The 59,668-nt window shown below is 34.4% G+C and overlaps 1 protein-coding gene across 1 annotated transcript; it reads left to right on the top strand.

Moving 5' to 3' along the window:
• The first annotated feature begins 16,639 nt into the window (after positions 1 to 16,639).
• LOC128988410 (uncharacterized) lies at positions 16,640 to 51,312 on the top strand. The gene is made up of 14 exons (XM_054409674.1): positions 16,640 to 16,738; positions 33,926 to 33,994; positions 41,778 to 41,986; positions 43,328 to 43,466; positions 46,800 to 46,933; positions 48,770 to 48,959; positions 49,127 to 49,187; positions 49,355 to 49,415; positions 49,583 to 49,643; positions 49,925 to 49,985; positions 50,153 to 50,327; positions 50,609 to 50,669; positions 50,837 to 50,897; positions 51,204 to 51,312. Exons 2-14 carry the CDS (start codon positions 33,937 to 33,939, stop codon positions 51,310 to 51,312), a joined length of 1,380 nt encoding a protein of 459 aa, XP_054265649.1. The 5' UTR covers positions 16,640 to 16,738; positions 33,926 to 33,936.
• The last annotated feature ends 8,356 nt before the right edge of the window (positions 51,313 to 59,668 follow it).

The following is a 59,668-nucleotide window of genomic DNA, read 5'->3' as shown; positions in this document are numbered from 1 at the left end:
AACTTGATAATAGTACGTTTTTGTCAACTCAGACTGAAAACACTTAATTGGACTACCTAAGATACAAAAATCAATGATATACGTATTTTAAGGTATAATCAAATCAGATGTTGAATGCTTTGTACTATAAACGGAAAGCTATCACAATAGTTCCAAACCTGTCAATAGTGTAAATACAAATATTTCAAAAAAACAAGTTATACAAATTTCTAACTTATTTTTTTGAAATTATAATCAGGCAAATAGAAAACTCTCGAACACCATTACCGCAACGATTCGGTGATAAGCCAATGACCTCAGTGGTATAATGGATAGCGAAACGGGCTAATGAACTGAAGGATGCCGGATCGAATCTTACCAGAGGCATTAACTTTTTGTCTAAGATTTAGATTAGAGTACGATTACATTTTTTGTTAGAATTTGAGGCATTTATAATTTTATTTTATGAACAGAACTATTTTTCAATTAGTAAACACTCATTCAATTTTGTTGGTATTGGTTATGGTCATTAGATTCGTCGCTGTATTCTTTTTATTAAAATTTTGTTAACCATATTTATTTGTTAATTAATATGATAAATCAACTAGAAATTGGTTAACAATCTTTGTGTCAATTAATGATTTGACCTATTATATTCATGCTGAACTATTAACCCAAATTTTGTTCCATACATTTCAAATTCACAAATAAACTGAACACCAGTAAAGGTTTTTAAAATTCATTTTTCAAATACTGTATTTTCTTAAGAGGGTGAGTTTCACTAAGGTGGAAATCAATAAAGATGAATTAAAGTCATTCAAAGCTCCTAAAGCTGTGGGGAATTCCGTGGAAAGTAATTGAAAGCCTTTGCAGCCTCTTTTCGTTAGTGGATATTTTATATTTATTTAACATTTCTCAGTTCATCATCCATTTAAGTATTTGAATTTATTTACAGAAATGTTGTTTACAATATTTTCAACAGTAATATTATCTTTACTTCTTCAATTGCAGTTTTTTAATGGCTAGTTTACATAATCTAACTGATTATTTGAGACATTTTCCACCAATATTAGTAAAACAATCACAATGTTTTCATGGGTCCTGGAATCTGACTCCGTCCTCTGGAGAGAGAGAGTATTAAAAAATTAAGTTTCTTTCCAGTCGACCTATGGAATCATTGGAGCTAATGGCATTTCTAGAATCGAACAGTCTTCTGCAATGGTGCTATGAAAACCAGCTGATTTTGAACGCGGAAAAAACTCAAATGTTAAACTTCCACATGTCTAATAGGTCTTCGTCAGCAAACAGCTGTGGCCTTAATGTTCTTCTAGAAGACAAAGTAGTGACCTCGTCCCAAAGTGTAAAGTTTCTTGGTGTGATACTGGACGAAAATCTGAAATTTCACCATCATATTGAAAGTGTAGCCAGTAAAGTTTCCACTGGGATTTTTGTTCTACGAACTCTGAAACAAAAGGCTGGTAATGAGGTGCTTCTGTCCGCATACTATGGCATAGTTTTCCCATATCTATCATATGCTGTATCTGTCTGGGGAAGTGAAAACCAAAGAACTTTGCTATTGTTTCGTCTAAAAAAAAAGCCCTAAGAGCAATCTTCTCCCTTTCAAAAAAACAATAGTGTAGAGAAATCTTTAGGCAGTACAACATTCTAACATTTCCTTCTTTGTACATATTGGAGACACTGTCGTTAGTTAAAAAGAATCTTGACATGTTTGATGTTGCTTCCTGTCACAGTTACTCACTCCGAAATACTCGTGGCTTACAATGCTTTTTGTCAGTCCCATCTTTCGTATGGAATTACTCTTTGCTGCTATTCGGGTTTTGTATGTCATACTTAAAATACAGAAAACATCATTAGAACAATTTTGAGGACAAGTGACACCAAACATTGCAAACCACTTTTTATAAAACTCAAAGTAATGACATTTATTAATCTTTACATTTACCACATTCTCATTTATACCAAACTACATATTACAGATTTCAATAATAGAAAAACATTCTATAGCCACAATACAAGAGGAAAAGACAAATTTGACCTTCCCCAGCACCGCATAGCAAAAACAGGAAACTGCTTTAAAATTAACCACAACAGATTTTATCAATAAACTGCCTGACACTGCCCGATTTGTGACTATGAAAGAATTTAAATTTAAAATATCTGAGTGGCTTATTGCCAACCCTTTTTATAAAACAGAAGATTTTTTATCATGTCCTGTTACTATTGACTTTAAGATTTAATTCATGTTATTGACTGTTATTGTTATTATTGTTCACCACCTCTATGTGCCGTTACTGTTAATTTAGCATTTGTAAGTATTTGTAATTATTGTTAGCATGTATATTTATTTATTTAATTTATTGACAATGCCAATGTCTGCATGTATGGATCAAAGGCAATAAAGATTCTTGATTCTTGATATTTATTTCGTGATTGTTAGGCCCATTCATAAGAATGGAAGCAAATATGATTGTAGCAACTATCGGCCAATTTCCTTAACTTAAAATTTCTACAAAGTTTTTGAACGTCTTTCCACCAGTTTGGGTTTATAAAGGGAAAATCGACCCTCGACGCAGTCAATCATGTTGTATCATTCTTGTCAGGAACCCTAGAATCTGGAGACGCTGCACTGGGAATAAATTTTCCCATTTCATTAAGCATTTCGATATGGTTAATCTCCCTTCTCTTCTAGGAAAGCTTTACCATCTTGGAGTTCGGAGCTTAGCTCACGAATGGGTGTCATGCTTTCTTCAAGGAAGAACTCAACCCGGAGGGTATCAGTCCGGATACCCTTTGTTGACTCCCAAGGAATTCGTAATCATGCTACCTCTGCTTCCTCTGTTGTAATTCGGGGAGTTCCCCAGGGTTCTATTATCGGTCCAATCCTGTTGTTGCTCTTCATTAATGAATGTTATTAATACCTGCCTTCTTTTGTATCAAATAATCCAAGTTCAAATTTAGATGTTTGTTTATATGCCGACGACACCTCACTTTGTGTTTCGGCTAGGGACGTGGCTCATCTAGAGACAATAGCATTTGAGAGTTCTAATAGAGCTTTGCAATGGTTCCAAAACAACAAGCTTCTTATAAACTGCAATAAAACAAAAATGCTCTGATGCTCCATATTAACAGTTAAAAAAAAGCAAGTTCCACTGACTGTTTTGGTAGGTGACGAAGAAATCTTTTCATGCAGCAATGCTAAGTTTTTTGGTTTGGTCTTAGACAGGCAGCTCAACTTTCATGACCATATAGAGCTCATATGCAGAGGAATTAGCACAGGAATTTTTGTGATAGAGGTCTTTCGAAATTTACCGATTCTCGTGTAACCTTGATTGCCTATTATGGACTGATTTACCCATTGTTGTCGTATTTGGTGGCAGTTTGGGGCCATGAGAGCGTACAAACAAAGTTTATCTCCTGTCTTCAGAAAAAAAGCTCTAAGACGTCTTCTTGCCTTTAGAATATCCCGTCTACTTCTCGCAAGCCTCTCTTCAAGGAATACAATATTCTTACATTTCCATCCATTTACATACTGAGTTGTCTATCGTTTAAAAAAGAAATTATCATCTGTATCAACCATAGTTCCATTCAATGCAGCACACTCTCAGGCACAAAAACAATATTAAGCTACCTAAGCACAGGACAAGGTTCTTTGAGAGACACCTCTTTTATAATAGCATTAGGTTTTTCAATGTGTTGCCAGAACCCCTGAAAGTGGAGCAAGACAAAGATAAATTTGGGAGAGCGGTCAAACGTATACTCTTAGAACAAGCTCCCTTCACTGTGAAAGATTTGTTTCAGTTGCCGATCGAATTAAGATACTGTTCAGTTACATTTGAGTTCTAACAGCATTTAGGATTTAGTTTTATTATTTATTCTTGTGACGCTATTATACAGTTGCGAAATAAAGATGATTTAATATCATTTGATTCAATAACGGTAGTTATTGATGTAACTAGTGTGTGAAGTGGCACTCTGCTGCTTATGAGAGAAACTTTTACGCAAGAGCCGCAGGGGAGTGTGGAAAGTGTCTCGAGTGCAAAACCAATATAACAAAAACAATATATACAACAATATATAACTGGAAATTTGTGTAACTAGTGTGCAAAGTGGCACTTTGCTGCTCATGAGATAAATGTTTGCAATGTTTATCCGCAGGCGAGTGTGGCAAGTTTCTCTAGTACAGTAAATATTTAATAAATATTTATAAAGTAAGTACACTTTACTTTTAATACACTTTACTTTTTGTATTAGTTTTAACACAGTCTGAAGTTAAAAACATAGTTTTCAAAAGCTCTTGTGGAATTAAAAATGTATTAACTATAAATTGGATTTTTTTACTTTAAAATTTAGTATTATTTACATTTAACTTTATACTTAAACATTGGAAAGGTTAGCCAGTGACAAATACCAGTGTAGCCCACACAGGAGGCGACCATTTGTAAAGTCCTATAGGGTCGCCTTAGGGACTGGGCAATTGATCACATTTCTTTTTCTCAACCCTAAATTCTTCAACTTTGTACTTCATTATTTAGAAATGTTAGCCAGTGACAAACCATTGTAGCCCACAGAGGAGGCAACCATTTGTACAGTCTCGTAGGTTCACCCCAGGGGCTAGGCAATTGATTACATTTCTTTGTCACACCTATAACATTCACAACTTTGTACTCAAACACTTAGTCAGTGACAAACTCCAGTGTGGCTCACAGGGGAGTTGACCATTTGTAAAGTCTCGTAGGGTCACCCTAAGGGCTGTGAAATTGATTGCATTTCTTTGTCCCAGCGCAACAATTTTGCAAGTTATTTGTAATTTGAAAACTCTAGAGACAAACAATTTTTACTCCAATAAAAGCTCATTTATTAGATTTGGACAAATTAAAACGGTGTCCTTTATCTTTCATATTTTTGTAATATTGTTTATCTGATATATTATTTATCTCTAGCATATATCTATATCTAATATATAAAATTCTCGTGTCACAGTGTTTGTCTGCAAACTCCTCCGGAACGACTTCACCGATCGTAATGAAATTTGGTGTGTAAATTCTGTAGGTATGCGAATCGGACGTAAACTATTTCCCGTTTCGAAATTCTTAAAAGGGCTCCGCCCCAGTGGCTCTGGAGTTTCCCATGTTAACCTTATGAGAAATGGAATTAATGAATCTTAACAGCTGTTTCAATTAAACAAGTTGGTTCTGTTCTATGATGTTCAATAGCATTAAAGTTACAAGGATTACCAACAGGGTGCAGCACTATTATCAACAGGGTGCAGCACTATTATTTCTTTTACATTTATGACAACAGCTAATTTGCAACCAAAAGGTGAGTGAGCGTAGCGAACGAACTTCAACCTGCAGGCGAGTTAGCGTAGCGAACGAGCTCCAACCTAAAGGCAAGTGAGCGCAGCGAACGAGCTCCAACCCAAAGGTGAGTGAGCGTAGCGAACGACTTCAACCAGGACGTGATTGAGCGATGCGAACGAGATCATCTTGAAAATTAAACGTAACGGTACTTTCTTTCCATCGGTCTGTCTTAGGGGAAATCTATAACTTAGGCGATACGAAGTTCGCCGGGTCAGCTAGTATATATATGAAAAAAATCAGAATTTGTTTAAACTATGAGCAGTCTTGAGAAATCGAACTAAATCATACTTTATCTGGAGAATATCAGTGAAAGATGAAATTCAGGAGAATTATTGTTCAAATATTATACACCTTTAAAACCTCCCTTAGATTATCACCCCTGATACCTGATACACTAAACCATGCAGTAGTTATTAAATGATCTTAACAATAAGTTATAAAATAATAATGTTATATTATAGTTATGATAAAACTTTCACTGCATGTTACTGAATAGACAATATAAAGCCTTACAACATTTTGCTAATGACATTCACTATTGGATACTAAGCCATCCCATGTTTATGAACCACTTGTGGCAAACTGTTTGTAAGCAAATAACATAGTTGCTATGTGAGCTAGACAAAGAAAGCAATAGGGACTAAAATTTTATTTCCTACCGTGTTTTTTGTTGCTGACATAGTTGATGGGTCATAACAGTTGCTATAGCTCACAATAAGTCGTAAGTAGTTAGTTATTGAATACATGCTGGGAAAATAAGTCTTCTTTATTTACTAAAAAGATTATATAAGAAATCTTTGATTACATTTAGTGTAGATTCTGATAATAAATAAACACACTGATGTTCCAACAATACATTCATAGATACACACTTTAAAGTTTTTAAATTTACAAAAGCTAGCCAATGACCAAGACACCAGTGCAGGGTAAGGTACACTCAATGGATCACCCAGGGATTGCACAATTAATTAAATTTCTTTGCTCCCTCCATGATCTCTCTCTCCACAACTTTGCAGATCATCAATGACAATATTGATGGAGACTTTACAAACAAACATTTTATTAGCACTGAAGAGACTTGCTGGAGAATATTTGGAAAAATAAATATACCTAAGCAGTCATTACCATGACTTTTTGCACCCTAGTTCTACTTTATGCAGCAAATAAAACACCAAAACACCCCATTTGTATTCAAATCGGAGCTGTGCTGCATTCACTCCTGTTAAAACATCACTTTTTTAGTGCTTACGTCTAAGGATTATATTGTAGCCCATTTAAAATAATCAAAATCATGTAATAACTACAAAAGTTTATTAAAAGATAGCTCATTTAGTGTATAAGACTAATTATATTCAACATTTAAATTTTTTTATGCAATAATTGAAATTACGGGTTTCTGCTTCATTTTCATAATATAACTGCAAAAGTGTTTTAGCAAAAAAACTAATAAAAACCATTGCAGAATTAATGAGTGTTTTGTTAATGATAAGAGCTGGTTTGTTATTTTGTCTGCATCATTAACAGCCTAGGATTCTAGATTAGAATCAAACCTCCACAAACATTTCTCATAATCAATTCAATATCTTTGGATTACATACCATAATAATTACCCTGGTATGATGATAGCTCACATTCCCGAATAACATATAGACATATTCTTATCTCAAAAATACTTTCGTAATTACATTATATAAATTATTACATTATATTTAATAAATTTTAATATTAATAATAATTATTTGTTGTTTAAAACAATGGAATGAAGAGGAAACACCACATGTAGGTAGGCACTTGCCCTTCGTAGTATATATAGTGTATAGTATTTATATCACTCTATTCACATCATCACCTCCATCGCCTCCATTGGCCATCACGCACTGCCGTAATCGTCGTCCCATTGACTCTCGTACTCACTCCAACACTCGACGCATTTATCTTATCCTCCAACATCCATCTTCAATTCTCTCCCTCAACTGTTCAACATTGTTTACAGGCGTTGCATACACCATACTTTTCAAATGTCCCCATACAAAGAAATCTATGGAATTCAAGTCGGGCGATCTTGCTGGCCATGCTATCGGCCCACCACGACCGATCCACTTATTTCTGAATCGCTGGTCTAGGTAAGCCCTTACCTAATTTCTGAAATGAAGAGGTGCACTGTCGTGCATAAAGCACATGTTTCGACGTGTGTTTAGGGGAACTTCTTCCATGGCTTCATCTAAATCATTCTGAAGGAAGTGCAAATAGGTAAGTCGATAAAAACACTGGACCATTAAATTATTCCCAATAATGCCCACCCAAACATTCAATGAAAAGTTAAGCTGGAACCTCGACTGCACTATTGTATGAGGATTCTCGTCCGCCCATTGGTGGGTGTTATGTTATGAAAGTTCAAGATCCATTTCGGTTAAACTTCATCTGTAAAAAGTATGGAAGACAGGAACTGCGGACTCCTAATACATTTATTTATCTGTTGACTAAAATGCAGTCTGTTTGGGTGGTCCTCTTCTAAAAGAGCTTGAACCCGATGAACAAGGTAAGGATAAAGTTGATTGCTTTTCAAAATCCTCCATACCGTTGAGTTGTCAGCTCCCTTGGCAGATGCAATTCTTCTTGTGCTCGAGGAAGGATCGTCTTCAACAGCTTGCAACACTCTTTCTTCCAAATCCAAAGTTCTTGTTGTTCGAGGTCTACTTTGACCTAAAGGTGGAGTGGTAAATGAACCATACTGTGTGAGGCGGTAGTGCACTTTTAAGAACGTATTTTCACTAGGCTGTCGGCGATTTGGCGTTCAGAGTACAAACGTCGAGCTAGCGCTCGATTACAATCTGACAGTCCATACATTAAGTGGATATCAGCTAGTTCCGCGTGTGTAAACTCTACTGGCATTGTGAGCTAGTTTCGTAAACGTCCAAGCAGCAATTGGATGCTGACAAAACAGCAATATTGTGTGGCAGGTCAACAATGGATTTGTTATAACAGCTGATTAAATGCATATAAGCTGTTACTGTGGATGAATAAAAATTAATCAAGATTGATTAGTTGATTGATTGCCTACCTACATGTAGTGTATCCTCTTCATTTCATTGTCTTAAACAACAAATGATTATTATTAATATTAAAATTTATTAAATGTTATGTGATAATTTATGTAATGTAATTAAGTAATTTCAGTCCAAATTACTAAAATAAATACAGCTTCTTTATTTATGAACCGTTTTTTTTCATTTTAGCGAATTTCCCATATAGGGAAAAAGCTATTACCGTAGTACTCATAGTAAGACCTGGACCCGGGACCGATTTACTTTCTTGTTTTGAGGTCCCTAGAGGCCAAAAACACCATCCGTTCAATTTCATTCAAGTTCAAAGATATTTATATATATATATATATATATATATGTGTCCGTTAGCACGATAACTCGAGCAAAAATGATCCGATTTTGATGAAATCCGGTACAAACGTGTAAACCTACATTTATTCGAACGAGTTCGCGAACCAGCATGATCGGACTATGGGAACGGGGGTTTATGGGGGGGGGGGGGGGGGTTTATGGGGTAAAAATAGGGTTTTCCCATTTTTGACCCTATAAACACAAAATTTCACACTTTCTTTCCAAACCATTTTGTAGAGCTTAAAAAAATAAACAATTTATTATATTGAAGTGTTATTATGCGCCTATTAGTTACGGAGAAATTTCCAAAAAACTGTAAATTTAAAATTCCTATGTTATTCTTACAGAGAATAAGTCAACTGTTGTAGTTTGCTTGTTTATGAACATATTTTGGAAAATACTTTCATTTCTTACTAAACTATTAAACTTTGACAAAAAACAATTACTTTTTACCCTCCCTGTTACAGCAAACCTAAGTACTCGTTAAACTAATTCTATTTAAATAGGGAATAAATGTGATATTTTTAAGAAGGCATTTTAGTGTAAATTCAACCAGACAAATGGAAATTCACTAAGTCTGCAGGTTTGCTGCGGCGGGGGTATTTGTTTTGTTGGATTTGTTAAAATAAAATACTAAACGTTTTGTATCTTGCAAAATTTTGATTTAGATGCCAGTTTTCATGAAATTTCGCATTAAAAAATGCAAATGGCGCCATTTTGCAATTTCGAAAGTAATTTTTTTTTTCTTCACAAATGTTACTTTCTTTAGTGTAAACACTTTTGCCAAGTTTAATAAAAATATCTCAAAGGGTTTTTGAAATGATAAATATAAAAAAATGGCGGCGGATACAGCTAAATAAGCCAAAATCCTAAAAATTATATTCTTAAATTTGTTTACTTATTTTTGCAAGTAGAATTAGGTCATGTATAGCTCATGACATTCTTTTGTGACACCCTGTATATATATATAGTATATATGAATTTGAACGGATGGTGTTTTTGGCCTTGAGGGGCCTCAAAACGAAAAAGTAAATCTATATGGGAAATTTGATAAAGCATTTTTAGGTTAGGCCTTCTTTCAAATGTACATTTTTGGTTGTTGTAAATTGACACAGTTGATGAAACGATGACAAATGTTTGTTTGTTTATGTCGGCTAAATCCAAAAAAGATAGTAAACATTACTTTTTCATAGTAAACATCCTTTTTGCGTAGTAAACAATTTAATGAAAAATGTTTGCAGGTAATGAACTTAAAACGAAAACAGGCGATTTCACAATTACCAAAAGTAGTGTAGCAAAAAATACTGATTCCTTACCTTTTTGGAGAAAGTGAATTCAATTAGGCTAAGTTCTTTCAGCAAATTTTACTATTGAAATATTTATTAGGAGCACCTTCACTATCTTAAACACTTGATCTGAACATAGTCCTGATAAGTTTTTCGACTTGCAGAATCACTTGTTTAAAGTCAGACCCGTAAAACAGTGAGGTTGCAAATCTGACTATACTGCGAACATATTTGTACAGAAACGTGTGGATTTTTCTAATTGAACAGCCTAAGAAACTACAAAACAGACATGAACGAAAGAAGCAGTTGATAGGATGGCAACAGCAATAGCAGTGTGGACTGTACATGCTTAGTGAAGTCACTGCTGGTACACCCGAGTGAAACGGGAACAGAACAATGTTGATAAACTTAGCTGATAACAAACTGTTTGTTCTATCAGATAGCAACATTTCTGTATTTCGAGATGTATTTTGAATTTTGAACAGGAAAGCGTTACCAGAGGCAATGTTTATAAGACTTTAGAACACTGTCAGTTTGTAAGAACATGATTTTGGCTAGAAGTGGGCATATATCTAAATTAAATAAAGAAAAAATGTTGAAATCACCAATTAAGATGTTGAGGAAATGTTTAGCCTGTACCAACCATAGCTGTAAGAAATACGGCTCCATGAAAAATATCGGTAAACAGTAGATTCATGAGACTGAGAATATTAGGCAAGTTAGAGGAGTAAATAATGCATCTTTTACAAATTGTTTTCAAAATATTTAATCCTCTTCGGACTTTATTACCACCCTGTATACATAGATTTTTTCGCTCTAAATCACGCCGCTCCGCTCCGCTCCCAGTCGCTGTATGTGTGTTTCTACCCTACAGCTGGTTTTATTATTGGTTATGTGTCCGGTTAAGATTGAATGTTGAATATTGACTTAACGTTTCAGGCTTAATTCAGCTTAAATTTTATAATGTGAACTTAATTTGTTGGTTGTAATTCCAGAGGACAGCAAAAGTTTACCAAAGGTGTACTGGTATTAGTATTGGTACTGGTATTAGTGGATATTGGTATTAGTAATAAATGTATTGTATTGTTTTTAGAAAATGTATTGGTTTTATAATAAAAAGGTCTATAGATAAAGATAATTTATCTATGTGTCCATGGTCAATGATTTATCAAATGTTTAAACGCAAGTACGGCCTCAAATTTCGAAAAAAATACTGCCTTAAATCTAAAGAAGAAGTGTTTTAGTTAGAAGTTAAAGTTTAGGAGAATTTAGTTTTTTAGACGGCTGGTATTAGTGGCATTACAAGAAAAAGTACAATGGTAGAAAAATTGTGAACGTGTGAATAATTAGTACCTATGGACTTTTATAATATATAAAATAGTGATAATCATTGATTACATGTCTACACCCAATTCTGTCTTCCTAAGAATTATTAACGTCTTTTACAAATTCCTTTACAATATCGGTGTTGGGTAAAACAATTAATTGCATTGTAGTTACATGTAAAGCGAGTAACATTATTGACTAAGGATATTACAGTGATGAATATCTGTATGAACTAAATGTGGCGAGATGTTTAATAGGTAAGAATGGAAAATATATTTTATAATAGAAGACCCTCATGACAGTGGCTCGATACAACAAACACCTAGTTGAATCAATAAAAACATATGTTGCAAAAGAATAAAAAAAACTAGTTATTTGTGTAACTGCAGCAAAGGTAGTTTGCACTATTACATTTTTCCTACAGTTACTATAAATCATATAAATAATTAGTCTTTCAAACACTGTACAACACGTTGTTGGGAAACGCTGTACCAGCTGATCGTAGTCGTAGTAGCTTTAAGTGTTGCCAACCTATTTCCAAGAGTACACGGATTACGTGCATAATAAAACAAGCTAAAGCATGCTGTTATGTGTTGTTTGGTCGGAATACTGGTTTGCGACAAAGTAACAAGTGTGCGGCAAAGTAAGTAAATGCAGCAATTACCAGCTTTCTGTACTATAATCAGTGTAAGGAAGCCTACTTTAGATGGACATTTTTAATCTTAATGCTATCTCAATACTAACATAAATCATCACCACATAAACAGAAACCATATGATTTCAACAAGACAATAAAATAAAGACTATTAGATATATACAATATCACAACAAATATTACTCAAACCCAAAAGAAGTATTCAAAGGGCTTACACAACTTAAACAAATAGTTACGTTATATAATAGGTGAAATAAACATCTGTGACAAGTTAATTAAAGCTAGCTTTCTTTCGTAGCACAAGTCAATGACATGTAATTACTGTGTTGTATCCCCCCAAACACGCCCACACAAGGTTGTTATTTTACAGTGCGTCACAGATACACCACCCTTCTCAGAACTCAATGTTAATTCTCCTCTTGCAACAGTAATTTGGATGTTCATGTTGTGCTACATTCTAGTAGTGAACGTATTTTCCTTTTTACCTTAAGCAATTGTATGTCAATTTAAAAAACATAATTTTTAATGGGGTTTATTTTGAGACGCTTTAGAGAAATTTTTATTGCAATTCGAAACAAAGTAGCATTCTGTTTTCAAATATTTGTTTGTGAATACCCCTAGGCATTTTATAGAATACAGGGTGATTGGTACTCAGTGTGACAAAAATTGTTTGGTGTAAGTACAAAGTAAATGAAGCGTGATGATGCATATCAAATGTTCCAAGTCTTAAAATTAACATCCCAAAAAATTATTTTATGTTTTTCAAAAATAACCATGCTTTTAAACTTAATACAGCGATTTCTCAATTACCTGTATATGGATTTGAGTAGATAATGTCATTTTCGTATTCTACATCAAATTTTGAACAAGAATAATGGAAAATGATTGAGGATCAGTTGTAAAAACTCCTTTGAAAATAGATTCAAAGATAAACATTAAGATGATTGATAAAAATTAAAAAAAAAACAATGGTGTTTTTTAAATCCCAACCTTCATGCGTACTGGGAATACTAGGATTCTAATGTATAAACACTTAAATAATTGGATTGTTATGCACGGGTTAAATAAGCTATAAATTACTCCTAGTTATCCCACCACGTATTTTCAGCCATTAGAAAATAAACTTACACAAAAAATATCAATCAAAACAACTATCTAAGGGTTTAGTGGCTAAATTGAAATCAAGTAAATCATAGCAGTTATTTAAAGAAAGTATTGAGTTTATAACAACCCATTATTTTGTCAAGACTTTCAACCTGGGCAAAGCATGAATGATGCATGAACACTTTTGTGAAAGACTCACAAATGTGTATCATTACGTACGTTCAGCGAAGCTGGTGTTTTGCATGATTGTGCAAATAACGGCACGGATTCCTCGTCCACCAGTTGTTACGAAACTTTCATTATTTTTAGTGCTTCGAGTTTTGTTTAAGGAAACGATTGTTTTTTTATCGCAATCACCATATATTCTTCATAAGTAGTTCTTGTATTAGGCCTCTAAGACGCTACGCGATGGTGGCTGTTGTATTTCGTATTAAAATGTATTTATGTTATACCATTGTTATGCTAACAGTGAGTCCATGCTCGTACTATGGACGGGGATAGTCTGGTCAGTTCAAACCTTATTAGATTCAGAACAACAATTTGTTTACGTATTGTATACTGTATTGTAATGTACATAACAAAACAGTCAAAACTATTCATAAGAGCCCAATTCTAAAACAGTTTCAAATCAGGATTTAATACTATATAAACACTATTTATTTTAACGAACAAGTGGTATGTATGGAACTTCTCTATCGTGAAAATCCTCTGTCATTAACTAATTTATTGTAATTAAAGGTTCGGGAGTTAAAAGCTTATTGTTTAATCATAGATGTACATCGTTGTGGTTTTAATAGATTTGTCTTCATCATAAATTTTAGCGATAGCATTATTTTTTACTCCATTAATAGTGAATGAGATGTATATAAAATAAAGTTTTAACATCGTTACTTTGTTGAATAAAAACGAACTGATGCACGAAATCGTATTATATTTATTTAGAAATCAGAATTGCAAAATAAATCCGATATAAATAGGTCTCCAAACACAAAATCTGTACGATTCGGAAAGCTGAATCGTAATAAATTTGATTCAGACAACGGAATGATTATTTGGAACATTTTACTCACCTTAAGGGCACAGTCTTGACTGGTTTTAAGTATTATTATTCCCAAGTAGCTTATTAATAAATTTTAATATTGTTATATTTATGAAATGGTCAAGTAAATGGTAAAATCATTAACTGCCAAGAGATATATGGTTATTTTTGTCGTTCAAAAACTTTCTGAGCAAAGCATTGATTAGCAATAATTAAGTTTCCCATGAATATTTTCTTATCTAATAAATAAATGAAGTACTTTTATTATTTCTTGCGTTGAGACACAAAAATATATTCAAAATGTGTTATCAGAAGTTTTAACAATTTTATGAAACCGATACCAAAAGTAAATTTCGTTAACCGTGCAGGCCTAAAGGTTTGAGAAGATAAATTGATGCTACATAAATAATGTAAAAAAATAAAAATAAACTATGAATTTAGATGGCTACATATAATACTTTCAACAAATAATATCGGACATTTCTCAATCAACAATCTATAAATATTAAATTTGTACTGATGAAATTGATTACCATTACAAAATTTGAGTACCATTGGCGAGCAAATACACCTAACTAAACTCAAACAGAAATTCTTTAATGCATTACTTTAATAAGCGTGGAATTAGACACGGTCACTATATGGGGTTTTTTAACGCAGCCCAAATATATGAAACTACTGTGGAACACATTTTAATGACAAAAAAGCTTATATGTAGGTATCCATTTTTACTTTACTTCATTACCGATTATATGATATGCATAACTGCACTGTTATCTATGAGTTTTAGTGTTATTGGGAATTTATTATAAATGAGACTTAAAATCATCTTTTCACAAGCCCAAATGGAGTACTGTACAGGTTGTATGTCTACTTGTTTTGTCTACTAAGTAAGCGATTTCCTTAAAAAATGTACATGTCAATAATAGTTGATTTATGAAGCACTGGAACACCAGGAAAATTAATTTCTAACCTTTACTAGCATAAAACCAATAGTTTACTTTTAACGTATAACTCTTCGATAGTTGGGAATTACCGTGATTTTTCTTATTAAAATAAATGTCCAACTACACTATGCCTCAAAGATAACTATGCATCAATGCAAATCAGCTGATCGGCAATAAAACAAAGACACAGGTATACCAACGTATAACTATGCATCAATGCAAATCAGCTGATCGGCAATAAAACAAAGACACAGGTATACCAACGTATAAATATGCATCAATGCAAATCAGCTGATCGGCAATAAAACAAAGACACAGGTTAAACCAACGTATAGGCTTGTTTTGTCGTTAAAATGTGTCTCACAATACGTTTAAGTTGGGTTGCATTAGATATATAACCCCCTTTATTATGATAATATTCTTTATGCTAGAGCTTATGATTCTCATTATGATTCTTATTCTCATAGTTTGCTTGGTGGACACTGCATTGAATGAACCACCAACTTCAAGAGGTAATCTTCTTGCTTTCGCGGAAACAAGAAAGTTGTCCTAAAGGTCCTGTTTAAGTTTTCTTAAAGATAAAGGTTAATAATATTATTTATTCCAAAATAAAGGTTTTGTATATAAAAAGAGCAAGTTAAATAGCCTACAGTATTTACTTTTTCAGGGGGTCTATATCTATATAAATAATTCAACTATAAATTAAATAAGGTCTTGATACTAGTTATTTGTGCAACTAGTGAGCAAAGTGAGCAATTGACTCACTCGAGAGAAATACTTACTCACGAGCCGTAGGCGAGTGAGGAATGATTTCTCGAGTGAGTCAATTGCACTTTGCACTCCAGTTGCACATTATATTTTTCCTACAGTTACCATAAAACAAATAAATTGGTAAAGAAACGTAACATATTTTTACACAGAAGTGAACTTTTAATATGGCATTTAATGATACAACAGTACAACAGCTGACCAGCTGATTTACAGCCAGTGGTGCCAACGTATTTTGCTCGCATACGACTTTGTCTTCATGTTACGCGCTCACTATTTCGTGCCTTCACGTTGCAAATCTGGAGTGAGACAAAGTAATTAGAGTGAGACAATGTCAACACTGTCTCACTGGTGAGCAAATTGGCCACGTTGCTTTCTCAAATCAGTGAGAGAACATGTACATTGTTAGGTAACTGTAGGAAAAATGATTGTATTAATCAAAACCACATATAGTAACCAGTACATTAATTTTATTGCAACCATTATTGATTGTAACCAATTATTTAGCCTAATATATCAATCTCTTCATGTATAAATTGATCACATTATACTATATTCCTTAATCTGATTTAAACATTTAAACCTGATTAAAAGTTTACAAAACACCACCACACAGTTTCCAGAGTCATCCTACATTATAAATCCCCAGGGTGAAGAGTGGGAATGATCAGTTCATTAACAGTGGTTGGGTATGAATGAGTGGGCAGGCGCGTGCGAGTGTGTGGGTGCGCGGGGGTAGTTTGTGGGGGTGGGGGCTTAGCCCAGTCCAGTAGACGCGAAGCAGAGTGCGTGCAAAGTACTTGTGCGTTTGTGTGTGTTACATAGGATATTTTACAAAAACTCTGCCCAATCTCTCATGTAAGTATTTAAGATTGCCACCACTATTAAAAAATATGTCTAAATATATGATGATAAATGGTAAAGCTTTGGTTGAGAATGCATCAGAGAACGAGGAAAGACAAAAAGTCCTTGTTTTTAAAGGAAGGACATAAAAGAGGCGTAGGAACGACCAGGAAATGACAAAACATAAAAGTAAGAAATTTATTTTAAGTTTCAGCTAAATTTATCGTCAAGGAAGGGATGATTACTTTGCTGCCATTGTTCTAGATTTATAAATACTCTAGCATAAAAAAATAAAAACTATTAAAATAATAAATGAAGGTTAAATGTATTTTGTAAACAAATACAATCTGGTATTAGCTTATATATATTTCTTAAACAAGGATAGGATTCTTCTTCTATTGTTGTTCAAATAGGGGAATGCTCTAGAACTAGAAAGAAACATTAATTTATGAGTATATACTTTATTACGAAGTCAAATACATTAAACTGTATATAACCCACTTATTTTAAAATTAGCTGTAATAACAAATATTGTAGTACTGTACTGTTTGTTATAAGCCTGGACTCTGGGCGGACACTATCTTTTGACAACCCTCAAGAAAGTTATGATCATTGATTTGTTTGTACTGTGATCTCAATGTGTAAATAAAAAAAAACTTATATGTTTGAAAATAACAAAAGGCTTTATAGACAGTGGACCAAAAAGTCAAGTTAAAGTTCAATACTTATAACAAACTTTTGTTGTTATTTTAAATTGTGTCAAAAGATTATGCTTCTTACCTAGTTCTACAGCTTTCTAGTAAGAATTGAATACATGAATATCAAATACAGTAAATACTATTGTGTTTTCTTGTTCAACTTAAACTAGACACAACTTTGTGGTTTTAATAACCAAACACAACTTAGTGATGATAAAAAATAATATTATTTCTTAGTAAGAGGTTTCAATTCTACTGTCTTAACATCTACTGCATCGATGAATGTAACAAAATGATTTAACAAATGTATGCAGTAAAATATATGCTGCGAGTTAGCTTGATGAACAACCCAAATTTATCTTAGGATACAATATACAAACAATTACTTAGATGTAATTGTGAATACTATATAAAAGTATATCCATGAGACGTGTTTAGCCTTTTTTCCGCATTCCGTTGAAACAATCGTAATATTGGCAACCGGCAAACAAGTGGTTGATTTAAGGTACAGTATCATAAAATTATAGCCACTGATTTTTTACTTGAGCTTAGAACTGAATATTATTTTGTTATAATTGTTAGCTTCCATATTTTTGTCTACGTAACAGTTTTTTGTAATCTGATGCATAGTACATTTTCAATTGAATTAACTACTGTTAATACCGTACGTGTACGGCAGTCTTCTCATTTTTATTATTAAACCCTTTTTAAATCAGTAGGTATAGTAATATAAATTAAATGAGTGGACCAAAAAAATAGTTTATTCCATTTTGTCCCACGGTGCTCTTGTTTAATCATTATCTTGAAATAACATTATGGACTTTTCCTGCACGCTTCTGAGATTTACCTTGGTGAACTCTGAAGTTACAATTTTGACATAATTTATATACAATAATAAAAAAATGCATCCTGTTTGTACATTTCACCAAATTGATCGCAGTTAGATGAATTAACGTAAGCCTTGAAAGTAACCGTCGATTTCGACGGGTTTCACCTAGTATAGGTATAATACGTGAAGGCGATTTCTACGAAACAATACCCCTCCGTTAATAATGGACGGATTTTTACAAACGATGTGTCAAAATGAAGTATTGTTTGTGTAGATACCCCCTTTCACCAATTCCTGTAATACAAGTCCTCGGGCTTTGCTCCACAGGCCATAAAAATACTAATATATTTCTTATGGATAAAAGATTTTATTTCAAACGGACGGATAATTTGTATTAATTACAGCTTACAGCTGTTCATAGTAAACACATGATACACATAAGAGCGTTCGTTTTCAGTTTCGAAGACTCGTAACATTTCCAATTGGCTACAGAATTCTCTCACTTGTGACTACAAATCTAAGGCGCAAAACTGGGTTATCATTGCTTTAGAACTAATCTGCTAAGAGCAATTTACTAACTGTAATGGCGAAATAAATAAACGTTTGTTGTAGATGGTTAACCTAACAGTTAATTTATGACACGAAGCCAATTCTCCAACGACTTGTTATAAAGTATACTATTTAATTGATAATTGTTGATAAACATTGCAAAATATTGTGTGAAAATGATATCACATAATTAATTACACATTGAATCTTAGCAGGAACTGTTAGTTCTGAGATCGATGAGAATCTCAATTTAAGGTACAGTTTTTTATGTAGATATTTATCATAAAAGCCTACCTTTTTAAGCAATTGTCAATTTTCCTCTCCTCCAGAGGGACGGCCCACAAGTAGTAATAAGAAAATCTTTAATCTAAGCATAGTTTGGATGCAAATCAAATTAAAAGTATTTACTAGTAAAACACAAAGCCACAAATTTGAACTCAAACTGACAACCGAGTCAAAAATGGCAGCTGTTCAAAGATGCATTGAATTAAAGCTACCTTCTCTGGTAGGAGCCCGCTAGAAGTCATAAGAAAATCAAATGTATGCATAGGTTGATTTGCACATTAAAATAAAGGCCTTTTTTAGTAGAATAAAATGCCACAAATTTGAGTTGAAAAATAACAACTGACTGAGAAAAAAATGGTGGCCGTTTAAAGAATCAAAATGATATCTTTAACATCTGTCATTTTGACTCGGTTCAAATTTGCGACGTTGTGTTTTACTAGTAAAGACCTTTAGTTTGCTTGCATATCAACCTATGCTTACATTTAAGATTTTTCTTAAAGACCTTATATTTATCTTTCCAAAGCCAAATTTCAGAAAATGATTGACTTTCAAGTCAAAATCAAAATAATACTTGACATCACATTTGAAGAGCTTTTCAATCTATTTCCAGTGGTACTGTGATTGTAAAATTCGGTTAGTAATAATCAAGTGATGGTAATTCTAATAGCAAATTAAAAATGGTAACAGCTTTTTCAACGTTTACGATATTTCGAAGCCTTAAGACACCTGAAATGATATTGATGTTATAGTTCTAGATCGTTATAGTATTTAAACTAATTTGTGATTGTTTTTAAACACAAGTCATAATACTAATAGTATACTACAGTTTCATAAAGATTATTTATTATTTTTAAATAACCTATTCAACTTAATACATAACCATAAATAACCATGATATTGTAGCTTGTAAATGATACATGTAAAAATCTCAGTTGCATGAAATACTGTTAAACAAGTATCCAACCCAAACTATGTTTATATGTTTCCATATCTCATTAGGGGAGGAACATCGAAGTCAGTTATTACAGTGAGTTTCGTTTAATATGTAACACGATCAACTTGTTACCATGTTGTGTTGATCCCCAATATAAACACAAAACAAAACTAATTTGTCACTAACTGGTGTTGTGCGTGTTTAATATCTCTCTTTCTCTCCAACTCACCTCCTCTACCCCCTCCTCTCTCTTCTCTCTACCACTCCCATTTCCATTGTGTTGCTATTATTGGAGTTATTTAATTAACAAAAATCTCCTTGTTACTTCAACTAACGCTCATTAAAATATTATAACTTGTTTCAACTTCATGGAATAAAGTGTTTAAACATTTGAACATGTTTTTTTTTTCATGTTGACACTGTAAAATAATAATTGAATTATTAATATTTTAAAAATCATTTGCAAACGAAGCATTCAGGCTTTGTACATTCTTCAAGTACGGCCTTGGAGGCGGTTGATATGTTGGTTACAACCATAGACAAAATAATTAAATACATTGATATACTTGTCTGTGTAAGGACCTTGGGTCAAATCACAAATGGTCAAGCGATTATTCCCTGGCACTGTGGTTCGGACCCTTTAGCCGTTGAACTTGCTTGTCTAGAAAACAAAAATATGATAGATATTTATAGTGGTTTGAGATTTATGTTGATTAGATGATTGCTACACAACTTCCTCTCCTAGTCCTTCATACAAAGCTCTAACATTATACTATACAACGTCGAAAATCCGCTTTTTTGATCTAACAGAAAATACAATTTTGTATCGTCTGTTGCAATAAAAGTCTGTCACGAATAATTTTTAAAGCTAAAATATGTAGTGTTTCATGTTTTACTGCACGTTGAGATTCTACTTTTTTGGCTATAAATTTGATAAAATACAGCTACTTACTTAACCATCAAAAAGTGTTTACTGTTTATCCCTTTTAGTTCCTTGGCTATACCTATAGTTTAAAATATACCATTTCAACAGATAGCTTCAGGCCCTTTTTTAAGATTATTTCAACTATCAGTGAATTTTCCATTTTGGGAATAAGGTGTTACCGTAGGTAAGAATAAGATAGAATAAGATAGTAAGAATTCGACCCGGGACCGATTCACTTTTTAGTTTCGAGGTCCCCCATAGGCCAAAAACACCATCCATTCAAGTTTTGTGACTAGGTTTTCACGTCGACAATCTAAGTTTTATTTGTTTTTCAAATCAAATCAAATCAAATCCATTTATTGCCATCAACATAATAAATACATGTATAGCAACGTCATACAATTTCATCACAGTATATCCATTAACCTACTTAATATGTTCTACAAATTCTTTGACCTTATACACACATAAATCACACAAAATCTTTCTAATAGTAAATTTAAATTGTCGTATTTCAAGACATTTAATGTGAGCAGGTAACATATTATACAATCTTTTGCCAAATTCACTAAAGTTATTGATTGTGGTCATAAAATTACATTGGTTTGGACGGAGAAAAGTGTTTTGTCTGGTAAAATGGTTATGAACTGAATCATTTGTAGGGAAATCTCTAATATTATTTTTAACATACAGTAAACAATCTAAAATGTACAGAGAAGTGACAGTTAAAATTCCAAGTTTCTTGAATAATGGCTTACAATGTGTTTCACTGTCAACATTGAATATTGCCCTAACAGCTTTCTTTTGCAACAGTTTCAGATTTTTAATACTACCAGAATGGCCCCACACAACAATACTATAAGACAAATGACTTTGAATGTGAGCAAAATAAATGGATTTCAAAACATCTATACTAACAAAATGTTCAACACATGTTCAACAAAATGTTCTGTTACAGTGCAAAATGTTGTTCTTTCCAAAGGCATTTTTTTTTATTTGAAAGGGAACGGTCCAAACCCTATAGACTTGGTAATCTAACAGTTGACCTTTTTGTTAGATAGCATCATTATTTCCCAGCCCAATGACGAATAACATCTGGATCTAGAAACACTGTTGCTTGGAATCGAACTTGTGACCTTCAGATTTGAAGGGGAGCGCTATAACCCTCGGCTACCCAGACAATTAAGTTCGTAATTAAAGTTTTAAATATCAGTAAGACTTGTATACAACCATAGACTATGATACAACTCATGTCCATTTAAAATTTATTTCATTAACTATCTAATGCTTAAGTTCTTAATTGTTGTACCTCATTGTACATGAGAAACATCATAATAAATATTTTACTGACAAAATGTTTACGGCCCATTCAAACTATACGAGGAACTCAGGTAAATTTATTACGTTATTTAAGTTTTATTACAAATTCTGACATTAAAGTTGGACTAAATAATCAGCCTGAAACATTGTTCGCGTTGATCTACAAAATTAGCCCAAACGCAGGACATTTGTCTTTGTAAGTGGAAGTTTGCGTGATGTCCAAACCGAAACAAACGCCTGTCATTATTACTGTGTATTACTACAATTTGCCATCGTTTTCAATAAGACAAAATTAAAACTATCACCTGACTCCTAAGCGGATTTAGTTTTCAAAAATCGGAAAAATATCTTCTTGCCCGAGACCAACTCTAGGTAGAGGTTCATGGAACGAGCAGGTGACCCTAGCAGACGATACGCCACAATTTTGGTTTACGGTCGCTGATACGGGTCGACGGAATTTTATGCCCCTGGAATTGGTAAGAATCTGGTGGTAATATTACGGGAGTAAAAATCTGAGCCATCCATTTTGATCTGAGCTCATCAGGAGGGGGGGGGGGGAAGAATTCTGATATGGGTAAAATACATATTTTATATATTTTTACATACTTTTTGAACTCCAGGTAGAGAATGTGCTGGGCGCGATTTTCACTGGTCTCGATTTACAGGACACCGATACACCACTAGACGTGGCCACGAATTTCGATACTTTCACAAATGCAAACATTGAGACGGATATAATCAGTTATTATAATGATAATAGTGCACCTGTTGCTCGAACTCGAGCAGCTGCAAAGTATTACGGGCGTTATTTCAAAACTAATAACAGTCATAATTTCCGATTATCGTACCTACTTATAAAAGAATCAACAACGAATCCTAGAAAAATACCGGTATGGATCATAAACATTAACAAATGACGTTGTTGGCCCGAATCATATACCAATAGAATTAACATATGTTTTGGCAGTTCCATTATGCAATTTTAAATAATGTTTATTTTCGGGCCAAAAACGTTATTTGTTTATGTTTATGATGATCCATACCGGGTCTTTTCTAGTATTCGTGGAATCAACTCAAAGATAATGTAATCAGTCACTCCACTCCAGTTATCGAAACTGAAAACGAACGCTCTTGTGTGTATCATGTGTTTACTATGAACAGCTGTAATTAATACAAATTATTCGTCCGTTTAAGTAAACAAAATCTTTTATCCATAAGAAATACATTGGTATTTTGATGGCCTGTGGGGAAACCCCAAGGATTTTTATTACAGGAATTGGTGAAAGGGGGCATCTACACAAACAATACTTAATTTTGACACATCGTTTATGAAAATCCGTCCATTATTAACGGAGGAGTAGTGTTTCGTAGAAATCGCCTTCACGTATTATATGTATATAAGGATGTGTTTGAAAAATATACGCTTGATCGGAGAAACCCTAATTTTGATTTTGTAATTGCATATGTCCGATCTTTGTAAGAACAAAATTCTATTTTCCCCAAAAGTTCTACCCCGAGAGCCTTCCACCGCAGAGTGACCCTCCACGATCACAACACCCAGGACTACTATGACAATCAAAACAATAGGACTGTACATTGAACGACAGTAAAAAGTCAATACTAAAAAGAAAAAGGTACATTAAAATGGAATGCTCTTTCCATACATTGACTAACGAGCTCATTGTCAAGGTTTGTATTATTGTCCACAGAGACGTAATTTTTTGTAAAATACCTTAGGTTATATATTTAATCTTTTAACTAAAATGTTTCTTTCTATGCCATGAAAGAACATATACTTATATACTGGTATATTTTTCTTTGTGGTTTGAGTATTCATAAAATATTTCAATTTATACTATTTGGCAAATAATTGGATATGAAACGTTTGATTTTACCCAAAGAGGAAGTCTATTTACAATTCCAAATGTACATTTTACGTTACACAAACATTAATAGCTTTTTGGAACCTTTGTGAATTATAATTCAAAATATCCATCTTGAGACTTTTAAATTAAATTTCTAACGCTATTATTTAAGTAATGAAACTTTATGACTACTTACGTTTACTACTAAGAGACCACATAAAATATTTAAAAACCCTACAATAAAACAAAGACATTTGGCCAGTATTATGAAGGGAAAAGAAATCTATGTTAAAACCAGTTTTATACTATTAAAATAACGTAGAAGTCAACTTACTGCAATTAGCTTTTTTAGATATCTCGGTAACCGATGGCTTTTTAAAAAAATTAACACATTGTAACACATTGCATTGTTAGCCTTCTAAACAAATTTTACCATCAAGTTTGGAAATGTCACCAATTTTTGTAAAAATCAATAACGGTTTTTTGTTATTTGATAAAAGGAAATAAATCATTTTCGTTTTTGGGTACAAACAAACAAAGGGGAAGGAGCAATATATGTGAACCCCATTTTTAAAACCTACCATTACTTTTGATGTAACAGTAGCTCTCTCATTGAATAATAAATTCAAACGTATGATTAAATCTAGTTTTTTTTTACAATGAAAACACTTATAAGTTGAATATTTTTGTCAAAACAAAAGGCAAGTTTTCACTCCAAATATATTTCAACCAACTTTCACTGAAAGAAAGGAAACTTCAGCAAACTCGAAGTTTAGCCAACCGATCTCTGGCACCACAATGTTATCAGAGGTTTCCGGCAAACTTCGCACTTCTTCTTTATTATATATAAAATAATAACGACACAAACTGTAAGCTCAACGTGCAACTAATACAGATGGTGTGTATGAAATTATGGAAGTGTTATCAAAATTGACAACCATGTCTATTTACTGCCTCGTTTGTAAATATACGAAACGATTTAATTATCTTATTGGCGATACAACATTTATATATGTATATTTGTATAATATACCCCATTTTGGGGGCTGGGGCAAAGTTTTAACTTTGATGAAAAAGTGCAATTTTTTATGTTGTAAATATGTGCCGAGTTTGGTTTTCCTACTGCAACGTGTTAAAATGTTAACTGGGGGCTTCCAGACTTTTGTCTAACCCTGTATACTGTAACACTTGAAGCGTGTACTTGTTTTATTATGTTTACTGAACAAACATTTGACAAAAAACTGAGCATTTTTTAACATTTAAAAATACAATTGAAACTATTTAACTATGATTTAATTTTTAAAGTATATCCAAATTAGAATCAAACAAGAGAGGAATATATATTTGTTTCGGAACTTAAGAAGGAAGTAATACTTTAGGTAATATTTTGTATAAAGAGGTTAAACTGTAACTTTCGACGTAAACGTAGATACAGAATAATTTAACACAGCAGGTCTCGTGTGTGGGAACAAAGTGTGATAGAACAAAGAACATTTTCTAATTCTTCCTTTGCTATTGTTTAAATACAAAGCCTCTTTCAAAACGATAGGGTAATTAAACCCGCAACATTTACTAATTAGCTTAAATTGTCCTAGGATTTAGCAAACTAAATCTTGTAAAGCTATATTTCGTACTATAGTTGTGACTATAGGACAATCGTAGTTTTTGAAAACAAAACAATTTTGTGTTTTTTTATTGTTTAGAAGGTTGAATTATTGTTTGATATTCGTTCACTAAAGCGGAGAATGTTATTCAACCTAACAAGACCAATAATTACTTTTTGATTTCTAGATACATTTACCTGCAGCTGAAAGTAGGATTGGAAACCATGTTTTGTATCTTGTTTGGTTACACATTCAACTGAAAGATCAGATCTTCAAATTTAAATACACATCCAAACCGTTATAAATAAAGTTGATCAGAATCTCAATGGGGTGTCACTTTTTTAGGTCCCATTCGTCACTCCACTAAATCATAAGCTTTACAATGACACCTTAATCGTAAAATGCAGTAATGTAAGATTGTTTAAACAATTAGACTTAATGAGGTAAAATACAAATAAATGTGCCAAATACCATGCACGGTAAAAGTATAAGCCGATTAGGGATATTTAACAAGACACGGTTGACTGGCCAGCCTGTTAACGTCAACATTATTTATGAACTGGCTACAATCCAAACCGGCGGGTTTATTCAATATATTTTTAAGAGTTAATCTATTTATAATAACTAAACTATGACCAGAAAAAAAACTGAAAAGCTTAACAGTATTTTTTTTATCCACATACTTATCTACTACTCCGTACGTATCTACAATATTGCTTATCCGTGTTTGTGTTGCACTTTTTTATGTATGTATGCCATTCAATTTATGTTATTTATGTTTAGTTTTGTGTATGTTTTATGTATATTTTCCTATTTTACTATTTTTTTATAGTAAGGAGTCCAAGTAGACCTGATTAGACCAGCATAATTAGTCATAATCGATCGTCCTTTTATTTTAGCGAATTTCCCTATAGGGAAGAAGCTATTACCGCAGGTGGCACGGTAAGACCTAGGCCCAGGTTTTTCTCATTTTTGACCCTTAAAATAGAAAATATCCCAATATTCTAGACCTTTTTAAAGATATTAAAAAAGCAAATGATTTATATCAAAGTGTTTTTGTACGGTCATTGTCAACGGAGAATATAAAAAAAATGAATTTAAAATTTATGTGTTATTCTTACGGAGAATATTGTAAAATGTTGTAGTTTGCTTGTTTATGGATATATTTTGATTAAACTTGGCAAATGTATTTTTTTATACTAAGCTTTTAATATTTTACTAAAAAAACACACTTCTTTTAGTTTCTCTGTAGCAGCAAACCTTCTTGTTAAGCCTAATGTTATTATGCCTGTTATTTTTACCTCCTTTTAAATGTTTGTAATATAGGTGATAATGTATCAAAATGTGTTAGAAGACTTGTTTATCATACCGAAAGTCAATTTTCAACTATTGTAGTATGATAGGAGAAGGTCTGCGGTGAAAAAGAAACATTTTCAGATAGCATTACAACAATTAAACACCAAAGGAACAAGAGAGGAGGTGCAAGACAAGCCTCCAAATGGAGATTTAAGGAGAACAATGAACTAATCCTTCCCCAACGTTTACTTTAACATCAACCTCTTTCTGACTATAGCTTAACCTTTTTAAATATTCAAGACGTATGTAGATTAAAAGAACAACTTCAGCGGTGTTCCTATTTTTCCCCTGTAAAATATGGTAAATACATTTTATGTTCAATATCATGTAGATCACTGGAGTAAATTCAAGATATAGTTATTTGTTGAAAAAAAAAAAATGTTCCTAATTTTGTAATTAAAGCTCAATTTTCACAAAGAAGGTGCTAAAAGAATAAGAATGAAATACCGAGAGATGTGTTTAGTTTAACGAATTAATTACCATAGATGTTAGTTGAGTCAAACGATTTATTTTGAGGATCCTGGAGTTGGATTTTTTAAGACAATCTCTAGTAGTTTTATCTAGTTGCTAAGTAAATAACGGGTTTACAGATTTAAACGACGACCTTTTCTTAGAAAACTATATCTTTCATTGCTTTCTCAAAAGACTTTGAGAAAACTATTTAAATATTTACCTGCACTTAAAACATCAACTTTTTTGAAAGGTTTCGATATGGAACATCCTTTTAAATTATTGTGAATAAAGTAATAATTCAAATCAGGAGTAATAATATTAACTAAAATACCGCTTCCAATTGTAATAAATCACAGGTAATTAGATGTTCAAGGCATTTTTATCAAATTGTTTAAACGATGTCTTTAAACATATATACATCTCACTATACTTCTAATAAGAAAGCTACTGTACAAACTATATAAATACATCTAAAAATCGCCCGTTGTAACGAAGTCTTTGTGTTGGTAACAATAGTGCCTTTGTGGCAACAAATGACTTTATTGTGTACGTTACCTTGGGTCGCTAAAATATTAAATTGTAGGTTGAACTGGAATTTACACTCAAACAACAATTAAAATCACCTTGTAGCTTTTTATCATAGAATGCCTCCAAAGAGAGAGGTAATATATTTTTACGCCACACTACACTATTTTGACGAACTTTCCACGCAAGGATTTAGTCCAGAAAACAGCTGTTTGCCGCCAGCTTATTCAAATGGGGTTTCATTGCGTACTACTGTTCTGCAATGAGTTTTACCGGACACCAATCAGCTGATTATACTTGTATTTGCGTGGCAATGAGTGGTTATAAACAAAAACATAACCTCTCTTGGAGGTTATGACTAGTGATTTTTACTCCTTTAGTTGGTGGAAATATATAAGGATTTGTACGGATTAAGTAGTATGGCGTAAACTATCGTACGTAACTCGTCCAAAATATGTGTACCGGACTCGTATGGTAATCCCGTACTCGACTTCGTCTCGCACGGGAACGACCACACTCGTCCGGTAAACACTTATTTTCAGGACTAGTAACGTAATATACTATTACCTACGACCGTTTTTTAAAGTAGCCATTTCAGTTCAGTTCTTAGAATTGAAAAGTTTCACTTAACAGCTGTTTACTTTAATATCAGCATAGTTTCATTTCATATCAGCATAGTTTTTCTCATATCAACACGGGTAACGGACCAATGAGGTTCAAGGATTGAGAGAAAATAAGTACAATTGTAATACTTCGAACGTCAACTAATCAGCTGATCAGCTGATCAGTTGACAATTTTAATTGTTGATCCGGCTTGTTCCTGTTGATACTCGCGTATTCTTAACCTAAGTTGGTGGAAGTTAAATGAAGGTTGATTTTAAAATATCAGTTAGTGAAAGTGATGTTGATGTTGACGAGATGGAAATGAGAGCACAAACTGTTTGTGCTAATCTTTTGCCACCAAAATCAAAACAGAGGTATGCAATTACATACCAGAAATTCATTAAATGGACGAAACAAAATAAGGTTAAATTGATAAATGAAAATGATCTTCTGGTTTATTTTGAAAACCTCTTAACCACTTTTTCACCCAACTCGTTGTGGACCACATATTCGATGCTGAGATCAAACTGTAAATGAACTGTTTCACTATATTATTCAGTTGTCCAAAAATATATGCAATATTTCCCTAATTGTACCTGATACAGTATTTATGGTAAGAATGCTAGCAGAACCTATTGCCTGAAAAAGAAGTTTTACAAACACGTAATTACATGAAATCAGCTGATTATACAATAAGTCGTTGCATCACTTTCAGTGACAATGGCAATAAATGAAAACACAACCTCTCTAGGAAGTTATGAGTAGTGATTGTTAGGAATAAAAAACCAGATATTTAGTAATTAAAAAACGGTCGTAGGTAAAGTAGTGTACGCAACTTGCGTTAATAGTCTTTACGACACTAGTAGAAGTTTTTAAGGCACTCGCCAAGGCTCGTGCCTTAAATTTTCTACTCGTGTCGTAAAGACTAACTTAACGCAATCGTTGCGCAAACTACTATTACATCATACCTGCTACATTGACACCTGATCGATGTAATTTATTGCATAAATCATTGCCATTGGGGATTTAGGTGGAATTGGCAGAATTAGAACCCGCGGATGCAGGCCGGAAGACAGGCTAAACCAATGCAATTTTACTCATTAGGAATCCTGGCAAATTGTTAAAAAATTAACTTCCAATGGTACAAAGCTTAAAACTATTAAGCAGGTTTCAATATTTTGCCCTACATTGATGCGACGATTTACTTCACGGAAAAGCGTAGAAATTTCTTTATATATGTTTAAATAGATTAGTGTTCGCCTTCGGGTCGAATACTTGGCCAAAATATGTATTGTGCAAATTACTCTATTTTCACCCCACGCTGTAAACCAAACATGTGATTGGAATTTCTTCATTTTTTTAAATTTTTTTAAATATTTATTTGTTATTTCGTCACCAGCATGGCAACCCGTAAGGCCCATATAATTTTTTTTTATTTTAAATTAATCTGTTATGCTCATTTTTGTCTGTTTTTATTTTATAAATGGATTCTAAACATCTACAGGCAAATATTTTCATTTAGTATGCGAAGATTTTCCCCCGTGCTGAGAAAAAAGTTTTAAAGAAACACTTTTGCCTATTAATATATAGATACCACCAGAGAAAATAATAGTATAGTTAATCAATATTTCTACTCGGATTTGAGTAAACTAACGTTTATATTGGTTGACATTTAACAATATATTTTGCTTCATTAAATTACATTATCTTAATAAAATAGTTTTACAAGAAACACAGTACAGTACGTACAGTACTATCTGATAGATCTTTTAAGTAAGTTGGATGGCTTTAAATATATCCGCACTTTCATCGAGATCAACATCGTTGCACTCCAAAAAGCCTTGTACATAGTTGCTATACACTACTGGTAATGATTTTACACATATTATGTATGCCATAAATTGTACACGTGATGGTTACTTGCAGTAATTTAAATGTTTTGGTGTTATGAGTAAATGTACCTATACTTCGCTGGTTAAACCATTTACACATTTAGCATTACATGTTAAAGCTCATAAACAGCAACACGCGACACGCAACATCGTTTATCACTTGTTAAGAAAGAAACAATTACAAGTGTTGTCGAATATGCGATTAGATTATTCATGCAATTGCAAGATTGAAAATTCCTTTTAGAAAATTACCTGTAAACTCATTTACATAATCAGTGTCAGTTCAAAAATCAGAGTATTATTCTTGGCAGTCCAAAATATCCAAATGTAAAACCCTTTGCTGCTACATTTTGTTTGAGATCTACTGAAGATACTTCCTAATACAGCACTTACATACACAATCTTCAAACATGCCAGCCACCTAAAGGACAAATAACAATCATTATAACTGATTTAGAAAGAACAATAGTGTTTGTAGTCTGTTGTATAGAATACTATAAGTATAAGTACCTCTTAAGATTAGTCATCCGGTTACTCATCCTAAAATTGACAAAACTTTGATAATTATCTTCTATTCTGCTTTACCATTGTTTAAACGCATTCCTTCATGGATTTATCATCATTACGTATCAGTGGTAATAGTTTTTATTAAATTGTCAAGTCCACTAATGATTGGGTATGTGGATGAGTTATATATATAGTAACTAGGATTGCTTTCATAGCAATGAAAGCCAGTTTAGCGGAGAAATAATGTTTCATGGTGTTTAATAAAGCAATAAATGAAAAAATATATTATAGATATACCTAATACAAAATACAAATGTTCCCACACTCTGCACCGCTAGCCTTTACTACCTCCTTCACCACTTCCTACGTGTTGGACCTGTTTCCTCCCCTTCCCATAACATTTAGTATTGCAGATACATTAATGTAACTGCCCCAAAGCGTTCCCACACTCTGCACTTCAAGCCTTTACTACTTCCTTCACCATTTCCTACGTCTTGGACCTGTTTCCCTCCCTTCCCAAAGTATTTTAGGATTACAGATACATTATTATAACTGCCACAGACGGTTCCCAAACTCCGGAATTCTCACCTTTACTACTTCCTTCACTACTTCCTACGTCTTGGACCTGTTTCCCTTCCTTCCCATAACATTTTAGTATTGCAGATATTTTAATGTAACTGCCACAAACGGTTCCCACACTCCGCATTACCAGCCTTTACTACTTCCTTCACCACTTCCTATGTCGTGGACCTGTTTAAGTTTGCCATTTATGAGATGAAGCCATGAAAGTGATTTGCCGATGAATTGTTTAAGATAAACTATTTTTTGTTATACCTATAACCTTATTTAGCTATGTATGTAAATCAAATCTGTTAAATACTGTTCCTAAAAAAGTATGTTCTATGACTGTACGAACCTATTTGATCAGTGGTCGTTTCCAAATAGGGACTTAAATGCAAACCTAAGACTTTCACTGTGGAATTTGATCAGTTGTCATCATCCGATTTTTTCCCTTTGTACTGTGTTTAGGTCGTGGCTTGATTTTAGCATATGCTATGATTCCTTGTTTTTTTTTTACATTTACCTCATTATTTTGTAACCATTATGGCAACCCATTAGACCAATGTTAAAATTTAAAAATTTGCAATTACTTTAAAACTTACAGGCATTATCAAAAATTGAAATTGGTTACGTCTAAACCATCCAAACATTTGACAAAACAACCTTGGCAAGTTTGGTTAAAATATGTTCAGTCGTTATTGAGATTAAGTGTTATAAGGATTTCATTGAAGTTGATCCCAAAGAGCCTCGCTTCGCTCCGCTCAACTAACCAGCTTTCAAATGTTCAAAAATGGTTAAATATACTATCTGGCCAGAATACTGTCTGTCCTCTGACATCAAAACACACGAGTCCTTACTCATGTGTTTTGATGTCAGGGTACAGACTCATGTTAAGGATTCATTTGCAACAAATATAAGCAATCATCTCTTGCAACAATTGTTAAATTAATTAGGAAATACATCATTTAGTCGATATCATCGATACTCAAGGGCAATAAACACAAAAAAATACCAAAACAAGCATTGGATTTTGAAACAGGGTGATAAGTCTATTCGCAGTATGTCCAAAGCTAATGATACCTCGTTTTCAGATCCATGCGAATTTTAGGTCTTATCCTTAGAATAAAGTTACATTTGCACCAGAATTTCATTTCTATCCACGTGAATGAGTGAGAAATGTATAATATCAATTCAGTTGAGTTCAGCGTGAAAAAAGTGTAGTCTACGTCACGTACTCCAGCAGATCGTGCTCATCTGGTATATAGTATCTTTGAGTATGCACGTAAACGTTTATCCGTTTTTAGAAAAAATACGATCCATGTCTAAAAGTTTTAACACTAATTTATGACATAGTTTAATAATTTTAACGTCCATAGTCTGACAATATTTTTACAAATTAATATTAGACTATTATTCCTTAATTGGGCCTCTATTAGGTTCTTGAAACGACTCCAACGCTTTAGCACTTTTTTTCAATAATATACCTTTGAACAGAGATGCACGTTGCATATTAAAATATTGAAAGATGTACATAGTAAATTTACTAGATAAATAACAGTAGGTAATTACAACAAAAAATTTTTTAAAAGCATATCATGTGCTGGTCCTGGTAAACTTAGGCCTAGTGGCCAGATCACGGCAAAATTCTTTCTTCGAGTTGGGTGGGATATGACCCACAAACCCCCTTGGCTACGCCACTGTGTCAAGAAAATGAGTTAGGAAATTGCGTTTTGACAGTAGCACACCCATTGAGAGGCGCCTTGCTACCAACATTCTACGTAAATACAAAATTGGCAGAAGATGTTCTACATAGCCTAGCTGGACTCACTGAATTTCTGACTTCCTATTAGAACAGGCCCACAATTATAAAATCCATCTTTATAAATTGCAAGAAGCATTTCATGTAACAATTGGGGAAACAACGTTTTTAGGGTATTTCGACCCTGCTGAGTACGAATCTGCCTGTTGACAAAGCGATATGAATAGGAAATGCGGTATCCAAGATGGTGGCCAAAACTGTTTGCCCCATATCTCCCATGTTAGTTGACCTAATATAATGGTTTAAACGTCTACATAGAGGTTTTCTCGGATGCCAAACACATTTCAACACTCAAAATTTACTTACATCAACTTTTAGGACATAAGTTCCTAATTACCGTTAAAACGCTGTTTCCCCCCATGAAATGCTTCTTGCATTGCCCTTTTTAAAAACGTGACTGATCTACATTTGTATATTGCATATATTTAGATTTTTTATAGGATTATGAGGTGTTTAATATTTTTTTGTGTTTGGTAGGTTCACCCGCCATGGTACAACCAGCCCTCGGAGCCGCCAGCCTGTGCCTACTGATCTTCCTACTTACTGGTGAGTATCGTGGACCAATCCATGTCATATTCACATACATTTTACGGCTTTGTACGAACTTTTCTTTAACGTAATTCGTAATGTTTCCATTCAAAATGCAACTGGTGTGGAATAACTTGTTAATTACCTTTTTGGTCTTCACTACGGGAGAGACGAGTTCAATCTTTCGAACATTCAAAACACATTATAATGGCTTGGACAGATTTCCCTTAAGACGATTGTATTTCCTTTATGTAATACATCTCATGGTATCCCTAGAATTAATTTCACAGCCACATGTATCTTACTTCAAGAAAACATAATTTAATCAAACAATTTGATTTTCAATTTAATATTGACATACATGTACTGTATATACATGATCAACGTTTTATAGTCGGCACGTTATTGAATGTTACTTCTATTAAATTATAAATTAATAAAACCACTACCGCAATTCATTTATCCTTTCAGGATGACAGTACGTAAGACAGTCATACACTGTTTGAAAGTGTTATTTCTAATTTTACCGTGAATACCAAAATACTGTTTTAGTTAATAGAAGCAATAGGTAAAATATTTCTATATCAACGTGTCCATATAAACTATATGAAACCACATGAACTGGAACTCCTAATCGTAGAATTATTACCTGGCCTATACTACATTATAGTACTACCATACTGCTCTTAAGTTAGGTTTATTATTAGTCCTATTAAATTGTGTAACCGACTGTAGAAAAAGCTGATAACTCGGTTGTTTGTGAGCCGATTTACAAACAAGGTCTAATTTGATTTGTATTTAAATTCGCTACATCTTTTTTCACCAGAAAACAGTTTTCTTAATGTTTAAGGTTTTCATGAAAATTTGCAATAAATATTTTAAATGGCCGCCATATTAAAACGGCTTTAAATATTGGAATGGCAATTTTTAAGCTCTTCTGACCTATACTTCTAAACTTCACATTTATACCGATTTTGAAATCTCTATTATATTGAAAAATGCCCAAGATATAAAATAGTTTTTACGAATCATAAACTGACCAACAGACAGAAATCTGGGCATTTTAGACCCATACTTATTCGGCATTTTATGTTTGTCTTAGCCCAAAGAACATGTCCACAAACAAATGCAGGGATTTTAAATTTTAATTGCTTGGGTACTATTCAAGGTAACTAAACGTTTTATACGTCAAATAGAAGCTAAATAACTTTCCGCTAAAATTGTGTTTCCCGTGTAGCAAGGGAGGAAACTTTGAACTCTAGGCCGTCATTGCGACTCGCACGCCTGACGCCGGACGCCAGAACGACGTTTACGCGTTTACGGTGCAATAGAAGCCACAGTGTTTAATCTTTGGTTCGCAGAGTTTAAATTGATTGGTAAATTGAACTCAATTTAAATCTATTTGATAATAAAGAAATGTTGCGTTGGTTTAATGGATTTCGGGGCACCGTATTGTTTTGAAAGGACATTCACTTGGCCGTCTAAAAACAAGTAATGACTTAGTAGAAGAAAGCTGACAGTTCTGCATCAGAAGTCCGGAAAAAAACCATTGCCAAACGAAGTCTTCAGTTTAACATACCTAAATCTTCAATTCATGATGTTATCCGTATAAGATTAAGTCAATTGTGCCTACAAAATTCAGTTAAGACATCAGATAAACCCGCCAATCCCCCTAAGCGTAGAGACTTTGCCAGTTTTACACTCATATGAGATTGATAAAAATCTTAATCTTATTAAATGAATCCATATTTTGTCATAATATGAGAAAAATGTTGTTCTTTTCCCTTTAATTTGACGTTTAAATAGTTTAATTATATTTTAATAGTCCCCGAGCAACGGCCGTTTAAAATCCCTGCATTCGTTTATAAACTCCCAGTATAGTTGAGTACCAATACAAGAAAATATTCACATTCAACTTCCCTGCTCTTGTTAGCCTTCCCTGCTCTTGTTAGCCTTCCCTGCTCTTGTTAGCCTTCCCTGCTCTTGTTAGCCTTCCCTGCTCTTGTTAGCCTTCCCTGCTCTTGTTAGCCTTCCCTGCTCTTGTTAGCCTTCCCTGCTCTTGTTAGCCTTCCCTGCTCTTGTTAGCCTTCCCTGCTCTTGTTAGCCTCCCCTGCTCTTGTTAGCCTTCCCTGCTCTTGTTAGCCTTCCCTGCTCTTGTTAGCCTTCCCTGCTCTTGTTAGCCTTCCCTGCTCTTGTTAGCCTTCCCTGCTCTTGTTAGCCTTCCCTGCTCTTGTTAGCCTTCCCTGCTCTTGTTAGCCTTCCCTGCTCTTGTTAGCCTTCCCTGCTCTTGTTAGCCTCCCCTGCTCTTGTTAGCCTTCCCTGCTCTTGTTAGCCTTCCCTGCTCTTGTTAGCCTTCCCTGATCTTGTTAGCCTTCCCTGCTCTTGTTAGCCTTCCCTGCTCTTGTTAGCCTTCCCTGCTCTTGTTAGCCTTCCCTGCTCTTGTTAGCCTCCCCTGCTCTTGTTAGCCTTCCCTGCTCTTGTTAGCCTTCCCTGCTCTTGTTAGCCTTCCCTGATCTTGTTAGCCTTCCCTGCTCTTGTTAGCCTTCCCTGCTCTTGTTAGCCTTCCCTGCTCTAGTTAGCCTTCCCTGCTCTAGTTAGCCTTCCCTGCTCTTGTTAGCCTTCCCTGCTCTTGTTAGCCTTCCCTGCTCTTGTTAGCCTTCCCTGCTCTTGTTAGCCTTCCCTGCTCTAGTTAGCCTTCCCTGCTCTAGTTAGCCTTCCCTGCTCTTGATAGCCTTCCCTGCTCTAGTTAGCCTTCCCTGCTCTTGTTAGCCTTCCCTGCTCTTGTTAGCCTTCCCTGATCTTGTTAGCCTTCCCTGCTCTTGTTAGCCTTCCCTGCTCTAGTTAGCCTTCCCTGCTCTTGTTAGCCTTCCCTGCTCTAGTTAGCCTTCCCTGCTCTTGATAGCCTTCCCTGCTCTAGTTAGCCTTCCCTGCTCTAGTTAGCCTTCCCTGCTCTTGTTAGCCTTCCCTGCTCTTGTTAGCCTTCCCTGCTCTTGATAGCCTTCCCTGCTCTAGTTAGCCTTCCCTGCTCTAGTTAGCCTTCCCTGCTCTAGTTAGCCTTCCCTGCTCTAGTTAGCCTTCCCTGCTCTAGTTAGCCTTCCCTGCTCTTGATAGCCTTCCCTGCTCTAGTTAGCCTTCCCTGCTCTTGATAGCCTTCCCTGCTCTAGTTAGCCTTCCCTGCTCTTGTTAGCCTTCCCTGCTCTAGTTAGCCTTCCCTGCTCTTGTTAGCCTTCCCTGCTCTTGTTAGCCTTCCCTGCTCTTGTTAGCCTTCCCTGATCTTGTTAGCCTTCCCTGCTCTTGTTAGCCATTTTGTAAATTTGAAACAACTTACTTTACGAGGCAGTTAAATCATTCACACTTTAAGCATGCCATGTTTAACCTCATAAACCCAGCGACACGCAATGTCGTTTATCACTTGTTAAGAAAGAAACAATTACAAGTGTTGTCGGAAATCCGATTATGGGTTTTTATGGTTTTTTATTGGTTTATGGGTTTGCTAAGATTAAAACCATCTTCTAATAGGGAAAATTACATCTTTGATATTGTGTTACGGGGGTTCCAAATTGAACAGATTCCTTTTATACTAAATTATTTTATTGCAAAATATAATTTGAATTTGCCAAAATATCGAAAAAAAATGTAAATAACGATATCAGTTTTGAAATTCAAGTTACAGTTATTACGAACTATTTTCTTTTATACGCATAAATTAATCTTAGACCCTCAAATACTTGAAACAACATGGATGAAATAAAATCGGTCGATTCTTGAATTGTTTGGAATAGCAGAATGTATTACATTGACAATAGTTAATACTACTTTGAAGTAATCATAATATTCTTTATGAAAAGCTTTAGCTACGTGTAACATCAAGTTTTATTAGTAACAAAAACAGTGTGGTTAAAATACAGTTTTATTAATACCTTAACCACTTGTAAATCATACATTCAAAAAACATTAAAAATACTGCAACCTATAGCATATTTATGTCTCCTATGAACTCATATAGTAAATAACAGTATATATTCAATGGTGGTTATACTATTAAACATGATGACAAAATTATTCAATAATTTATCTGAGTAAAAACATGACTTGGATACTGCTAGTAGAAGGGAATTAAATTATTTTTCTTAAGTGTAATAAGTTGCTCGATTTGATAATTTCAAATGCATAGGAAAATTGCTTCCTAAAAAAGGAGCAAGGAAACCTTTAATTATGTAAACCAAATTCATATTATCTTTACTCATGCCACACGTCAAGTTAAACCCTGTAATTTTAGCGGATTACAAGCAAGTGTATGTGTTTAGGTTACAAACACTTGAGATTTTGAAATACAATGAGAAGTTTACTTGTATTGTTCAAAGTAAGTAGATTACACACTTAACAAAAAATGCATCTGATAAAATATCAAATTCTAAAAAATGTTTCTTAAGGGAACTATCATAAGCCCGAGTAAAAAATGAATTTGTTAGCTAACTGATAAATGGGAGTTTTTTTGTTATAATTTGTATTCATTGTCCATAGAAAAAAACGTTTAATTGAAAAGAGAAAGCACAGGAGCCAGTATAAAACGTCCTTTCTACAGAGTGTGTGGAAGTGTCTTTTACTGTTGATTGTTTCCCTCATTCAGTCCACGCGCTACGACCTTCTCTAACACTTTTATATCCCTCTTGAAATGTCTAACCAGGGCAATGTTACTTTCCTTTCTCCCGTAATAGTCTGATATACAAATAGTTAATAGTAAAAAACTTATTACATTGGTGTAAATACCTACTTCGTAGCTGTTACGAATAAAACTGATAAAAATGATGAGTATTCAGTGAAAGTGAATTTCAATATTTTATTTGAACCATTTAACATCTATATATACAGGGTTAGTAAAAAGTGTGGAGACCCCATGTTATTTTTTTAACGGCCCATACTAGAAAAACTAAACTCGGCACACATTTATGGCATGTTTTGAAGTACTTTTTGGGTATAACCGCCACTTGGTGTACGTACATCCCCAAAATGGGGGATTTTGGGGGAAACTCAAAAATTTCAAACACAAAGACGCATCGAGTGACCTCCTTTTGAAGGTCCTGGTAAAATAAAACCAACAACGCAAACTAGAGGTCTCTATCTCAATCCAGTAAAAAATGGCAGCCAATTCAAACTCTCAGAAGTTAAATTTAACTTACAGCTTTCCAAGTCTGGAGACCCCCTGTAAATTCTGTAACGGTTCACACTAGGAAAACTAAACTCTACCTTTTAGAAACCTTTAAAGTTCCCTTTCCAGATTCGTTTACATTATCGTCATATGGATAATTTGCATTACTTTTTAATGAAACAGCTGTTAATATTTAAATTGTATTTTATACAACACATATGACTGAGTTTGTCAAAAAGAAGTATTTGCAATGTAATTTTCTGATTTTAAAATTTATTTTGTTTTGCATCATCTCATGTTTTGCAATATAACGTTCCATTACGAAATTATGGGAAAAATCTTAACATTACAATAACTCTTAAAAGGATTTCTTATTGAATTATCTTATACAGTTTGGTGTCTACGTTTTTGACCACTTTTGCCAATATTTTGTCATAACAAGACAGATCATCATAGGTTCATGAGATTATTTTCATACATGTTTTCAATTATTGGAAAATATTTCGATTGTGTAATACAATACAAAATAATACAAGTGCAGAAGGGCACGTTGCCCATATGAATTGTAGTCAAAATCAACACCTAAAGTACATAATAGTATATTTTTTTCTTAGACTAATTTGATTTGAAAACTAAGAATCAGATAGAAATAAATTGCTTCCGTAATAAATGACGTAATGCATCTATTATATCACCACATGAGATGAATTACTGATAGTTCCCAGCAACTATCATAATTGCTGAACCCTGTAACATCACAGGGGTAGTCACATCCACTTAATTAACAAACAAGCTGTACTGATTGTAACGTCATTACAAACAACGCTCCACAGTTGATGAGTAGTCAACTGTAATGCATATTATCTCATACTGCAAGTAATATTACTGTCATTAGTGTTACCATGACGACAACAACCCAACCCCTAAAGTGAGTGGAGGTGAATTTTGCATAGGTAATTTACCATATAAAATATTTCTAGTTTGAAATGGTGTTTTATGAAAAATGCGGCTATAACCTATTTTTCTATGGAATTTATTACCTTTATTATTACTGATTATTTCAAAACGGAGCTAAACAATGATTTCGTCAATGTTGTAGTAGGGTTGTCTTCTTTAGGATGACATTACTATGTTGAAATCTAAACTCAGTTTCTTTGACGTATAACAAGTGTAAAAAAAAACAGTTATTTTCACGAGGTTGTAGGTGGTTCCCACTAAAACAAAATTTTTAAGTGGAACTGACTTATATTCTTGGAGTGAAAGCTTTTAAACCCCTATTTAAAACTATGGAGTGAGAAAGGCTGATGTATAGGCACACACAATTTTCAGAGTGAATTTAAGTAGATACACGTACTTTTATTTGACCAAGATTAAGGATGTAATATCAATAATCTAGAATATTTTTATGTTTTACTTATAAAATGATTCTAACGACTTTTGAACGTAGAAATAGCTTAGACACTATAAATACGTAAATAAAAAACCTGTAAAAAATAAGTGAAAACTAAAAATTTATTAACTAAATCCAGATGCATATATACCAGTAAATATTTGCGATAGTTTAAAACGTACCATAGCACTCAATGTAATATCATAAATCATAATCGTGTAAAATCAGAGTAATGGTTTTTCATAACATCATAAGTGCTTTGCCATGGCTGACAAGTAAAACGGTTAAAAATAATTGAAAAATAATATGGTTAAGTTGAAAATAATGAATGGTTTAACCTTTTAAAATAATAGTATTATTAGACAGAGATAATTTGTGTGAGTTCTGTGTCGGTAGTCTGGTCTATGGAAACGTATCATAAAAGTAAGAGGTGCTATTCACAGGCAACAAACTTGGTGCTGAGTTCATATCCACGTTGTCTAATATTGGTACTCTCATGTAATTAGTTAACTCACGACTTTAAATAAAGCAAAGGTACGGAAATGTAAACTGAACGTGTAGATTGTAGATCCTAGCATGTAGTGCTTCCTCAACGTATATCACTCCTGTTGCAGAGTGTGGGTGTAGAGGGTTCTACATAGAGTTGAAGGCTCCAAGATATGGAACTGGTCAACAAAAGAACCAGCTTATCTGATGGAAAGACTGGTCTCCCGCGATGGGTTCCACGTAGAGTTGAGGGCTCCAAGGTATGGTTGCAGGGTTTGGGTGTAGATGGGTCCACGTAGATTGAGGGCTCCAAGGTACGAAAATGTAAACTGAATCTATAGATCTACTCAACGTATATCACCCCTGTTGCAGGGTGTCGGTGTAGAGGGTTCCACGTAGAGTTGAGGGCTCCAAGGTACGAAAATGTAAACTGAATCTATAGATCTACTCAACGTATATCACCCCTGTTGCAGGGTGTCGGTGTAGAGGGTTCCACGTAGAGTTGAGGGCTCCAAGGTACGAACATGTAAACTGAATCTATAGATCTACACAACGTATATCACCCCTGTTGCAGGGTGTCGGTGTAGAGGGTTCCACGTAGAGTTGAGGGCTCCAAGGTACGAACATGTAAACTGAATCTATAGATCTACTCAACGTATATCACCCCTGTTGCAGGGTGTCGGTGTAGAGGGTTCCACGTAGAGTTGAGGGCTCCAAGGTACGAAAATGTAAACTGAATCTATAGATCTACTCAACGTATATCACCCCTGTTGCAGGGTGTCGGTGTAGAGGGTTCCACGTAGAGTTGAGGGCTCCAAGGTACGTGTCCTTCGGCAACTCTGCGCTCCTCAAGTGTGACTACAGCGTCTCAGAGGACGAGCTTCACAAGGTTGAGTGGCTCCATCAGGGTCGCAAAATCTGGCAGTACGTCAAGGGTCGCAGCCCTCCCTATAGGAACTACACCACATTGGGCTCCATCATTGATGTGAGTATTACATCAACACCATAGAGTATGTAGTATAATAGGACACATATACCCGTAACCTTCTAGATTTTAAGTATATGACCACCTATATAACAATTATCATAATTAGGTCTAAACAAACTTGCAACATTTAATGTCATATTATTCTTTGTTCTACAGCAGACTACAATGTGTAGTAATATTTCAATTTTTGAAATAAATTTGAATTTATATAAGCCAGAGCTTGTTAGTCAAAATTGAGCCCTGTCACATTTTTGTCACGTTATATTTATACCGTAACTTGAGTAAGTGTTAAAATTAATTCCAAAGGGTTATGTACATTTACATATACATACATACTAACATATATGTAAGTAAATGTAAAGAAACAACTAAGGTATATGTTAGTTGGCATTCACCTCGGTAAGTAAATAAGGAAACCTTAAGTCTTTAATTTTGGTTGATGTAAAAGAAATTGAAACCCAATCACTTATCATTTTACCCAAGTTTTGCCTACCTTAAAGTCTTCAATTGCGATTGACATGAAAGAAATAAGAGTACAATAGGTTTAAATTTTACAAGCTCTGCCACCTAAAGTCTTTTTTTTTTTGTTGATGTACCGTAGGTGGCACGGTAAGACCTAGCTAGACCCGGGACAAATATGATTTTTCATTTGAATGTCCCCAGAGGCCAAAAACACAATTTGTTCAAATTTGTATATCTGTATATATACATAAATATGTGTGTGTCCGTGAAAGCAATATGTTGACTAATTTTGGTCCAATTTTGATTAAATTTGGCTTGAAGGTGTAGGGGTGATGTACTTGAATGAGTTCGCGAACCAGCATGATTGGACCATGGGATTCCCCATGGGATGGAAATAAGGTTTTCTTATTTTCGACCCTGCAAACAAAAATTCCCAATTTCTCTCTAAACCATGTTGAGAGCTTAAAAAACAAACAATGTAGTATATTGACGTGCTATCATACGGTAATTAGTAACATATATAATTAAAAAGTTGTAGATTTAAAATTTCCATGTTATTTTTATTGAAAATAAGTAAACTACAGTAAACTCAAATAAGTTGTTAGTAAGTATCAGTAAATAGGTTGTAGCTGGCTTGTTTAAATTTGTTCAATCAAAATTGGCAAATTTATTTATTTTATACTAAGCTATATTTAACCAAAACTTGTTTAACCTAATGTTATTAAAATGGATCTAAGTGGAAATCCAATCAGGCAAATTTAAATTTTCTTAGTCTGCAGGTTTGCTGCGGTGGGGGTATTTTTATCAGTCAAAGGCATAACCGTAGTTGGTTCTACTCTATGGACCCGCTCATGATTGTGTCTATGTTGGTTACAGTTATCACTGAGTGACCGACATCAGGTGCTGTTGACGAACCTCAACTTCGACGCCAGCGGCATCTACACGTGCGAGGTATCTACAGAGACGCCCATCATCTACACCAAGCCTTCAGAGGAGCTAGAGATTACTGTCATCAGTGAGAGCTCAAGATACATTTATTGCACATTTGTTACTTTTAGGGATCAGTTGAAGACGATTTCAGAATTAGTTCCGTCCGTTTAATGTAGGGTCTTGTTATGCTTAAATTTTGATTCTTGTTATTTCAGTTAAAACTTAGTTTATCGAAATAAATCGATCCAACTATAAATAATAGCTTGTCCTCTGGCACACACAGTAAAGCAAAACCCTTACAATGAGCTCTAAAATGCGCGATTCGAACAAACTAAAGAACTGATGTATCGTATGAGAACGATTGGTAGAAACCGCCAACATAGAAACTTCTCATCTATCTATGAGGAGGTTGTTACTTATCGTTGGTTGAAGTATCTTATTTACCGTGCGTAATGGTAGGTTAGTTTATTGTGCTACCATAGTCTAAGCTGATGGTCGTGAATTTACATGGTTAACAAACCTGAGCTATAGCCAGGTGACTAATTACGCAAATCGCTCTTGTTATTCCTTGATTTCACGGGCTTTTTACACGGTTGAGCTAAGCTATTACTCCTATCTATGTTATTTTATTAAAAATTATCTATTTTATGCAGTTTCCTAACCAAAGCTTATACATACTTCTATCAATTTGAATTACGCAATGACTCACGCTCGATCCTTCTCACATCTCACAGTAAAAAGCGTTGTATGAGTATACAAAGAACACTCCTATAGAGTCACGTCCCAGTTTAGTCTCTTGGCATTCTTTTTAATTAAAAATTTGGTTAACACGTCAACCAAGCTGCTGTATTTCTTTTATCTTCATGTTTTTTGAGGTTAAAAGGTAGGTTTTTTTATTATTTAAGGGCCAAGAAAGTAGAGGTTGGTCGACCAACATAATGCTTAGAAAGACGGACAGGTTGATCAAAAGATTTAGAAAAGTTCACATAAAATCTCCAAACACAAAGAGAATCTTCCGGTTTCTTTACCGATTCAAATGTCTAGACTAATATTGATATTTATGGTATTAAATTATGGTTTTACTTTTTTACTACCATAAATTATTAAAATAAGAAACAAGTAAAATACCGGTGTATTAACAAAATGCCCGTCAAAGCGTTTTTCACACGTATCGATAAAAATATAAAGCAATAAATGTAACTGGAACAATAGTTTTAAGTAAGGAATAATTGCTCCCCACGGAATAGCGATAAATTTAGGTTTATCGTGAAATATTTTACGATCATGGTAGGACTATCTTTCTCTTGGGCCTTGTCAGTGTAGTCTCTTATGATTAGTAGCATTACGAATGTAAAACAATCAACTGTATTGTATTTTAACATTTATTTCGTCTTTAATTAAAAAAAATAGAGCGGATGACAGAAGTATACATCAATCGCATGCAAATTTTAACACATGATAATAATTTTTTGGGGAAAACATGAATTAGGGGACAATTTTAGATCCCGTAGGCTTTTCGTTGTTTGACACCTTTTACCAGCTGTCCTAGATTATTGTGCTTTATTCCGGACAAAGAAACATCAGAGTAACAAAGCTACACATTGTATCTCAGTTTGGTTTCCATTAATATTTGGGATACAATACACCTTAACCAAGCCCATCTCCTAATAGTGAAACAGTGTTACAAATGTCATCGTTCCTGTATAATGCGCATCCATGCAGTACTACAATAGAATCAACTAACGTTCGTGTGACCAGATTGTTGTAGAATCGACTAACCATAAAGGTGATAGAACTAATAGCCTTGATTAACAAAATACAAAAAATGATCCTATTTTCTCCTCTTTTGGTTTCATTCCAACCACACTAAATTTATTCATCAGAAGTTTTTCATAAGCGAGTTTAAGCTGGTGAATAAATTAGTTTTTCAAAGCTCCAGCTTATCCCTTGATTAAAACCCACTTTACTGGTAAATTGGTTAATGCAAATGTTTGCAGTAAAATGCTTTTAATGTAAAAGCACCTGACTGTGTTTGCTTAAGCGCCACACGCGCTTTTTGCTTGTTACAGTATCTCTCACGAGCCACCTTAATTAACTTGTATATTATCGTCCTATATACATCTAAAAAATGGATTTAGATTATAGTTAAAATCTTTATAAATAAATGTTTCAACATTCACCTCTGTTAAAAGTCTTTGTTGTTATGTTATGAGTTTTTTCGGAAACATTTTATAAATCGAATTAATGTGATCATTTTAGTACATTTTCCTATACATAGGGAAGAAGAGATTACCGTAGGCGGCACGCAGAGACCCGGTACGGATTTACTTTTTCATTTTGATGTCCCCTGAGGCCAAATAACGATTCGTTCAAATTGTATGTATGTGTTCAGTAATAATTATTATAATCAGCCATTACTTTTCTTTTAAACACTCTTTGATTTCAATTAGTTCATATAAATTTGTTACGATGTTTAATTATTAACAATGTCCATTTCTCAGTTTAAATGTTGCTTTCATAAAATACCGTTCAACAATTGTTTCAATCTGTTATTTCTTTTATCCTTACCTAAAATACAGTCCACTTATTAATTATCACAAGGAATGCTAAAACTGGTTTTAAATAGTTTTTCTCCGATATTTTTACTTAAGGGTAATTTTTATTACAGCCATCGTGTAGAACTGAAACACTATCTATGTTGCTTTGGAAACATTGTTTGTATTATTATACAAATAATTATAATTAATTATAACTAACAACAGTTACTTAACTGTTACTGAAAAAAAACTGCGCATTTAAAATTCTTACGCTATTCTTATTGAGAAAAACTGTTGTAGTTTGCTCGGTTTTGGATGCATTTTGATACAATTTGGCGAATTTATCTATTTCATGCAATACTATTCCCTTGTTTATAGAAATATCTTAGAAAAAATTCTTTAATCAGATTCATTTCTCTCATTGACTCGAATCCATGTTGTCTAAACTATTTTGGTGAAGAAAAAATTAACAGATCAAAGGCACCTTTTAGAAATCGTGAATTCATAATAAAATGGTTTATTATTTAAAGACTTTGAACTTATTTACCGTAGGTTTCTAAAAAATTGTAGGATGTAGGATTACATAGATCATATATCAAAATATGCATTAGGCTATTTAAAATTAACCTTAAATTAAATTAGAACTTTTCATATGTTGTGCTAGTAATTTTTCAAGATAGTAAAGTAAAAGACATGTTTAAAATATATGTGGTACAAGTGACACCATTGCTTGTTAAGAGTTTCCTTTAATATAAAAATCCATACATATCATATTCATTTATTGTATTTAACGGAATTGAACGGTGCATCACAATATTTATACTGTTACTTATAAAAATTGAACACAAATACAATAAAATCTTATGTGTGGATTTTTTCAGAAAACCAAATGGAGGAGCCGCGGATAACTTTTCGCAAGCCCGAGTACACCGTAGGTGACTGGCTACAGGTCAACTGTACTTCCGCCTCTGCTAGACCCACCCCTGACGTCACGTGGCTGATAAATGGGAAAAAGGTGACAACTTACGCTAATTTGGAGTAAAATATAGGATAAAAGGGAGAAAGGCGACGATTCACCCTACTTTGGGGTAAAGTATGGGATAAAAAGGAGAAAGGTGACGATTCACATTACTTTGGGATAGAATATAGGATAAAAGGGAAAATTTTGTGAACTCACCCTACTTGGGAGTGGAAAATGGGGAAATGGTAAGTAACAACTCACCCTACATTTAAGTAGAATATAGGATAAATAGGGAAATGGCGGCAACTCATTCTACATTGGGGGAGAATATGGGAGAAATGGGGAAATGGTGGCAAATAACCCTAAATTGGGGGAGAAATGACAGCAACTCACCCTACATTGGGATAGAATATGGGAGAAATGGGGAAATGGCGGCAAATAACCCTACATTGGGGGAGAATATGGGAGAAATGGCAGCAACTCACCCTACATTGGGGGAGAATATGGGAGAAATGGCGGCAACTAACCCTACATTGGGGGAGAAATTGCAGCAACTCACCCTACATTGGGGGAGAATATGGGAGAAATGGCAGCAACTCACCCTACATTGGGAGAGAATATGGGAGAAATGGGGAAATGGCGGCAACTAACCCTACATTGGGGGAGAATATGGGAGAAATGGCAGAAACTCACCCTACATTGGGGAAGAATATGGGAGAAATGGGGAAATGGTGGCAACTAACCCTACATTGGGGGAGAATATGGGAGAAATGAGGAAATGGTGACAACTCACCTTACTTTGGGGTAAATTATGGGAAAAACAGGAAAAGGTGACAACTCACTCTACTACTATGGGGTAAGTTATGGGATAAACGAAAAAAATCACAACCTACTCTGCTTTGGGGTGGATTTTGGAATGAACGAGAAATAAGTGACAAATCACCCTACTTCGAGGTATATTTTGGTAAAAAAATAGGGCTCTTACTGACTACAACTTACTTGTAAGCAATTGTTGTTGGGTTACATCTAAACCCACAATTCGACTAATTCATTTAACCTAATAAGAGTAGTTCATCACACCTTTCTTCATGATATAAACTTATGCCTGGTTTTATTTTGGGAACTATTTAGTGACATAATAATAGAATTTGGTGTTTGTATAAACGGATTCTTACATTAAATTTACTGGCTTATTAAATTAAGAAAATGTATAACGATTTTCCATATCTAATTCTCATATAACCTTTTAACTAAAAACTATTTCTCTAATTCAGGACGTCTCTATAAAGTATATAAAACACAATTTTTGAAGCGATTAAATATTATTTGAGTTTATCTTTTAAACTGAGCAATTTGTTCCGATTTATAATCATAGATCTAGATTCAATAATATACACTTGAATTAATACAAAATAAAAAAATCTATTTATAGTAGTTACTGGACATTTAATTAACAATGCATATACATGATTTTACAATCCTCTTTTGGATCACATAATATAGTCAAAAATTTGAAAACCTTGCGCTACGATAAAACAGTATTAGCTTATAAACTAGTACTCAGAACTTGAGTAAATTTTACTATAAAAATATTGAACTTTTGTCCAATTTAAAGTTTTTAAACAAATACTTTTAAGTACTTTAACAAAAAATCCCTCATCTATAAATAACCCAACGGATATTATCCATTTATTAATGTATCTAAGTTTTTTTCAAAGCGCTAATGTTGAGTAAATATAAAACATTTATTACCAAATGAATAAAAGTACATTATAATTAATTAGTAGTACCATGTATAAACAATGAAAGAGTCGTGGGATATTTTAAATTCTCTAGGTACAATTTCCCTAACAAATTAAACGATTTTTGAATTATCTTTTGCTAATAAAGGTTGACGAAGCACTAATAAGATCGTTCACGGACCAAGTACCATCCACGGTGACAGCCCAGCTGACTCTACAGCTGACAGAGGAACATGTGGACGGCATTGAGCTGACCTGCCTGGCGACCATACCCAAGTATCTGGGCAACGAGGTCCATCAGAGCGAGTACGCCGACCACAAGGCGCAGTCAGTCAAAGGTAAGTGAATATAACACAGTAGAGGTAATTCATCAACTATATTCATACCCAAGTATCTGGGCAACGAGGTCCATCAGAGTGAGTACGCCGACCACAAAGCGCAGTCAGTCAAAGGTAAGTGAATATTACACAGTAGAGGTAATTCATCAACTATATTCATACCCAAGTATCTGGGCAACGAGGTCCATCAGAGCGAGTACGCCGACCACAAAGCGCAGTCAGTCAAAGGTAAGTGAATATTACACAGTAGAGGTAATTCATCAACTATATTCATACCCAAGTATCTGGGCAACGAGGTCCATCAGAGCGAGTACGCCGACCACAAAGCGCAGTCAGTCAAAGGTAAGTGAATATTACACAGTAGAGGTAATTCATCAACTATATTCATACCCAAGTATCTGGGCAACGAGGTCCATCAGAGTGAGTACGCCGACCACAAAGCGCAGTCAGTCAAAGGTAAGTGAATATTACACAGTAGAGGTAATTCATCAACTATATTCATACCCAAGTATCTGGGCAACGAGGTCCATCAGAGTGAGTACGCCGACCACAAAGCGCAGTCAGTCAAAGGTAAGTGAATATTACACAGTAGAGGTAATTCATCAACTATATTCATACCCAAGTATCTGGGCAACGAGGTCCATCAGAGTGAGTACGCCGACCACAAAGCGCAGTCAGTCAAAGGTAAGTGAATATTACACAGTAGAGGTAATTCATCAACTATATTCATACCCAAGTATATGGGCAACGAGGTCCATCAGAGTGAGTACGCCGACCACAAAGCGCAGTCAGTCAAAGGTAAGTGAATATTACACAGTAGAGGTAATTCATCAACTATATTCATACCCAAGTATCTGGGCAACGAGGTCCATCAGAGTGAGTACGCCGACCACAAAGCGCAGTCAGTCAAAGGTAAGTGAATATTACACAGTAGAGGTAATTCATCAACTATATTCATACCCAAGTATCTGGGCAACGAGGTCCATCAGAGCGAGTACGCCGACCACAAGGCGCAGTCAGTCAAAGGTAAGTGAATATAACACAGTAGAGGTAATTCATCAACTATATTCATACCCAAGTATCTGGGCAACGAGGTCCATCAGAGTGAGTACGCCGACCACAAAGCGCAGTCAGTCAAAGGTAAGTGAATATTACACAGTAGAGGTAATTCATCAACTATATTCATACCCAAGTATCTGGGCAACGAGGTCCATCAGAGTGAGTACGCCGACCACAAAGCGCAGTCAGTCAAAGGTAAGTGAATATTACACAGTAGAGGTAATTCATCAACTATATTCATACCCAAGTATCTGGGCAACGAGGTCCATCAGAGTGAGTACGCCGACCACAAAGCGCAGTCAGTCAAAGGTAAGTGAATATTACACAGTAGAGGTAATTCATCAACTATATTCATACCCAAGAATCTGGGCAACGAGGTCCATCAGAGTGAGTACGCCGACCACAAAGCGCAGTCAGTCAAAGGTAAGTGAATATTACACAGTAGAGGTAATTCATCAACTATATTCATATCCAAGTATCTGGGCAACGAGGTCCATCAGAGTGAGTACGCCGACCACAAGGCGCAGTCAGTCAAAGGTAAGTGAATATAACACAGTAGAGGTAATTCATCAACTATATTCATACCCAAGTATCTGGGCAACGAGGTCCATCAGAGCGAGTACGCCGACCACAAGGCGCAGTCAGTCAAAGGTAAGTGAATATTACACAGTAGAGGTAATTCATCAACTATATTCATACCCAAGTATCTGGGCAACGAGGTCCATCAGAGTGAGTACGCCGACCACAAAGCGCAGTCAGTCAAAGGTAAGTGGATATAACACAGTAGAGGTAATTCATCAACTATATTCATACCCAAGTATCTGGGCAACGAGGTCCATCAGAGCGAGTACGCGTACCACAAGGCGCAGTCAGTCAAAGGTAAGTGGATATAACACAGTAGAGGTAATTCATCAACTATATTCATACCCAAGTATATGGGCAACGAGGTCCATCAGAGTGAGTACGCCGACCACAAGGCGCAGTCAGTCAAAGGTAAGTGGATATAACACAGTAGAGGTAATTCATCAACTATATTCATACCCAAGTATCTGGGCAACGAGGTCCATCAGAGTGAGTACGCCGACCACAAAGCGCAGTCAGTCAAAGGTAAGTGAATATAACACAGTAGAGGTAATTCATCAACTATATTCATACCCAAGTCAAAGGTAAGTGAATATTACACAGTAGAGGTCATTCATCAACTATATTCATACCCAAGTATCTGGGCAACGAGGTCCATCAGAGTGAGTACGCCGACCACAAGGCGCAGTCAGTCAAAGGTAAGTGGATATAACACAGTAGAGGTAATTCATCAACTATATTCATACCCAAGTATCTGGGCAACGAGGTCCATCAGAGTGAGTACGCCGACCACAAGGCGCAGTCAGTCAAAGGTAAGTGAATATTACACAGTAGAGGTAATTCATCAACTATATTCATACCCAAGTATCTGGGCAACGAGGTCCATCAGAGTGAGTACGCCGACCACAAAGCGCAGTCAGTCAAAGGTAAGTGGATATAACACAGTAGAGGTAATTATATAACTATATTTATACCCAAGTATCTGGGCAACGAGGTCCATCAGAGCGAGTACGCCGACCACAAGGCGCAGTCAGTCAAAGGTAAGTGAATATTACACAGTAGAGGTAATTCATCAACTATATTCATACCCAAGTATCTGGGCAACGAGGACAATCAGAGTGAGTACGCCGACCACAAAGCGCAGTCAGTCAAAGGTAAGTGGATATAACACAGTAGAGGTAATTCATCAACTATATTCATACCCAAGTATCTGGGCAACGAGGTCCATCAGAGCGAGTACGCGTACCACAAGGCGCAGTCAGTCAAAGGTAAGTGGATATAACACAGTAGAGGTAATTCATCAACCATATTCATACCCAAGTATATGGGCAACGAGGTCCATCAGAGTGAGTACGCCGACCACAAGGCGCAGTCAGTCAAAGGTAAGTGGATATAACACAGTAGAGGTAATTCATCAACTATATTCATACCCAAGTATCTGGGCAACGAGGTCCATCAGAGTGAGTACGCCGACCACAAGGCGCAGTCAGTCAAGGGTAAGTGAATATAACACAGTAGAGGTAATTCATCAACTATATTCATACCCAAGTATCTGGGCAACGAGGTCCATCAGAGTGAGTACGCCGACCACAAGGCGCAGTCAGTCAAAGGTAAGTGGATATAACACAGTAGAGGTAATTCATCAACTATATTCATACCCAAGTATCTGGGCAACGAGGTCCATCAGAGTGAGTACGCCGACCACAAGGCGCAGTCAGTCAAAGGTAAGTGGATATAACACAGTAGAGGTAATTCATCAACGATATTTATACCCAAGTATCTGGACAACGAGGTCCATCAGAGCGAGTACGCCGACCACAAGGCACAGTCAGTCAAAGGTAAGTGAATATAACACAGTAGAGGTAATTCATCAACTATATTTATACCCAAGTATCTGGACAACGAGGTCCATCAGAGCGAGTACGCCGACCACAAGGCACAGTCAGTCAAAGGTAAGTGAATATAACACAGTAGAGGTAATTCATCAACGATATTTATACCCAAGTATCTGGGCAACGAGGTCCATCAGAGCGAGTACGCCGACCACAAGGCACAGTCAGTCAAAGGTAAGTGGATATAACACAGTAGAGGTAATTCATCAACTATATTTATACCCAAGTATCTGGACAACGAGGTCCATCAGAGCGAGTACGCCGACCACAAGGCACAGTCAGTCAAAGGTAAGTGGATGTCAAAGTACATTAATTACATTAATTCCCATGTATCTAATACATTGAAGCAAATCAGAACGTAATATAGTTTATAAATAGTAATCTAATTCAATATTAGGGTTAGGAGATATACTAAAACAAGTACCTCGAAGTCAAGTATAGATATGAAGGTATCGACCTCACTCACTTATATAGTCAATGCTCATATGTATCAATTTTTAATATCGGGGAAAATCAATTAATTGCCAGGAAAACATTAGTTAATACATCATTTATGGCGTTTTTACTGCTTAAATAACCCCTATGGTCTGGTAGATCTCATGCTCGGTTTAGAGGTGGAAGTTAATCACTGATGTTTGGGACACAATCAGATTGAACGCTGATTGGAGTTTCGCCAAACCACATAACACAGCTCGGGCACGACTTTAACTCAAACTCACGTCCGTGTTCAATGAAAATTCAATGATACTTAAACTCTGTTCCGGGCATTTTAACGAACAGACTTTAATTTTTGGCACGTATTTAATTTACACATTTCTAAACATGCTTTTTGTACCACAATTGGTATCTGTACAGCTGATGTGAGCAGTATTGTCTCAAAGCTGCCTGCTTTGTAAAAATGTTTTTGGAATCAAGTAGACCTAACCTTTTAGTTTAGTATATCTTGATCAATGTTAATAGAAATTGCAATAGTTTATAGAAGTTCACATAATTAATTTATATGGGTAGGTAAAAGAGAAAATTGCATCCACAGGGAAATTATAATACAGGATATAAGAGCTCATACTAATAGATAGCTAATGGCAAGTAATTATGTAATTAAAGTAATTAAATGGAAAGAATGGTAAATCGTCTCTTAACTAGCAATGGTTTAATTAAGACCCATAGTTACTTCAGGGTATAAGTAGACTAGTAGCCACAAAAGATCCATGAATGTGAATTAAAGTCCCCTTTAACATGGGCTAAGTCATATTTAACACTCTCTTTCCGATTAGAACTTATTAATCCTAACCTTAACTGGATTAACCGTTACGGTTGAATACCCATTCATGTTCCTATTGTAATCGGATCCTAGATATTCAATAACAATTCAACTGTTAAACACAAACTATTGATTATGTTCAATTATTGAAGAAAATATTAATTATTGAATTTGTTTCCATTTTGTAACATACATATAGATTTAGACTGAAGTATCTTTAAAATAACCACACACTTGTTTACAATGTAATCTGAAGTAAACACAGTTTAGTACCACTTTGACTTTTGGATTTTTAATAGAAATTTAATAAACGAACTATAGTCGACATGTGCAAAGAAGTTCAACATAGGACGGGATGCTAAAATACAGCTAGGGAAAAACTGAAAACTCAGGGTTGAATTATGCACAACAACTATTGCTATGATTGTATCTTTCATTTTCCTAATATCCATAGGAGTTTGAGATGGAAGTACCAAAATTCCAGGTTGGTTCAAAGAAACTTGTCTTTTGAATCCTTAATTTATTATACTTTTTCAAGTCATTGTGCAGATCTATAGCAGTTTACGCAACGATCGTGTAAAGATAGTGCTAACGAATCGAGTAGAAATTTAAGGTACGAGCCTTGGTGAGTGTTATGTTGAGGTTATGTTTTCCGATTTCGTTTATGACCTCGTGTATCATTGACAATGATACAACTACTCATTGTACCCACCACTAATTTCACCACTCATCCACAATTAAACAACTGAGCCAGTCTTAACAACTGATTAGTTGAAGTTCGAAGCGTTACAATTTTACTTTTTTCTCCCAATCGTTGAATCTCATTGGTCCGTTCCTCTTGTTGTTACGTAAAACTATGCTGTTAAGAGGATCTTTTCAACTCTAAGAACATATCTGAAACGGCTAGTTAAAAAAACGGACGTAGGTAAAATCTTAAGAATTTTAGGGCTGTCAAATAAAAAAAAACTGATAAATCTGTTCACAGTTGACGTTGTGCTGATACAGCAGAAAGCATCAACAATGGAGCAGAAGATCAGCAGTACTAAAGACCTGAGAAGCAGCGTCAGTAACATACTTCTTCTGCTCATAGCAGCAGCCTGGTTAGCTCATTGAAGCTATCAGAACCTGCGTACATACATGTACATACCATTTATGGTGCTTTCAGGGTTTGACTTATCTTTACTGATCGTTTTATTGGTTTGTGTGTTACCGTTTAATCTTATGAATGTTTTACTTCTTAAATGGGCTTTAACGAGAAGTTGTGTTCAAATTGATGTGTCCATAAACAAAACAGTTTATTTATTTCACTCATGGTCAATACTATATTATTCCATATTAGTGCTGTAAAAAATATCAAGATGTTATTTATTAAAATGTTTAAGAAATGTAATTGAAACAACGATTTCAATTCATTCAATACGTACAGTTCACCAATCATTATTAATTAAGGTTACTGTATGTCTGGATAAACTGTGTACAGCTTGCACAGTCACTGGTTTATTTTATAATAACATCTTAACTTTTTATCTGTATAGCATGTTGTTGTTATTTGAGAGTTTTCTTCTATTTTTTACGTTAGGAAACAGTATCGAAGTCTGAAAGCTCCGTATCTATGCATATCATTTAGTGTTTAAGGGCTAATCTTTCCTCTCTGTCAATTGAAAAATGTAAATCCACAAAAATGTTTTATAATGATGTATATATTTTTCGAAATAGGCCTAACTAACGCCTATAGTATATGTAAAAACAGTGCTAATATTTTATGTTCTGTGCTTACTAAAGGGCAATAATTTTCCAAATGTTTTTCCGTAACATTAACTTTCGGTTAATACCATATCACTTGCATCTCAAATAAACAGTTAACTTATTAATTATTAGATTTAACATTATATTATTGTAATATATGTGTATTTTAAAATTAGTTTTCTTGTTAGTTTCAAAAAAGAATTTTTATGATAAGTTCGATCTTGAGGGTATACATGTTTTCATTCAATTAAGTTTTATCATAAACATAATTAATGATACTTCCTTTTGGATTTGTCATCCTAGTGGATCATCTAAAGAAAATGAAGGTGTGATTCTGCCTGTTACATTTGGAGTTCGATTAGATGTTTTACATTTTGTTTCTCATACTTCCAGAACCTTATAAATAGTTTAACTTTTGTATGTGTATTTTAACCATATTTTCATAAAATGATGCTTGTATTTACGAATAGCATCAAAAGAGCAAAGCGAATAATGTAAATGTTACTCTAAAAATACGAAAATGATTATCTTGTCATGATCGCACTGGATTGTAACTGGACATGAAATATATATTAACCAAGCTCCACAACGGAACGAGAAGTCTACTTAAAGCATCCTAAAGGCCCGTTTTGCCAGAAGCGTTTCGTGCGTCTGACGCTCAGCGTCTATCGCTCCGCGTCAATCGCTGCCCACTGCTTTGCATTGTTTTAGGTTAGTCTATTTTGCCAGAAGCGTCTATCGCTACAGCCGCCAGCGTCTGTAACTGAGACGCTAGCGTCTGACGCGGACCACTGCTCCTGGAGCAGACGGAGACGCAGTCGCTAGCGATTATTACTGGAATAACCACGTGTTTAGTTGTTGACTTAACTTTTGTTTCCTTAAATAAGTTGTGTTTTCAAGTTTAGTGACATGTCACAAACAAAGTGGGGATTCAATAGTGAAGAAGATGAAAAACCGATTGAAGCCATTTCAGCACACGACTGTTAAGTCAATTGTTAATTGATTTTCAATTAACAATTAAATATATCCGTCTTCAGGCCTCTTTAAAAACATAGTACGCACTTCTTCCCTTGGTTTGCACAACACTTCTAATATCTCATTATCGTCTAATTCCTCAGCTAAAAAATACTTTACTATTTGCTTTTTACAGGTCATTTTCAGAAACACTCCTTTTGCCACCAAAGTAAACCACTTACTGATCAAATAATCGCAAGGAACAGACGCTTCTGGCAAAATAGGCCCGAGCGATAGACGCTGAGCGATTATCGCTCTAGCGATCATCGCTGAGCGTCAGACGCACCAGACGCTTCTGGCAAAACAGGCCTTAAGTCAACGGTTTTTAGTTACTATATTATTTTTGAGGAATCTAGTCTAAGCTTTGAACTATGTATCACGAACATATCATCACAAACTGTTGCTCAATGTGAGAATTACATATCAACAATCATAAAATATTATATAGTTTTTTACCCCAAACTTTACAACTTTTAGGTAGGCAATATACTGAAGTTGGTGCACAACTTTTCTATACTCTAACTCTAACGGTTTGGTTTGTTTTTAGTCCATACTCTTACAATATAGGTTATTGTAAACCTATATTTTAGGTTTTGGCGTTGTTGGTAAATAACAAATGGATGAATTTAAGTGGCGATTGATTACAATAGTGTTGGGGTGTAGTAAGATTTTATTTAGTTTACAGAGGTTAAAAATATACCTCTTGTATAATACATTATCTATAGATAATGTGTCAAACCATGTACATACAATAATGGATTAATTAATACCCTCTACAATTTGTATCAGTGTCCCTCTTAACAGTTTTCATTTAAATGAATGTGCAACAACATTTTTTGGTGTTTACAGTTAATTTTTACTATACATTTTTTATGTTAAGTATATTTTGCAATAAAAAAAAACAGTTTTTAACTCAACATATCTTAATAAATGTGATAATATTTTAAGTATATTGATAATGTACAGTTAAATTGAGCTTACAATGTAGTGTTAAATATTTTTTATGTGTATTAAATTGAATGTATTTAAGAAATAAAGTATTATTGAAAGATGTACATACAATTCTTTAACAAAAATCCTAGTATATATTACGTTTCAGTAATTTTGAAGTTAAATTACACTTTGGTAACATTAATTAACACAAAAGTTAAAGGCTAAGTATACATTTCTGAATCCATGTATACTTTATAAACAAAGCCGTCAAATCTCTAAATGGGTTGCCTATGATTTAGATATTAATCCATACTATGTGTGCAATGCAGTTGTCTACTTGCAATGTTGATCGGAGCTAGCAGATTACTCCAATACTTTTCTAAAGTGAAAGGTACATCTGTTTCTCGTAAATGAGATATATACTTGCAGTAGCCAATGTCAATGGTATATTTGGTTCACATAAATGGAATGCCTATTTGCAGTATCCAAAGTCAATTATAAGTCTGGTTCACGTAAATGAAGTGTCTACTTGCAGGAACCAAAGTCTATGTTTCACCTGGTTCTCATAAATTAAATGTCTACTTGCAGTATCCAATGTCAATAATATATAACGGTTCACATAAATAGAATGCCTATTTGCAGTATCCAAAGTCAATGGTACGCCTGGTTCACTTCAAAGAATTGTCTACTTGCAGTACCAAAGTCAATGGCACAATTAGTTAACGTAAATGAACTTTTTTACTTGCAGTATCCAAACTCAATGGTTCATTTGATGCACACATGCCTATTTGCAGTATCTAAAGTCAATGGTACGTCTGCTTTACGTCAATGGAATGTCTACTTGCATTATTTAAACTCAATGGCTTATCTTTGGTTCACATTGATGGAGTATTTGCAGTAGGCCTACATATTCAAGTCTGCATTAATAGAACGTCTAGTTAAAATAAATGGAAAGTCTACTTGCAGCATCCAAACTCTTGGTAGGCCTATAATTGGTTCACATTAAATAGAATGGTTATTTGGAGTATTTAAAGTCAATGGTGCATCAGCCTAATTCCGGTAACCCTAGGTTATTCATTTTGTAGTAAATTATGCTCAATGATATTAATCCGATTGTTATTTCCTTTTTCTCTGAACGGTATCTGTAATGTGCTATTTAGATGATTCGTTGACTAACATACGTTTGACTCTTGTTTACCTTTTCATTGTTATCTCGCAAATAATGTCATGGCAACTAATTAACCCATAAGGCCCATGTTAAATTTCTAAAAGTTTAAATTAATTAGGAAAAGCCCTGTGGTCTGATTTGTACCATTTCAGATTTATACCTTCCCATAGTTGATTACTATGATTGTGCTAAATTTCGTGCAGATCGCTTCAGCCATTCAGGAGGAGTATTTGTAAAACAAAAGCAGGAATGTAGTATAAGAGCTTCGCTTCTCTCCGCACAATTATAAGTAAACCATATCAGTCAATAAATAATCATATGGGCATCTATTAACTATAGCACGTAAAATAGTATATTTTGAAAATGAACCTATTAGACCGCATATATAAAAACAGCGTTTGGTTTTGTTACAAGGCTATTTTCATATACTCCACCAACAACAATGAACGCCGTGGCAACTAATTAATATAGCATTTTATAAAGAAAAAATAACAAATTCAAGATATGACAACCATCTAACAGTTGGCTATTGTGATCATGTCAATATCCTTATCACTTTATGTTCCCAGATAACTATCGTGTAAGAAATAAATAATGAAGCCTGGATGGTAATTGTTTTCAGAGTAAAAGCCGGTTTTACAATTAAACTTTGTTACTACAGGCATATGAACAAACTTTGTCACGTTATGTCAAAAGAAACGATAAATGTACAATAACATGTGTCTTATCACATTCCGTCTTTGGTCTATCTGTATGTATGTGATTTTTACAAAAACATTCATAGCTCCTTAACTGTTTGAGCTACAGCGTTGAAATTCTGTAAACATGTGAATCTTATTGGCTTCTATGCTTGTGAAAAATATGATTAAAAAATCTAGAACCATTTAAATATGGTGGTGTTTTAAAATATTTGATGCCAAATTCACGAAAACCGTCAATTTTACAAAATATTTACAAGAAATTAACAATCTTGTAAATTTCATGCAGATTACAACGATATCTCATGAGCTTAGTTTGGACAAAGAATAACTGAGAAAATATTTTTTGTCTTGCC

This window comes from Macrosteles quadrilineatus, unplaced genomic scaffold, assembly GCF_028750875.1.
Source record: "Macrosteles quadrilineatus isolate MER2022 unplaced genomic scaffold, UCM_ALF_1.0 Scaffold_3__2_contigs__length_128488019, whole genome shotgun sequence".
Taxonomy (NCBI): Eukaryota; Metazoa; Arthropoda; class Insecta; order Hemiptera; family Cicadellidae; genus Macrosteles; species Macrosteles quadrilineatus.
This window is presented reverse-complemented; position numbering and strand designations above follow the sequence as displayed.

Coding starts and splice junctions, on each gene's coding strand:
- LOC128988410 (XM_054409674.1), top strand. CDS start 33,937: ATGGTACAACCAGCCCTCGGAGCCGCCAGCCTGTGCCTACTGATCTTC. Junction 49,188..49,354: donor CAAAGCGCAGTCAGTCAAAG/GTAAGTGAATAT, acceptor TTCATACCCAAG/TATCTGGGCAACGAGGTCCA. Junction 49,644..49,924: donor CAAAGCGCAGTCAGTCAAAG/GTAAGTGAATAT, acceptor TTCATACCCAAG/TATCTGGGCAACGAGGTCCA.